The sequence below is a fragment of the Sorex araneus genome, chromosome X (genome assembly GCF_027595985.1).
Source record: "Sorex araneus isolate mSorAra2 chromosome X, mSorAra2.pri, whole genome shotgun sequence".
NCBI classification, from domain to species: Eukaryota; Metazoa; Chordata; class Mammalia; order Eulipotyphla; family Soricidae; genus Sorex; species Sorex araneus.
The window spans coordinates 15,588,201-15,651,904 of record NC_073313.1 but is presented as its reverse complement, the minus strand read 5'-3'; the positions used below and the strand labels follow the sequence as shown (position 1 = coordinate 15,651,904).

General features: G+C 40.4%; 1 protein-coding gene across 1 annotated transcript; it reads left to right on the top strand.

Moving 5' to 3' along the window:
* Window positions 1-5,291: 5,291 nt before the first annotated feature.
* CLTRN (collectrin, amino acid transport regulator) lies at window positions 5,292-39,379 on the top strand. The gene is made up of 6 exons (XM_004612210.2): window positions 5,292-5,412; window positions 5,686-5,744; window positions 10,467-10,552; window positions 24,564-24,677; window positions 30,434-30,628; window positions 39,223-39,379. The coding sequence occupies exons 1-6, from the start codon at window positions 5,355-5,357 to the stop codon at window positions 39,377-39,379; spliced, it is 669 nt and encodes a 222-aa protein (XP_004612267.1). The 5' UTR covers window positions 5,292-5,354.
* The last annotated feature ends 24,325 nt before the right edge of the window (window positions 39,380-63,704 follow it).

Here is a 63,704-nt window from a genome sequence, read left to right as displayed (position 1 = left end):
TGGTGAATTATTTCCGTTAACCTAGATACAAGGAGAAAAAAATATAACAAGTCCTAAATGATCTTTCTAAAGTTGGTACAATGTGAGGGGCTGGAGCGATAGTACAGTGGATAGGGCGTTTGCCTTGCATGCGGCTGACCCAGGTTCGATTCCCAGCATCCCATATGGTCCCTTGAGCACTGCCAGAAGAATTCCTGAGTGCAGAGCCAGGACTAACCCTTGAGCATTTTTGTGTGACCCCAAAAGCAAAAAAAAAAATAATCAAAGTTTTTGGTACGATGTGAAATGCCAATATTTCCTCTCTCCAATTTGTGATAACCAAAATGTCCTCTGGAGGACAGAATTCCTCATCCTTCTTCTCCTAATGGGTGAATACTAACTTCCCAAGTCTTTTGGTGTGGGGAGGGTGCAGAGAGACAGTACAGCAGCAGGGCATTTGGCTTACATGTGGCTAAACCAGGTTTCATTCCTGGCATTCACCACATATGTTCCCTGAGTCCCACCTGAAGTGATCTCCTATGTATATGAAGTGTTTAAAGGGCAATTATCTTCCTAATTATATTAAGACTCTAATTACTGCATCTTAATATTATTTACATAGTAGATAAGTTTCATTACAATTTAAATAATCTTTACATTCATTCAAAACTTGACGACTTCCATAAAATCAAGTGGAGTCATTTAACTGAAATATTGGTTTAAAAATGTAAGATTTTATTTTTAAAAATTCCATGCTCAACCATTATACTGTACTAGTTGTATGTGTTGCAAGTTTACAAAATGCTCATTGTGACAATGTCACTTTTATCAGGATCAAAATTGAAGAGTGATATTGATCCTCTCTCTCTCTTGTTTTATTATAGGTAAATGGCAGATTTATATTCCCACGTGCTTTTACAACTCTGATGAGCTTTAAAAGGCATCGTAGATGAATTGAAAGAACAACTCGTATGTTTTCTTTTCACGTGATCTCATATTTAATTTACCCTCCAGAGCAGCAGATCAATATTTATGTGCCGAGAAACTGCTTTTCAGTAGTGTGTGTAGTATGAAACAACATGGAGAAATCAATTTCTTTTTTCTGTCTCCATGCCTTTTGTATTTCTCATGGCAACAGTAATCTCAACTTTTCTCCAAATTCTCTAAACATCGAAAGTCAATAGTAACATACAGAAGGATGGGAACTGGTTCATCATCATCACTACCCTTACAAATGAAGTTGTTAGTTCTGATATTTCGTGAAATTGCTGAAATGAGCACAGGAGGAAGCAAGTTTGAGTAGATTATCTGGAGGCTTTATACTTTAAAATGCATGGAAAAATATACCCAGCTTGTGCAAGATTTTGAAAAGTGGGAGAAAAATAGACACTATGTTCAAAAGCAAGAACAATTATACATACTGTTTTGTGCTACATAATTAATTAAACTATAGGCTCTTTTTATTAAACCATTTTTGCCTAGTTTAGGTGGTGCATATCTTTGAAGAATCTAACTAGTTTTAGGAAGTAAAGTAAGACCTATTAGAATCAGTGTTTTTATTTCTATTATTGTATAGGGGCACACCCAGAAGCACTCAGGAGGACTCTGTGGTGCTTGGAGCCCCATGAGCTCTCCTTAGCTCCAAGACTTTGTGTTTTTAATCTTTTAATTTTGGCTGGCTGTTTATTTACTAATTGTCAAACTCTTTTCTAAGAAAATACCTGAATATAGAAAAAATTAAACTAATTATACATTACTGAGAAAAGAAGAATCAGATCCCTATACATGTTTATTTCTAATGTCAGGCAGCCAGACAATACTTTGAGGAAATTTTAGAGGCGGAGATTTTCATTGCTTTTATCATTAGCTGAGAAAGATTGATAATACATAAACCTGAAAAACAAGTCAAGAGTTCTAAAAAGGATAAGAAAACAAATACAACAGCAAGAAGAGAAAGACTTAATAAAAGTAAGCAATATTGGAAAAATAGGAAACAGAAAAAAATTGAAAATCAAATCCAAGGTTTTGTTCTTCCATAAAAAAACACAAACATTTGACAAGTATAGTGGGAAATAAGTAAAAATTCATACATGTGCCAGAAAATATAAATGTAATGTAATTATAGATATATGTTATAGAAAATGTATGAAGTCCATGAGAATCATAGAAAGTCTAAAATTTGTGATTTTCTTGGAATTTCAAGCAAATTGGGCTCAGAAAGACTTATGAATCCTGAAATAATTGCTAGTGTAAAAATAAGGTTTTGAAAGAACTATTCTCAAATATATTTGGTCCCGGTTTGTAATCTCTAAATTATTAAGTTGTTATTCACATTAAGTGTCTGTAAAACTTAAACAATAGATAATGGGTCAGGGTGGATAGATAAGTGGTAGAGCACATGCCTAGTATGTACTCTAAGTTCAACTCCTGTTCTGAAGCATCAACCCTGTCAAACCTGCATTGCTGAGACAAGCAGTGGTAATGCCTCACTACGCTACTACTACTACTGCTACTACTACTACTACCAAATGTGTTATAAACATTTTGTGCCATTTTCAAAATGATAACACAAGGGCAGGAGAAAAAATAAAATTAAATAATCAACACTTTAAAAAGGAACCTACAATTACATTTCCTCTATGAAAATAGATTTAAAACCCCAAGGGGGCAAGACAACAGTTAAGTTCAATAAGCATATCAAAAATCAACTGAGCGTTCTAAAGATTTTTATTAGTATATTGATATTAATGTGCCAAATGGTAAAAACTCTGAAATCATACTAGTAGGTGAAAAGTCAGTTGATAAAAATCAACATCAGTTACTGATAAGAAGAGTTTTAGTAAATAATAAATGAAAGGGTACTTTTATATCAAGACATATTAAATTTGAAGTGACTCTTCAGATGTAGTGGAGGAGCAGCACTTCTATTAGAGTGAAGAAGTTAGGACAGAATGATAGTTGAGTAGGTAGAGCATTTGCCTTGCATGCAGCTGACATGGGTTCAATACTTAGCACCCCACCCACATGGTCCCTTGAGCACCACCAGGAGTAATTCCTCAGTGCAGAGCCAGGAGTAAGTCCTGAGAACTTCCGGGTGTAGTCACAAAAAAAAAAAAAATAGAGTGAAGAAGTCAAGGGTTCATGTCATCTCTAGCCTGATACCAATTACTAAGTTTTGAGAGTGCCTCTGCAGGTAGACCAAGCAATAACATACCAGAATCTCCGAGAAGATCTGATTGAGGAGGCTACAACTCAACCATTACAGTACGTTAACACAGGTCTTCTGTGTTGGTGGTAATAAAGGTATTTCTATTTTTTCCTTAGCTTCTCTGTATTTTATATACTGAACTACTAGTGATTTTTCCTATTTTTCCTATATTTTTTCATATTAAAAAATATGTGTGTGTTTTACCATCACAAAGAAATAATTCAAAGGTGTTCTTTTCCCCAAAGAATGGTCTACTCTGACTATAAGTGAACATTTTACTGTTTTCATTCCTGATCACATAAGTGATGAAGTAAAAACAGAAGAGAAAGTTGATACTTTTACAAAGTTATAAACTGGACCAAATTTTTGTCTCAAGCATGTCTTTGGTCCTTAATGTAAATAGCTCTGTTACCATCCCTGTCAGCTGGCTTTTCCTCCCCATGCTGACTTTATCTAGCCTAAGATATCCCAAGATAACTTCATCTAGCGTGACTTTGTTTTCAGAGATTAGTTACTGAGCTCTTCCTCCTAAGAAATATTCATTTAACCCTAATAATAAAACTGCTAGAATGACTGGGTAGAGTTTGGTGGCCTCTACTTCCAGTCAAAGTTTTCCTGACTCTGCAGGTACCCCTGAATCCAAAGTGAGGGAGACAGACAAAGCAGCAGAAGGTAGAGTTAAGTGAACAGAAAAGGAGTGTCATTGATAACAATATGACTCAAAGTGCTGTTGAAGTATTATTCACATTTACTCATTTTGTTGTTAAAGAACCCAGGGTCCTATTTAATGCCAGGGTTGTGCCATCTGCTTTTTTCCTTCTTGCTTTGCAAGCAACGGTTGGGTTTTGGGAACTGAATTCAAGAGACAGCATGTGAGGAAGGCCCTGACAGGATCCACACGGGGGCTTCTGTTGGCCTCTCTCCAGCACCCCTAGGAGAAAGTCTTTTCCACTCTCTATTGTAACCCTGAGAGCATCTCTGAGGTTTTGTTGCAATTTCAGTTTTCAGCGATGACGGCTCAAGACACAGTGGGCTGCAGTGTGATGGAGCTAGGGTTCCCGTTTAAGTTCCCAGGCTGGTGGAGTGATCCCCATCCCAGTCGCCCCTCCCAAGGCCACCACAGCCTTCAACAGCAGATCTTTGGTTTCCTTCTAGGTAAGACGTTTCTAGCAACGGCGACTGTGAGGTGAGGGTTTGAGAAAGCACACAGCCAACCCAGTTCAGGACAAGCACGCCTTAACGATTGTCCCGAGCTGCCCTGACCAATGTAGTCAGCAGCCATATGTTTCTATCCCAGTGGTTTATCAGACTGGGGAGATGACACAAAGGGCTGGAGCACTGGCTTTGCATGCGGGAGGCGTGTCCATCTCTGGCACCACTTAGTCTCCTGAGCCCCACCCAGTGTGCCCCCCTAAACCAGCGGAGTTAATCAGCAATTGAGCTGTTTTCGCTCCAGAGACCTCATTTCCCAGGCTCAACAGCCACCTGTGTCTGAGGCCTACCATATTGGATAGCGCAGAGGAGGAACTTTTCCATCCCCACTGAGTGTTTCACGGGGCAGCATGATGCCTCTGTGTCATTCGCTAGGATCTTCCACAACTGCCGGGCCTTAGGCCTGCCCCAAACCACTCACTTTGAGTTGGAAGCTTGCCTCCCAGCCCTGGCCACGTGTGAGTCAGGTGAGGCCATTCTTGGAAGGGTGTTGTTTCCAGAGATAGAAATAGTGAGCGTCAGCTCCCAAAGTGAGATAGCCTCTCTAGGAGCTGGGGCTATTAGTGTTGAGAAGACGGAAAGTTCCCGACAAGGCGAACCTGCACACAGGACTCCGTTCTTTGGATTTTTCACGATGGAGTGCTCGGCAGGCTACTGCAGAAGGGGTGGGGGAAGATTCCAATTTGAGTCAACAGAGGAAACATTCTTTGCAGGTAGAGTTTGGAAAGGACAACTAGCCTGTTTTCCAAACAGAGTTTTGTAAATAACTGACAGGAGGTGGGCTGTGCTATCAAAGTATTAACTGAAATGATGGGGGTTAATCATTAAACCTGTTAGGTGGTGGCTAGCTTCTTTCTCTCATATTCTAATCCGGGTCACAGAATGGCTAAGGCGGCTTTAAGTGGAGGGTGGATTTTTTTTCCCTCCATTTGCCTCTGTATTCTACTCTGAAAGTATGTTGTGGTTACTCTTTTTACTTGTAACTGATATTCATGCTCAACTGTGTCATCCAGGTATGTGGCCTTGAAGTTTAAGGAAATAGATGAACAGTTTTTAAATAATTGATACATCTTTGAAAGACCTCTTAATTTTTCTGAATCTGTAGACATGTTGTGGCACGAAAGTTGATCCCGTGACTGATTTATGAGTTGTTTGAAAGAAAAATGTAAAACATCTGAGTTGATTTCAGTTATACTTTCAAGAGTATTTGGAGAAGTTTAATTGTAGTTATGCTGGTTTGTGATTTTATCATCAAATATTGATTTCTCTCTTGTTCTTTTTGACAGATGCAGAAAATGCTTTTAAAGTGAGACTTAGTATCAGAACAGCTCTGGGAGAAGATGCAGTAAGTGGAGAATCTACATGTTTATTACTAATTTTGTTTTTGGAAATAGCACTGTATTTTCTACATAGTTCTCAAACTTATAGCAATTCTTTCTAAAGACCTAAGATCTGATATTTTATTAATGGTAAAGTAATGGAAAATTTTAAGTTATTAACCAAATTGTGTAAAATTGTATACTGAACCTATAGTGTGTTGTATCTTGAAGTTATGTATTACTGAAAGTGATTCTGCAATCTTGAATGTTTCAGCTCAGCGTAGTGGAGCAAATGGACTTGAGTTAGGCATGTAGGTCTGGGTTGGACTTTAGCTCCTCATTTTTATGTCATTTTAATTTTGTCAGTTTTTTAGTCATTGAAAAGAAGATATGGATCTACCTATATAAGAACTTTCATAGCCTTCAAAATTCCAGTTCTAACATGAGGCTTCTTTAATTCTACTAAAAATTAGAGTAACAAGTGAAATTAAAATATGCTTCTGGATTCATATAGCTGTAGGAACAAGAATGACTGTCAAATTAATGAGATGATATTGTATAATTCTTGGCTCAGTTCACAAGCTTGTTTGTGAAAGTTTTCCCTAATAGAAAGAAATGTTAAGGTGTTAGACTATGAGCCAGAGCGACACCACAAGAGTTACGGTGTTTGTCTTGCACACGGCCCATCCTGGTTCGATTACTGGCAATTTGGTCCCCTGAGAAGCTCCCAGAGTAAGCCATGAGAACCGTGCAGTCTAATCCAACCATCCTGTAAATAAATTAAAAACAAAATGTTAGGCTGGAAAAATAAAGTGTGGGAAAGAAACGTAGAATCATTCTATTTGCAAACCAACCACCAATAAATTTGTTTCTTTGCTCAGTAAGTAATGATAATTTTAATTAACAGCATTTATTTGAAATTAGTTCCTTTCTAGCTGAGATCCTTCTAAGCACTTTGTTAAATTGGTTCCTTTGGTTCTCACAATCACCATTTGAAGACAGTAGTAGTGGTATTCTCATTCTCAATGGATAGAGGAGAAAACAGGGTGTAAAGAAATTAAGAATCATTTGTAAGATTTTATGTCAGCAAGTGGTAGAGTTAAGAATTGAACCCAGGATATCTGATGGCAGAATCTATTCTGTGAACCCATATGTAGGGTTTCTAATTCCAGGATCCTCTGAGCGTAGGTACTATGCTGTATGTAGGAGATGCAATGGTAGCTAAAATCAGGTATCCAAGCTCTCCTAGAACTTACAGTAGTGAGAGAATTGATTGCTAATAAGTATTTCATAAACTCAGTGACATGTATCATCTTGACAAGTATCTTGGGAAAAGGCAGTACATGGGGGCTTCAGTTCATCAGGGGTCTCAGTGCTTTGTTGGCATTTTCTATGAGGTCTAAAGCCTGAGTAGAAGTACAACAGGGTATGCTGGCGCCATAGTACAGTGGGTAATAACACTTGCCTTGCATGTCACTGACCCATATTCGGTCTCCAGCACCCCATATAGTCTTCCAAGCATCACCAAGAGTAATTTCTGAGTGCAGAGCCAGGAGTAAGTCCTGTGTGCCGCTAGGCGTGTACCCACCTCTCCCCGCCCTGAAAAAAAAAGCGTGCCAGGGATATTTTTTTAAAAGACAGAAAGAACAGTATGGGCAAGTACTTAGGACATGAAGGATCTTGATGTGAATGAGAGATAAAAGGCAGGCTGAGATGACTGGAACTGAAGCAGTGAGGAGGAACATGTCATAAGATAGCCTTCAGGGTCAGGTCACAGGATTAGGAATGTTTGATATTAGCTTTAAAACAAGTGGAAGTTTTATGGAATATTTGTCATGATAGAACTAGTGTTTGAAAGAAAGTTTGACCACAGTGTGGAAGACAGATTGGAGGGGACCGGAGCAGTATGGAGAAAGTACTGAGAAAGCTTTTGAAATAGTGTAGATGAAAGATGATGTTTGATTGAGAACAAACTGTGTGCTGGTGGTAACGGAGAAAGGAAAGGAGTTGAGAGTCATGTGATTGCTAGGCCAAGGCGGGGAGATAGTGTGTCATGGCTAAAGTTTTTGTTTGTAATTCTGCAACTGAATGCATATGCCTCATTAAGAGCCAGAAAACTAGACATAGATAAGAACATCCCGGCTTTCAATTTGAAAGTTGAATTTGAGGTATTATTCGCAAATAGCAAGAAGAGACCTAGTTTGAGATACACATTTCTGAGTCATTTGCACTGAGATGATAGTGGAAGCCTGATACTGATAACAGTGAAGAGGGGAAAATTACAGAATGAAAAGGTAATAGGGCCCAGTAGAAAGCTTTGAGAGTCTTGAAGACCCGATGCCCCCATAGAAGAGTGTAAACCTGCAAAGGGGGCAGAAAGGTAGAAGGAAAACCAGGCAAAAGTCATAAGACAAAAGACAAGCATGTGTTTCAAGATGAGGAAATGCTTATCAGCATCCACTGTTGTAAGGCAATGCAAGATGAGACTGAAAGAAAATACTCATTATGTTAAGTAATATGGAGGTCACTTGTAACTTTTGAGAGAGCCATTTTGGGAGAGTAGCAGAATTGGAAGACAGATAATGGAGAGTGTTAAGAGTGAGCTAATAAGTAAATAAAGGGGTAGGGGCAGGGGAGGAACTGGGTAAAGACAGAAGTAAGGACAATGCCTTTGAGAACGATGTCTGTGAGAGGAGGAGAGAGATAGTAATAGGTAGAGGGTGGGTTGAGTGAGGGGATTTTGTTTTGCTGTTGTTCTAAAGGGAAATAATTGAGTATATTTAAAAGTCAATGGACAGGGTCAGGGAGATAGCCCCAAGTACTGAAGTGCATTCTTTGCATCTAGTAAGCCCAGGTTTGATTCCCCAGAACTGCATGGGTCTCTTCAGCATAGTGGGAGTAACCCCTGAGAATGAAAAACAGAATAGCCCCTGAGCACTACAGAGTATGGCCCAAAAACTAAAAGAGGAAAAAGAAAGTCAGTGGACAGGCTCTAGACAGAGTCAAGCACATCAAAAAGAACAGGAACTTTTAAAAGATACTTCTCTATACTTCTCTATTAAAGCACCGTAATTTACAGAGTTATTCATTGTTGAGTTTGAGATGTACAATATAGTAGCACTGATCCCACCACCAGTGTCAACTTTCCTCAACCAATGTTCCCAGGCTCCCTCGTTTATCTCTCCCCACCCTCCAGCCTACCCCCTTGATAGGCATCTTTCTAAGTTTGGTTGTTAAAGTTTGGGTCTCTTGATTTCAGTGTTGTTGACTATGTGATTTGGATATTTGTCTTTATCATTCCTTAACACCACCTTTGTACCTCAATCCCCTGACCTGGCTCCCGTTGCTTCTCATTTGTCTCTTCTCCCCCTCCCCCCTTCCCTCTTTCTTTCCTTTTCCTCCCTATGGTATGGGGCTAAGGTTGATTTGAGTATATCTGAGAAGGGGAAACTTTATGTTGAAAACCTAAGAAGGAAAGAAGGAAGAATTCCTAGTAGAGGAGGCTGGACTAGAGAATTTTTCCTGTGAATGAACAGGAAAAATACCACATCTGACCCATCAGGGTGATGTAGAGGATAAGTTGTGTGTCATAGAGGAAGTTTTATATTTGGTGTGAGGATTGTGGGGGTGTTTAAGTTGTTTTGATTTGTATCTATTAATTATGAAGCAAGAGCATCTAAAAAGAGTGATATAAGTGGGAAAGGATTGAGATAAGGGGACACTTATGGAGGTTTGAAATAGTCATTGTGAGTCGTGAGAAACAGCAAGCTGACAGAAACAGAAAGGATCCCCTGATAAATGGAGAGTAAGTCATCGTGCATCTAGAGTTCAACACAACAAAATCTGTTTCCTGACTTTCTGTGGTTACACTTGATTACTCCTCTGAAAGATGGTTCACCCGCATTAGTCACTGCGGGCTGCCATAATGAAGTATCATGGACTGGGAAACTTAAACAACAGTAGTTTATTTTCTCTCAGTTATGGAGGCTTGCAATTTAACACCAAGGTGTTAGCAAGGTTGTTTTTAACCTTGAGGTCCTGATGGAAGGATTTGTTCTAGACCTCTCTCCATGACTTTCAGATGGCTGTCTCTCCACAAGTCTTCAACATCATTTTCCTTCTGAACATGAATGTGCCCAAATTCTCTCTTAGAACATCAATAGTGTTGGAATAATGATGAATAAGGCCCGCCATAATGATCTCATTGTAACCTTATCACCTCTGTTAACATTCTGTCCAAGTAGAGTTGCATTTTGTGGTTTTGGGGTTAGAACAGCAACACACAAATTTGAGTGTAGGACATAATTTGGCTCATGACATGCATACACACTCAAGTATCCAGATAAAAAATAAAAATTGTAATTAAGTAATTACAGTAATTAAGAAAATGAAATGTAAAGTAGTGATCAATTTGATGAAAGAAAGAGAGCCATCTCTATATCCAGGATCAGAGGTCTAAGTGGCCTATTGTTGAATAATTAATATTTCAAAATCTGTAGAAGAGACTGCAATGGGGAACACATCACTCTTGAAATGATTGAGTGTGTTAGAACCTTATCCTGAACATTATAGTGGCATGATATGTCATAGTCTCCAATTGCATGTATTCGTGTGTGTATTAGAGAGAGGAGAGAGAAAGAAAGAGAGGGAGAGAGAGAAAGACTATTGCTACTATGGCCACTATTAGATTATAATGGACATTTTTTTAAAAGTCCTACTTTTCATCTTCTGTTCTACTTCCTTTTTAGTATACTTGGGATGAAAATGAAGAATATCTCTTCAAAGCGATGGTGGCTTTTTCCATGAGAAAACTTCCCAAGAGAGAAACAACAGAGTAAGTAAACAACAAAAAAATCATAATTTATTACTTGCAACATTATGTCAGACAGCACATTAATTTAATACTTCATCTTAAAATACTTTATTGGTCTTGTTTAGAAACATTCATCTTTTAATTTACTAGTGAAAACATATAATCTGGAGAGAATACAGCAGGTTAGGTGCTTGAATTGCACACAGCCAACTGGGGTTCGATCCTCCGCATCCCAAATGGTCCCTGAGCCCCAACAGGAGTGATCCCTGAATGCAGAGCTAGGAGTAAATTTAGAGCAACACAAAGTGTAGCCCCACACTCCCAAAAAATCTTTTATTTTTTAGATCAGCTTACAGTTTACATCATGTTCCAATGACGCTCCTTGTTCAGTAGGTACAATGAAGACACATATTAAAAAGAATACAGTCATGCTCTTAGCTTTCAAAAGTCATAGATTTCTGTGTTTCTATTATACAAACGTTTCTTTTGCAGATAGATACATAGGTACATACAGATAGATATATGTTGGATGGATGGTTAGATAAATCAATGATAGGTCGATAAGTAGATATAAAGATAGACAAGAACTCTCTCTATTCTTATTATACCAGTCTACTCAGCAGTTGTATGTACCACAGACTGTGTAGCTTATACAGCAGAAATTTCTTTCTTTTTCTCTTGTGGGAGTGGGAGCAGGAGCTACTTAAACAGTGCTGAGGGGGCTCAGCCACCCACCCAGTGATACTCAGCTAACTGTGGCCATGGTTTCTATGCTCATGTTTCTTAGCCCTGTATATCTAGTTACCAACGGCATCGCCCTGGCTGTGCTTGGGGGTACCCAGGGCTACAACTGGCAATGCTGTAGTGTAGGGCTGGTGGTGGACATGTGCTGCAGGGATCAAAGAACTAACCCTTGTGCTATCATCCCGCCCCTAGAAATTTCTTTCGTGTGGTTCAGGAGGCATGGGAGTCAATGATCAGGGTATCTGGTAGTTTAGGTTTTGTTTTGAGACCTTTTTTGCCTTGTAGGCATGCAGCTGCCATTTCATGGTATGCTCAACTGATCTATTCTTTATTGGTGGGACATGATGAGTTCTCTGGTTTCTTTTCTCACGAATATACTTTAACTTACCAGGCTTCTACACTTAAAACATTATTTAACCTCAATTACTGACTTACCTCTTCAAATATTCACATTTTCATCAGAATTTTAAACATGAAATTTGGGGGAAAGGGGAAGTCAGCCCATAACACTAATTCTAGAAATACTCAAAATATGAAGAGGTTGATCCTGCTCTTGGTGTTCACCAGAGCAGCTTATTTTCTTAAAATATTGATTAAAAGTTTTAATAATTTTATATTTAATGGATTTTTCTGGAAGAATTATCTCTATCTTTGATGTTTCCTTCACAGCCGTTTGTAATTAGGATAGCACTCCTGCTTTCTCTATCCTCTCTTCCTTTTTACCATGAGAAAGGAAATGACTGACATGATTAGTGAACTAGAAGAGAAATTGGGCATGGGTGCTATAAAGATATTTATCTGCATGGTGTTTCCAACTGAGGGCTGTTGAAAATGGTGGTACCACAACAACTTAACTCTCCTGTAACACTGTAGGTTAACTGATATAATATCAGGATTTAAAAACTTTGGAATGAAGTGTGTCTGATGGTCAAACTTATACTCTCTGATCTGCACTTTTATTCTGGTCTCCTATCTTCTTAATTCTTTTGTCTATGATTCAGAGCCTTGATAAGAGGACTGCTATTTATAGGTATTCCTCAAACCCACAGTATATGATGGCTATGATTATAAAGCATGCAAAAGAAAGTAAAGTTGAGTGGAGCAAAGTGACATAATATATGATATTATATGATAGACATGCTAATATAAGATAAATACATTTTTGTGTGTGCACAGACATAGGTAATTGATTCATATGGTTCAGAAAAGGTGAAAAAGAGAGCTGGACAGTGGGCAGGGAACTTGCCTATGCAACCACCCCTTGTTCAATCCTGGCACCCAATATGGTCTCCTGAAGAAATGACAATATCAGTCCTAATGAAAGAGCCAGGAGTAAGCCCTAGATACAGCCAGGTGTGGCCTTTAAACCCAAAAAAGGTGAAAAGGAGGTCACTGTCATCCCGTTGCTCCTCGATTTGTTCGAGTGGGCACCAGTAACGTCTCTCATTGAGAGACTTATTTTTACTGTTTGTGGCATATCCAATACACACGGGTAGCTTGCCAGACTCTGCTGTGTGGGCTCCATACTCTTGGTACCTTGCCGGGCTCTCCGAGAGGGGCCAAGGAATCGAAAACAGGTCGGCCGTGTGAAAGGCAAATGCCCAATTACTGTGCTATTGCTCCAACCCGAAAAGGAGGTATTTAAAAAATTGAATTCTGAGAGAATTCTATTACTACTTTGTAGAATTTTAAGGAAAAATGAATGTTTTATCTTATATCTTTAAGCTATAGCATTGTTTCTATAACTATTTCTAATAACTAATTTTCTTTTTTGGTTTTTGGCTCATATCAGCAGTGCTCAGGGATTACTGCTGACTATTATCTTGGGGACACTAATTGGGATGCTTAGGGGACCATGTGCAAAACTAGGGATCAAACCAGAGTCACCTGTATGTAAGACAAGTGTCATAAACTCTATATTATATCACTGGGTCAACAATTTTTAAAATAGTCTATCAAAATTCAATGATTATGTTACTCCCATATAACAGGGAAATATATAAGAAAAGTCACTGATCATTTTAGTGCTAACACCTCAATTCTTTTTGTCTTCCAGCTCTTCTTGCTCAGCAGGTTTAAATACTGCTATACTCACTGTATTTATAGTTGTCTATGTGCCTCAATTTCACATGTAAATAACATGTAAATGTCACTTATTAGTAGAAATATCAGGTATTTCTATTCATAAAAAAGGTAGTTTTGGGCTATCGATAGCTCCTTGGACTAGAGTGCATTGTTTGCATAGAAGACCCCTAGGTTTGACTACTGGCACCTCATGGTTGCCTAAATACTGCTGAAATGACCCTAACGCACCAAGCTGAAAATATCCCCCAAGCTCTATTAGGTGTTACCCCCTAAAAAGGGCAAATATAAAGAAAAGTTCATTTAAATATGCAACATTATTTTTGAGGAATACACATTTGGAATGCTTTATTTTTTTCAGAATGTGAAGCATGGTAGGAATCTGAAAAACTAATTTGAGATTTTCAGATGCTGGGAGTAGGAACAGAATTTACTGAAGCTTTTCTTGTGAATGGAAGTTGATAAAACTTGAATCTGCACCACTAGATAAGAATGAGCTGCAGCTATGCTGCTGTTGGAGCCCAGTGGTGAGCGCCGCCTACGAAACTAGGATGTATATCAGATGGGGTTTCAGTGCTGCCAATACTTCTATGGTTCTACAGACATTGAGTGCAGGACACTGGGTCTCCTGGGGTCCTGCTTCCCCAGTGAGGAGGGCCCCACACCATGCGAGATGGAATGCTTATCTTTATCTTAGCAAGGTTGATGTTTATAATACAAGATTGTTGTCTTCAGAGAGGCTGCCTCTCCCGACTCGGGGCTGGGTGGGAGTTAACAGCAGCTTGGCTATGCGGTCCTGGTGGACAACGTCTGCATTTCAAAGGTCTGTGAGGAGCCAAGAGCAGGAAAAATGAAGCCCAGAAGGTGGGAAATATCTGGCTTGTCTGGAAGGATTCAAGTGTTGAAATGTGCTGTTACTTACAGTTACCTGCCTCCTTCTCTAGTTGTTACTTCTTCTGGTAGAGAAATTGATGCTTAGAGGTACTGCATTTAAAATGAAAAGGGTAACTCACTAAAGCAAATGAATTAATGAACACAATAACTCCCACACTCATCATGTTCATCCTTCCTTTGACTCCAGACCCTGCTACCTTCTCTCGTACTGCAGGCTTGATCCCCTCAGAGGAAGAGCGCAGCACTCTGAGATGCCCTTTCATAGCTGGTCTAACCATGCAGGAGGATGCTCTTTCTTTTAAAAATATTTATTTATTTATTTAATTGTTTATTTTGCAGTGTGGGTTGCACCCAGTGATGCTCAGGGGTTACTCCTGGCTCTGCACTCAGGAATTACTCCCGGTGGGGCTTGGGGGACCATATGTGATGCTGGAGATTGAACCCAGGTCAGCTGCATGCAAGGCAAACACCCTCCCTGCAGTACTATCGCTCGGGCCCTAGATGTTCTTTCAAGAGAAGGCCTGACCACAAGCATGCAGGACCTGCTGGAGAGCCCAGATGCCAGGGAGGAAGTGGCTATAGGGAAGGAATGAGAGGCCAGGGTGGGGCTAGGTGGGCACAGTGGCATTACCTTCCATAAGAAGAGAGACTGGCATGTTCCATCCTGGGTGGAGCTTCCTTTGCAGACATTCTGGGAGCTGTCAAGCCTCCAGCAGGCTGGCAGCACGTGGCACCTTGGAGACGCTGGTTCTGTCCCATGCCTGGGGGTGAGAGGGCAGCTGGGAATGGCCTAGTGCCTACCACTGAGCTGGACGAGTCTATAGTGGAAGGTGGGCTGCAGCTTCATGTGAGGGCCCAGAGAGGTCACTTTGTGAGTAGTCTGGGCATTCCCAGGTCCCGAAGACCTACTGGAGGTGGCTGCACCCCAAGCTACCTTTGAGGCATAGTGGAGGAGTGCAACTCCACTGGTCATGCACCCCAAAGCAGAGCAAGAGGCAGGGAGGAGGAGCAGAGCAGCGGTAGGGAGACCCCAGAACACTCCATGGCAGAGAAACGCTCCCCTTCACCCCCACCAGACACACCTTCAGCTCAGAGGCAGGAGCTAGTCTGCCCCAGGACAGAGAGAGGAGCTCTGACAGGAAGAAGGAGTCTCAGACAGCCCGGCCACGCTAAAGCACTTTGCCTTTTCCCGGGCTTCTGTCTTCTGCCCACTCCCTTGCTATCCTTTCGGTGAACAGGAGTGAAGCTGGGCACAGGGGGCTGCTGCTGGGGCTTAGTGGACCAAGAGCAGGGACAGTGGCAGATGGGCTGCCACTCGGGAGTGTGCTGCTGGAAGGAGACACTGTGTTCCAGACAGGGAACTGCTTTAAAGAGTTTGGGTTGGACTGGCTTCAACTCACGGGTGAGAAAGCACCCCATGGGTTCCTAGGGCTGCTCACTGGGGACTGGCAGGAAAGAGCTGGGGTCTCCCACAAGCCCCAACAGGAGGACCGTCACTCTCTGTTCTCTGTGCTCCCCTGAGTTGTGGTTGAACTGCACTGCCATGGCTGGACCCACAGATGCATTCACCTCTACCGAACACTGTTATGAGTAAGGGCCTCTCCTGAAGACTGTTATGATTGAGGGCCTACGTGAGCGTGATGGACCAGCTGTAGCATGGAGGCCATGACCATGAGTGTCCTAAGTGAGGAGTTGTCTGGGATTCCCCTGTGCTCTTCCACAGTTGGAGGCTGTTGGAGATGCATGGCCCAGAACAAACTGAAAACGCAGGGCTCCTTGCTCAAAACCTACTTAGCATTTCATGAGGGCAAAAGCAGAGCATTAAACTCGAGGGTAGGACGCTCTCAATGGCAGGGGTCTGTGACTTCACAGGTTTTATGCTTGAGAAGCTGGCCCTGGCAGAAACTAACTATAGATTACATTACTGAAAACAAGACAATTCTTCTGAATTAATTAGTTACAAATCCTGATACTAAGTGTATATTTTCTCATTTGGTGGTATTGTTTCTGAAATCGAAGCAGAAGATGAATGAAAAAGGGTAATTTCTAGAAGGTCCTAGTTTTTAAAGTCTGTTTACTTGAGATTTTCATGGGATTCCAACTGCCCTTGCCAGTTTAACCTTTCAATTTTTTTCTAAGAAGATTTGGATTGGATATTTCCTAACTGCTTCACAGGAATTTTTCAAATTGAAATAAGTTTGATATATAACATTGTGTAAGTTTGAATTGTTCAGCATGTTGATACATTTTTACAGGTATATATAATACTGTCATACTAAGATGAGCATGATAGCATAGCTAACACCTCTATCATCTAACATAATAATCATTCATTTTGTGCTGTGAACATGCTAGATCTTGTCTGTATGATGTTTATAATACAGGATTGTTTTCTATAATCACTATAATTTGCCTTAGATTGCCAGGATTTCTATATCTATGCTGCAAGTGATATGGGGGGTGATAAATACTGAAAGTTATTTCAAAGGAAGCTCAACATGCAGTTCAGTCTGTTTCCCCAGTTTATGTGAGCATGTTTTCAGGATAATCAGTCCATTTGCAGGAGAGGTAGACTCCAAACCCCAGAGTATTCTCTTTGCGTTAAGGTAGCAGATTTCTTCCTCCGCCTGATTATTCCAGGATAAGCCCTGTGATCTAAGAGGGAAAGCATGCTGCTGTATCCAGGGTAAGGGGATTAACAGTCTTGTGCTTGTAACACACAGCCCAGCTCCTATTTAGTTCTTTTGATTCCAGAAACAAGAGCCCATTCTTACCACCCTGGGATGCAGTTGGCCTGTTTGGTGCCATTGATGAGAAATCCTGTGGAGCCACGTCTTAGAGAATTACCTTCAGACCCGGCTTCCCACACTTGAGAGAAGGAGTGGGCACTTGTAGCTCTTGCTGCTCTATGTAAAGAAGCTACTAGTGTGTACATTCAAACCAGTTCTTGGTAGAAACAGTGGGTCAAAACAATTTATGATGTGTATGATAAATTCCATCAGACTAATATAGATGTATCACTTAATAACTGAAGATATTCTATTATGCTAACAGAATTTGTTTATTACATAAATTCTTTGTTTAAAAGAAGTGTTTAGTGCTTTGGTTGATTAATTTTTAATTATGTACAAATATTTGAGGATGTTTAGTCTAGTCACATTTGGAAGTTAGATGATGGAAGAAGTGACATGCTGTACATAGTTTGTAATTGATGTCATTTTTATCCATTTGTTGTTAAATGCATTCCCTACATATATCAGTACAGTATTAATTTTACTTCCTATTTATCATCCATCTCCTTATATTTAAATTTTCTCCTGGTTATCTCATCTAAGCTATACTCAGGTGTCTACATATACCAGCACTTTCAGTGTTATAAAGGTTTCTGAATACTTATGATAGGCAAAAAAAAGATTGGGGGTGTCGTAATCTCCCTATTATCTTTCCTTGTTTCACATTACAGTCATGTCTTGGAATAATTTTCACTTTGTCTCTTGGGATAATTAAAAAGCAGTAAGTAGAATCCACGGATATAATTGCTCCATTAATTAACGCATTCATCTATGTACTCATTTCACAATCACTGAACACCACATGGACCACACTTCCAGAATTCAGTGCTGATTCACACAGGGATAATTGAGGCTTTGCCCTCATGTCCCAGAGCCCAGAGAAGATGATTGTGAAAATACTGTGCACAAATGACTGTGCTTAACACCCTGACTCTGAAGCTGGGTTTGTGCTCAGTGGGCACAGGAAAGGTCCCCACCTCCCATCACTCTCTCTTCTCCCACCACTGCCCCTTGGAAGACACTCCCCTGGTACGGTGATGAGGTGGCAGACCAACTAGTCCCCCACTGCCTGAGTTTGATCTCTTGCTGGGCTTTAGCTTCCTCCTGAGGGAGCAGCCAGAGCATCACATGTTTCCAAAGCAGCCTCCTAAGAGCAGGAAGCCCCGGCCTCCTGTATGCCTCGGAATTAGACATTGTCCCTGCCAGCTGTGTCCAGAGCAGGGCTGCACCATCCTCCTGGTCCTCCCCCAACAGCCTCCTTACTTTAAGGAGTGGGTTACTTGTATTAAATGTAACTGTCTTTATCTTCATGAAATAGTAATATGTCTTAAATGTTTAAAAACGTACATTAGGTAGTAATTTTTATTAGCATCAGCATTCTACCCCCCACTGCTTATTGGTAAGTTATTTAATCCAAGGCCAAGAGGTGTCCATTGTTGGTACTGTCTGTTTCTCGTTTTGTCTGTATTGTACAGATGAGGGAGACCATGTGACATTCCTTTTTTCTCTGACTTATATTGCCTAGCATGGTGACCTCCAGGTCCACCCATACTGCAGTGAAGTGCACGATTTCATTTTAGGCTGCATCAGATCCCATTGTGTGTATATGACACAGCTTCGTTATTCATTCGCTTGAACGTCCTTGAACATTTGGGTTGCTTCTACATCCTGGCTGCTGTGCTAAGCGTTTCAGTGAACGCAGGGGTGCATAAATGATTTTGAAGTAATGATTTTGTATTTTGGAGGTAGATGCCAAGAAGTAGAATTTTAAAAAAATCACCCTGACTCTTTTTTCTCAACATGTTCAGCACAAGGGAACATTTCGACTTGCTTAAATCATTAGACTTCATTTTCTTTGCAGAAGCAGCACAAAGGAGGGATAATCGGTGTTTTTCTGCTGAAGAACACTCTGACCTGGAGAAAAAATTAGCCTCATTCCCTCCTCCCCCTTAACTGAGATGCAATCATGGAGAAATGCTGGTAACAGTGCTTCTTAAAAGAAACTAGCCTGGTGCCAGGGAGCTATCCAGAGAAATGTGAGCCGTGTTCAAACAGTATAAGAATTGGCAGCCAGATCCATAGTACAGCAGGTAGGGTGCTTACCTTCCATGTGGCTGACCGAGGTCCAATTCCCAGCACCCCATATTTTCTCCTGAGCCCACCAGGAGTGATCCATGAACTCAGAGCCAGAAGTGATTCCTGAGCACTTTGGGCTGTGGCCCCAAATGAGGGAATCAGAATTTAAGAAAATTTCATGTAGTTATAATGAAAGCCCTCATGCTGATGGATACCAGGCCCTCCTGTCTGAATATAACTTTTTCTTAGTTTGAGAGGCCATTTGTATCCCTTCTGAGGAAGCAAGTCAGGACTGTTTATGAATCCACTGCCTTGTCTTACTCTTCTAGACCATCTCCTGAGCCTATGGCGGTGGTGGGTGAGTCAGAATAACTGCTTGCTCCTGTCTTTGTATTACATAAATCTATCAGTGTGTGATCTTATTGGAAAAATATGTATTTCCAGAAGTGTTGCTTAGAGAGAACCTGGGCAGCAATGGATCTCAAGGGACAGCCTTCTGTCCACCCACCACTCCCAAAGATATTTGGGGCTGTCTGGCCAGACTTTTCTTTCAGGATTAGTTTTGCTACTATCATGTGGTCTGCAGAGAGTCCAGGGATGGTGTCTATACCTGTGAAAGAATAGACAAGTCAGAATTCTCCAGCAGCCACTGTTGAGAGGACTGAGGGTGAGGAAAAGTGTGCTGGATTCTGCACTCATATCCCCAGTGACATATTAAATAGCACCTATTGTTATAGCCAAATCAAGACATAAACATTATCTGGATGGTACTAGATGACATTTCCCAGATTTCCTTTCTTTACCTTTTCCTGCTCCAGAATCTACTCCTCCAGGTTGTGACACTTTCTGCATCTTCCTTGGTTTCTTCTGCCTTTGTGTATCACCTTCTGCCCTTTTGAAGAGACGGGTGTATTTCTCACATGGCTGTGGGGCTGACCCACCATACTCAGAGAGCCTTTGGAAATGGGAGTGTGCTTTGAGGTTCTGTCTGTGCCTGGAATGTTGTTGCAGTGAGAGAATGGAGATGAGAGTAACTGTGGGCTTTCTGGCCAAGGACTGCCCCAAGTTCAGGGGCTTTCCCACTCTGATTGCCAGCACTGGCCTCAGTGACATCCCCAAGCTCCTCCTGGTAAGTGGCAGAGAGTGAGATGCTCTGTGTCAAGCCCAGGGACTGGGAGGTAGGAAACTACCATATATTGCTGCGCTTTAGCACTTGAGCCCAAGGGTCCTATCAGCTAGTCCCTGTGCCCATGGAGATTATTGGGTTCTGTTGTTCAGCACCAACTAAAAACATTTTGAATTCTGTATTTCTGAGTAGGTATGAACTTTATTTATATGTCTGAGTGTTCTGTTTATTGCACACACATTCCTATGCAGTGGCAACAGTGATTGCATGTAAAGAAGTTGCATTCATAGAAGAGTGAGTGTGGTTCCACTGTGATGGGGACAGGCCAGGGTTCGGGGCCACCCTTGTGTCAGTGGATTTGCTTACACCCTCCTGCTCTGGCATCAGTTTCCCTTAGAGCATCTGTGCCCAGCTGGTGCAGTGGCCATTTCCCACTTTATCTCCTGCCTCCCCTCTTAGGAAGCAAACTGAGTGGGAGAAGGGACATTACTTTAGTGTCAGCATCCTCTCTGACTCTAAAGGGGAGAGCCGTGAAATTTGTGTTAACGCTATTGAAAGTGGTTTTTGATGAAATGTCCATATGAGTTCCTATCTGATTTCTGCTTTCCTCTGTGATTCCAGAAATATTCCTCACTATTAGCTTAATTTCTCATAGTGGTACCTGCTTCCCAGACAGCCACTTCCCATCCTGACTCTGGAATTCTCGTTTGTGACATTTACCTTTTGAAAGAATGTGTGACTCTGGGTGAGGCCTGTGTACCTTGCACTGATCTTGTCCTGGAGTGGTCCTTTGGCAGCATTTAGTGACTCATTCGTTGTCAGACCTGAAGCAGTTGCCATGGAAGCTGTTTAAGATCCTCCCAGCCTTTCTTTCACAGAGAAAATCTGCACAAGATCCCCATCACTGAGCAGCCTTCTTTGCTTTAAGGTGTGGGATACAGTCCCTGGCTGAATATACTCTGTTTGCCTGATGTGTTTGGCTCTTGATGGACGTGTAGCTTTTTTGCTATTCTGACAGAGTACTCGAAGAATGTCTGTGTGCGTTGTGTGTGTGTGTGTGGAGGGGGAGCATACTCTGCTGTGTAGGGAACTCTAAATGCTATCCCACAGTTGCTGGGCTCATTGGTACCCCTGATTCAGAGCATGGCCTGGAACTCCAGTTCTCTCCATCCCATCTAGCCTAGCTATTATTTTTATTTTAACTACTGACAACTGTTTCCAAGAAGTATATTAATTTATATATTGTGTTTTCTGGGCGGGGTTCATAACGTAGAGGCCAGGGGTATGCTCCTACACTGTCTTCACTGTGTTCAGTCTCTGGCACCGTGTATTTCCCGGAACCCAAGAGTATAGACCTAGAGCCCCCTGCAAGACAGAGTAGTCTTTGGTGGTTCACAGTACCATGGGCCCAAGTGGTGTTGTATCCTAATCAAGCACTGATCCCTCTCTCCTGGTTGGCCAAGTATTGCTGGAAGTGGGCCTCTAGCTCTGGCAGTCTCCCCTGCCCCCCAGTGCTTTTCCTAATGATCAGTGAGACCAAATTTCATGTATATCCCAACTCACAGTATCCTACAGAACCAGGGGGAAATGTTTTTGCCCAAAATGCCCCATTGTTTTGCCCAAAATGCACCAGGGTTCGGGACACCAAGCTCGATGGTTTCTGCCAGCAGAGGGCACTGTCCCTCAATGGTTCTCCATGCTTTTTCCTAAAACTGCAGTGCTGAGGTCATCACACAGCCAGAAAATCTGGCTCTAAATGTTAATTGTATCAAAGTGAAGGAAAACGAGTTGCATACTCCATCCAGCATATACATATTGAAGAAAAAGATGGCAACAGAGTCAATTTATTGTTATAACAACTTGATGCCTTTATTTGATCTGCCAGGAAGTGGGCTGAGGTGTGCAGTACAAGCCCTAGTTGGTGACATCCACACTAGGTCTAAGTCTGGTCTCGAAGAGGATGGAGATGAGGGTCTGGGGTCTTGGCACACCTTTTTCTGGCTGCTCGAATGCGACTACAGGTGTCAGCATTCTGTGTTATTGTAGAGTCAAGGTTCAAGGAAATCGGAGACTGGAGACTGTGACAACGCCCTGGGCTATCTCAGCATGAGGGCTAGCCCAGGTCTTCTCTTCTCGGGCCGTACTAGTAAAACAGGTAGTCTTTAGAGGCCAGGCCTGGGAAAAGCCTTTGGGACATCTTTATTTTTCACTGCTGGTTGGAACTCAGATGGTTGGGACTCAGGATTCAGTGGCCGTTTCTCGTCCTCTGTACTTGAAATCCCTCTGTGTCCTGTGAACTTCCTTTTTCTTTTCGGTTAATGTCAATGACCTTCTGTTCATTCTCCTGAGCACAGATTTTCTGGTTCTCTGGGCAGAGAGTGTCTTCTCTGGATGTATCTCTGCGAACAGGAGGAGCAGTTCTCTGGGTTACCAGGCTCTGGGAGTTGCGTGGTGGCACACAGCCCCATCCTGGGCTTCAGGACCTGCTGGAGTTTTCCAGTGCCGTCACCTCCAGGGAGGTGTGGAGGAAAGGCTGGCCAAATAAGGGGTTCCACTGCACTCTATTGTGGCTGAGGCTGCATTTTATGGGACGTAGGGTTGGGGGTGGGTGGCTCTGAACTCTGAGTTGCAAGCTCCTGGGGATGGCTAGACACTGGGCTGGGTCTAAAGGGTAAAAATGTGGGTCTGGCCTGAACGGATTAGTACTGCTGGCTCAGGGGCAGCAGTGTGCTCTTGGGTGGCATTTGTGTACCTGTTGAGATACTGCCCAGCTGTCTGCCAAGGGTAGCTGCCCATGATCGCAGTCTGCCGCATGCACTCCCAGGTGTTGCAGAAGTCTACAAATGGTTACGGTGACAGGTGACGGTGGGTGGCCAGGACAGCTCGGTGGCCCAGGTGCAGCATGCAAGTCTTAGCTTTTGTGGCAGGGGTCCCACATGCAGCAGGCCAGAGGCCGGGAGACCCAAAAGTCCTGAGTCCCTAGCTCCCTGGCAACAAGGGAATAGAGAATGCTATGGTCCTCAGTGATTTCAGGCACGGAGTTCTATGTGCCGGGCCTTAGAACTCAACATTTAAAGGGGAAAAGTAGAAAGATTTCACTAGTCCTGAAGAATGACAGATAATGGTCTGAAGGAGTTCTCTTTCTCTGTTGTCAAACTAAAGCACTATGTCCTGTGTACAGAAATGCACAATGCATTCATTTCATTAGGCAAAGGATGTGTTTTCAAGTTTTTAAAAATTATTGTTATATAATTTTTGTCAGTTTTCTTCTTGTGGAAATAGTGAAAGGCATTCACTGTGTGTGTTTTAGCACCAACAATGTTTATTTCGTATAGTTTCCTATAATTTCCAGTGTTCCTTTATTAATAGTTATATTGTGTTCACTGCAGAACACTGTGCCATTTCTTCCTTGCCATTTCTATCGGCAATCTAAGTATACAGAGTTGAATGAGACATATTCTTTATAACTTAAATATGGCTGACTGCAGCATGTATTGAAAGACTACTGATAAATTTAGTATAATATTTTGTTTGGAAGCTTGTTACCGCACAGGTCCCCAAATTTGTAGGTCCTGGAGGGACATCAATGCTGGCTAATAGCAACTATTGGATCAAGAGTGCACAACAGACTTAGGTGGATCTGAGAGGTGGAAGGCTGAATAAGGAACACGTTAAGGTGCTTGATGAAGGAGAACAGAATTTTGTTGTTCAGAGAGAGACCAAGCAGTGTGGTCTCAGCTAATAGGTCAGAGCCGAAGAGGTTCATAATGTACTCCATTGTCTTATTGAGTCTTTTTTGATAGATTTCTTACTTAAGAGATGACCTACAATAATTTCTCACATGTAGCTCACATGTAGCTAAAACTCTGATTTATTTATTTTCAGTAATAATGCATTGCCACACTTTGTAAGTTTCAGGTGTACATTATTGAAAATAAACATGTGTGACTCCTTTGTCCCTATTTATCCTCTCCTTCCCTCTTCCCCTCAAGTAATTGGTTTTATATACTCAAATAGGTTATTATTACTTTATTTAGTTCATCTGTTTGTTTTCTCTGAAAATCAAAAATTAGTAAGAGCACACAGTGTTTTTCCTTTCTCTGTCTTATTTCACTTTGCATAATCCTCCTTAGGTTTATCCATGTTGTTGCAAATGGCAGAATTTAATCTTTATACTCCAGTGTTATTATCATCTTAAGACGGACAATGTAAAGAAGAATGTGGTATATATACAAAATGGAATACTATTCGTCTATAATAAAGATTAAATGCCATTGATGTTTTCTTATAATTTATTTTTCCTTGTCATCATCTACAGCATTTTCCAGGTACTTTTGTGCAATGTAACCCAGCGGGTGTCATTCTGGTTTGTGGTTACAGACCCTACGAAAAATCACACACTTCCTGCTGTTGAAGTACAGGAAGCCATAAGGTAAATGAAAAATATTACTTCTGCTAGTAAATCACTTGTTGATCAATTAAAGTGTTTCAAAATTTTTTGAAAAATTCTATCTCCACTTCACAGTAATTCACTTAAGATGTTCAAAAAGTTATTTTTTGTTAGTTTGCTTTGGAGATTAGTGAAGATCAGTGATTACAATCCAGGTGCAATTTTGCCTCCAAGGAGACATTTGGTAATATTTGGGGACACATTTTATTCTCACAACTAAGGGGAGGTTTGCCACCAATACTGAGTAGGCAGAAGTTGAGGATCCTACACAGCACAGAACAGCACCTTGAAACAAAGAACTGTTCTATCCCAAATGTCAATTGTGCTATATTTGAAAAATCTGGATTTAAGTTTTGTCAAGTGTGTTTACTGCATTCTTCAAGATGCCCATCATGACACTATTGTATGACCAGTCAGCATGTGGATTCTGGAATCAGAGGCTTTGTTTTTTTGTTTTTTTGTTTTTTTGCTTTTTGGGTCACACCCGGCAATGCACAGGGGTCATTCTTGGCTCATGCACTCAGGAATTACCCCTGGCGGTGCTCAGGGGACCATATGGGATGCTGGGATTTGAACCCGGGTCGGCCGCGTGCAAGGCAAACACCCTACCCGCTGTGCTATCACTTCAGCCCCCAACTTTGGGTTTTAATTCTAGTATTTCCTCATGCTATTTCAAGACACGAAAAATTACCTTCTTTTCTGTTAATTTTACCATCTGTAAAAATAGGAATAATCAGGCTACTTATCTCTGAGTTGTTGAGAAGATTGAGTTAATAAATGTAAAGTATTGGGGCTGGAGAAATAGTGCAGCAGGGAAGGCATTTGCCTTAAATGCGGCTGACCCAGGTTCTATCCCCGGCATCCTATATGGTCCCTTGAGCACTGCCAGGAGTGATTCCTGAGTGGAGATCCAGGAGTAACCCCTGAGCATCACCAGGTGTGACCCAGAAGGTAATAAAAATAAAAAGTAAAGTATTTGAGAAGAAAGTCACACTTTTTACTTTTATTTAAAGACTTAAAAAAGGATTCCAATTTGTTGGACTTCTAAGGACTTACCTTCTTTAGTCAGTCTATAATTTTTAAAAACTATTTTATTTAAGCACTGAGATAGACCCTTACAAATCTGTTTATGATTGTATTTCAGTCATACAGTTTTCTAACACCCATCTCTCCACCAGTGTACATTTCCCAGCACTAGTATCTCCAGGTTCCCTATCATCAGCCCTCACCCCCTACCACCTGCCTGCCTTTATGGCAGTCACTTTTCTTCTTTCTCTCTCTCTCTTGCTTGCTCGCTCACTCATTCTCTCTCCTCTTCTGGACATTGTGATTGGCAATATTGATTTTGAAAGGTTATCAAGAAAATCCCTTTACCTACTTTTAACCCTCAGACCCTGTCCAGAGTGATCATTCCTGGCTATTATTGTCATATTAGTCTCTTCTCTATCCTACCTACCCTCAGCCCCCAAGCACTTGTGGTTAGTTCCAACTATTGATCAGTGCTCCTAGCCCCTCTTTTTCGTGGTCATGGGTATTATTCTCCTACTATATATTTTTTTATATTCCACAAAGGAATGCTGTCATATCTATATCATTCTATATTCTATGTCCCTCTCCTTCTGACTCATATCACTCAGCATGATATGCTCCATGTCCATCCAGTTATAGGCAAACTTCATGACTTCATATTTTTTTAACAGCTGCATAGGATCCCATTGTGTAGATGTGCATAATTTCTTTATCCATTTGTCTGTTCTTGGGCACTCAGGTTGTTCTCAGATTCTGGCTATGGTGAATAGTGCTACAATGAACATAGGAGTGTAGATAGTGTTTCTGCTGTGTGTTTTTGGACCCCCGGGTATATTCCCAGAAGTGGTATTGTTGGGTCAAATGGGAGCTCAATTTCCAGTTTTTTGAGAAACGTCCATATTGTTTTCCAAAAAAGGCTGGAATTACCACCAGCAATGAAGGAGAATCCCGTTCTCCCCACATACACACTAATGCTGGTTACTTTTTTTTTAATTAATTTATTTTTAATTAGAGAATCACCGTGAGGGTACAGTTACAGATTTATACACTTTTGTGCTTATACTTCCCTCATACAAAGTTTGGGAACCCATCCCTTCACCAGTGCCCATTCTCCACCACCCGTAAACCCAGTGTCCCTCCCACCCTCCCCAATCCCATCTCCCCCCCACCCCACCCTGCCACTGTGGCAAGGCATTCCCTTCTGTTTTCTCTCTCTAATTAGCTGTTGTGGTTTGCAATAAAGGTGTTGAGTGGCCGCTGTGCTCAGTCTCTAGCCCTCATTCAATTGCTGGTTACTTTTGTTATTTTGGATGAGTGCCAGTCTCTGTGGTGTGAGATGAAATCTCATTGTTGTTTTGATCTGCATCTCCCTGATGATGAGCATTTTTTCATGTGCTTTCAGGCCATTCAAATTTTTTCTTTGAGAAACTTTCTGTTCTCATCACCCTGAAAGAAAAAAAGCATCCAATCCCAATCTATCATTTTTAATCTTTAAAAGATATCACTCTATTTTTAAGGCCTGTACACATTAACAATAAATGTTATAAAATATTTAATATAAAATTATTGAGGTAACCAGTAAGAGACTAACTTCTGCACAGGATATTTCAAGGAACTATGCATATAGAAGAATTGAGTAATTTGGGACAGAAAGATGACTCAAAGGGATGGATCACATGCTTTACATGTAGGAGGACCATATTTAGTCCCCAGTACTGCACGGCTTTCCAAGTACTGAAGTGGGAGTAACTTCAATAACTTCCAGGTGTGATCCCCCAAAATAAAGCAAAAGGAATGATGTTATTCATTTATGAATACCCCTTGGGCAGTACTCAATTGTGTTCCATCAAGCATAAATCACTTATATTTTTGTATACAGGAATCATTTATATTACGTTTTCTACAGCCTACAGATCTGTAAAATAACTCAAAGACCATAAAAGTTGATAACTGTCCAAAATATCAGTATGTCAATAATATTTTTTCCATTGAAAGTTTTGCAAAGTTTTTTCTGTCAGTTATTTCATTGTGATCATAACAAACTTTTAAAAGCAAAATGCACTGTTTACATCAAAGACACAGAAGATGCAAATTGTTTCTGTTTCGATGAGTGGGCACTTCATGTGTGTCACACCTTCAAACCAAATACATGATGTTGGGCAAAGGCATATTGGAAGAGCAAGTTCAATTAAAAATGAAACAAAGGACTTACAAGTTCCTGAAATACATGTTATTCTCTTTAGCCAGGAATAGTATCTGCTGAAAACTCATTCTCTGTAAATTATTAACATTCAAGATAATGAGTATATGATCAAATGCCAAAGGTTTTTGTGTGAACAATCATCCATTTCTCTTGCTGAAGCAACAACTGTTGAGAAGAGTCTTTGGGGTGAAGGTCGAGGATGTAGATGAATATGTTCACCACAAAATATCTATTTCAAAGTTCTTAATAGGAGAAACTACTTAGGGATGGGAATGACCAAGATAATGAGAATATATGTAAGGGAATTAATGGGTGGACTCAACAGGATAAAGAAAATAATTGTACAATTACAAATAGTTGCAATGAAAGAAACAATACCAAGAGGTAATAATAGAGTGAAAAAAGGGCAGCAGATAGAAGTTAAGTCGTAAGAATTTCAAGACTGAAAGTCTGTGTGGTTGGGCATTTATAAATAATCATTCTTCAGCGTTGATATTTATTTTCTAGAGATCTTTTATAGTATCTGGGTGCTGGTCTTTTCAGCGTCTCAATCTGTTGCCATGGACTATAGGTCTGTGCTGTCCAATACAAAGCTACCAGTCACATGTGACTTTAGAGCTCTTGAAATATGTTACTTCCAAACCATTTATTTTCTGAGTGTAAAGTACATGCTGTATTTCAAAGACTCAATACAAAATAAACACGAACCAACTCAATATTGATTTATGTAGAAATTCTTTCCTGTTGGTTTATTGGGCAAAATAATACATTTTCAAATCCATTTCATCTGTTTCTTTTAACTTTTTTTAATGAAGCTCCTAAAAATAGGAAGTCACCCAGGAGGCTCATGTCATGGTTGGTTCTGTTTTCCAGTGCCACTCTAGAGGCAGATGAAGTGTCTTTGCCTACTCTGCTTTCAATAAAGGCCATCTGTCCCCTGAGCACCCCCAGGAGTGATCCCTGAGTGCATAGCCAGGTGTAAGCCCCAAGCTGGGTGTGGCCCAAACAACAAAAACACAGCAGCAACAAAATGGGGCCTAGTGATATATTAGTGGGTAAGGTGCTTGCCTTATTTGTAGCTGACCTGGGTTCAATCTCAGCACCCCGTATGGTCCCATGAGCCCCGCCAGGAGTGATCCTTAGCACAGAGCCAGGATTGATCCCTGAGCCCAGAGCCAGGAGTAAGCTCTGAGCACAGCTGGGTGTGACCCCCAGACAAACAAACACAAGCCACATACATATTAATAAAGCCCATCTGATTTCTCCACAGAATTTCCTCTCCACATTTAAATTTCCAACTAGAAATTCACTTCTTTATCTTTGATACATATACAAAATGGAATACTATGTAGCTGTTAGGAAAGATGAAGTAATGAAATTTGCTTATAAGTGGATGGCCATGGAGAGTATCATACTAAGTGAAATGAGTCAGAAAGACAGGGACAGACATAGAAGGACTGCACTCATTTATAGAATATAAAATAACATAATATGAGACTAACACCCAAGGACAGTAGACACAAGGGCCAGGAATATTGCTCCATAGTTGGAAGCCTGCCTCATGAGCTGGGGGAGAAGGCAGCTGGAATAGAGAAGGGATCACTAAGTCAGTGATGGTTGGAGGAATCATTCGGGATGGGAGATGTGTGCTGAAAGTAGATAAAGGACCAAGTGTGATAGCCTCTCAGTATCTATATTGCAAAACATAATACCCAAAAGTAAAGCGAGAGAGAGTTATGGGGGAAATTGTCTGCTATAGAGGCAAAGGGAGGACTGGAATGGGAGGGGGATTACTGGGGACATTGTGGTGGAAAATGTGCACTGGTGGAGGGATGGGTGTTCGATCATTGTATGACTGAAACTCAAACATGAAAACTTTGTAACTGTTTCTCAAGGTGATTCAATTGAAATAAAAGAAATTCACTTCTTTGATTTCAGTCAAATAGAACTTTGCTATTAAATCCTCCCTGCTACCACCATCAAGCTTAATTTGATCATATAGAATATTTTGTAGATCTTGGAACAGATCATACTATACCATACTATATCTCCACTCCTGTGCTCACTACACACCTTGGTCTGAAAAAAACTGATTATCACCCAAATCATCTAAAGAGTTGTTTTCTTAGGAAAACATCCCTGACATTATTGCCATTCTACCCAGCCTCTTTCATGGAACATTTGGCATGTTCATTCATTCTGTGATTGTGGAATACTGATCTGTCCTCGTAAAGACGGGAAAGTCTTTGGTATTTTTTATTTACTCTGTATCTCCAGCAACAGCAGAGTAATGCATTGATTGGCAAACACCTCTCTGGCAGCCAAAATTGCATTTTCCAAAATAAAACCACAATATGATTTGCCCTCTTCAGACTTTCCAATCAACCTGAAGTCTCTTGCTAGGAGGAGGAGCTCTTTAGAAAATCGTTATAATCATGGAAGGATAGGGTTGTATCTTCTGTTTTTAATGTTTTTTTTCTTGTTTTTGATTATCATTATATTTTAGCAAGAATAGGAACCGGATCAACAATGCCTTCCTTTTGAATGACCAAACTCTGGAATTTTTGAAAATTCCTTCCACTCTTGCACCACCCGTTGAGCCATCTGTACCTGTCTGGATTATTATATTTGGTGTGGTATTTTGCGTCGTTACAATTGCCATTGTGCTATTGGTTATATTAGGAATTCAGCAACGAAGAAGGTAAGATATTTAAAGCAACTGATTTAAAGAATATTATCCAATTTCTTCATGACTTAGAAGAGCATTCTAAATTTCTCCCTAGCTGAAGAAAATCTAAAACTTTTAACAAAAAACTGGGTGATTTTCAAAATGCTAGTTTTCTAGGTACCCTTTGGATTCCAATGCCCCTTGCTTAACTGTGGTCTTTCTGTTGCTATATCTGTATTCTATATCATCTAAATGTTTTATATCCAGAATTGAATTTAATACCTGTGTTAGGATTTTCTAAGCTGAATGTACCGAGGTAAGCAATTTTTTGAGTAGGTATTTAATACTTTGTAGTTATTCAATTCTAAATACCAGTAATTACACAGTTCTTCAAATGCCTCCCACCTGAGCTTGCATTTTCTTGGCCCTGTGCTGCAATCTTCTCCTATATACGTTCACACTGTTTTATGTATACTCACTCATTTTTTATTGCCTAGAATATCATACACAACTGTTCCTTGAAGTGGCCTTTGAACCAGTTCTTCGGCATTACTCACCTGAAACATCTCTTTAAAATGTAGAATCCTTGACTTCCCACAGATCCTGTTAGGCGTTGAAGGGGATACATTTTAACAAATATCCAAGTTTTTATAATTTTGTTAATTTCAGAGCCTGCCAGTTTACTACATGTATGAATTCTCACTCCTTGTTCACTTACCTAGATTCTGACAGCACCTGCAGGCGTCAGTGTCAAAATTATTGCTATTATCTTGGGAGAAAATGTCATGGCAGTGGGAAGGTTCCCAAGGGCAGAAGAGGAGACAGGATTTTTCAGCTTGATGAAAGGAGAAAATGATTTTGTTTTTAAGTCCTTTCATCCAGAGGCAAAATTGAGAAAGTCATTGACTCTTCATTAGGCACTTTGATGTTTCCAAACCTTTCTTTCTGATACTAAGGAAGAGTAATTCTAATAGTGGGAATCTTGGGGACATGCATTGGTTTTCAAAAGCACATATGGATGTGTTTGCATTCAACTAAAATATTCTCTTGAGGTTTACCCATTTGCACTATGTTTTATCCTAGTTGTTAACATGAAGTAATAACTTTGTTTTCAATATTTAAATTAAATATTTAGTTATTTAAAGATGATTTTTTCTTTGTTTTTACAATGATGTGGTTTGCACTCTTTTGATTGTGGTTCTCATTGGGGTCCCATATTTTGTTGTGTTGATCCCATATTTATTAGTGGTGTCCATTGGGGACACACACTTTTTAAATTTTTTTTAAATTTTATTGAATCACCATGAGATAGTTACAAGCTTTCATGTTTGGGTTACAATCTCACAATGATCACACACCCATCCCTCCACCAGTGCACATTCCCCACCACCAATATCCCGGGTATACCCTCCCTTTCCCACCCTCCCCTGGCTCTAAGGCAGACAATGTTCCCCATACTCTCTCTCTGCTTTGGGCATTATAGCTTGCATCACAGACACTGAGAGGTCATCATGTTTGGTCCATTATCTACTTTCGGCATGTATCTGCCATCCCAACTGGTTCCTCCACCCATCATTTTCTTAGGGGACACACACTTTTACTGTGCTCACACATACTCCAGTGTTGTGCACTGGAGATTATACATTTCCATGTGGGAATGGGGATAACAAACACTGGTGCCACCAGGACCACACCAGTATTGGTGTATGAGGCAATGTTGGGAATGGAACTTGCAAGTTTATGCCTGCAAGGCAGGCAGGCAGCCTACCACTGAACTAGCTCCTGTCCCAAGAAAGCAATAATTTTAAATACCAAGCTTTATCATTTTTTACACAAATGGAAGGTGAAATTCCATAAGCTCAATGTGATTTATGTCTAGTCCCAAATTAAACCGTGTACTTGCTTGTTTTTCTTGATGTATTTCATTGGTGCATTCATCAGATGACATGTAACGCAAAGAGACTTGGTACAAGTTATTTTGTTAAGACTATTAAGGAATGTAATCATATAATATTTGAAATGACTAGATTCGATATTTTAAAGTTTTGTGTTGATCTTAAAATGCTGTGATTCTATTTATTTTCCCATTAATATGATATAGTACCGAAATCTAAAGAATGGACTCTGGAGCTAGATGATATATCCAAAGTATTTGACTTCTAGATTCTGATCTTATGAATATCAGGAAGCATAGGAATGAACTACCAGGGAAACCAAACTTGGGTTAATCGAGTGATTGATTGAAAAAAACAATGAACTCATTGTGATAGAAAGGGTTAATGCAGTAGTCTGCTTAGAGTGGTGCCTGGCACACAGAGAGCACTCAATAACTGTTAGCTGTTACTATTATTTTATTATCCTGCCATTTGCTGGTCTTTTAGTTTGTGCTGGGATCAGCTAGCTCTTTCCTTCTGAGCAGGTTCTACAGTAACATAATAATTGGGTGTGTGGCATCATAATCTGTTGCCTGGGAAAAGTGAGGTTGTCACAACCTTAAATTCACAAATTCATTTCATGTTCAAACTAGGAAAACAGATTGGCTGATCTCTTGTGTAAGCTTGGAGAGTATAATGAGCAAATATCATCAGGAAAATTAGGAAAATTCTCTGATGATAAGTAGATTTGTTGTGTTTTAGGTTTGATGCAATCTGGGAATGGTTTCGTTTAGCAAAGTGTTACTTTAGAGGTGAGGAAAGGGTGCGGTCTGAGGTGGACAGTGCACTGTATTGTGGTGAAAGTCCTTTCTAATTCTGGAAAAATAGGAGTTGCTCTAAAGGCCCTTTAGACTTGAAAATGATAGTCAAAGAAATATTTGACAATCTAATCCATACATTAGATAATGAACATAGTGTATATGGTACAAAATATTAAACTTAGAAGCCCAGAGAGATCACCATACTGCTTCTATCAAGATAGAAGCAGAATGGCAATGCTTCTTAAGATATGTAATTAAAACTTAATGTTGAGGGACCAGGGAAATATCTCAATGGACTGGAGCAAATATTTTACATGCAGGAACCCTAGGTTTTATCCCTGGTATTACATGGTCCTCCAGACACCACCTGGAACCCAAACTAGCTAAACTCAAATGCCAGCTGTACCTTTTAGCTGAATAAGCTTAGTCAAATCTAATTTTCATAGATCTGCTTTCCCATCTGTAATAGATTATATCTCTGTTTCCATGAGGATCAGATGAGATGCATGTATATAAAGTATCTAGGTATGCTATGTTTTAAATAAAAGGCAAATAATATCCAAGATCAGTTTAACCTATTCCTGTTATTAGGTACTACTGGGAAAGAATATCTTTTACATGCATATATCATTACTATACTATATAAAACCATCCAGTTCAAGGGCTCATTGCTTCGAATTTTATTAATATCACCTATTCGAAAAGGTAAATTATCATATAAAGACTATTGGTTATTGTAACAGTGAGCTAGTTAGTCAGTTCTAAAGTTTTGTTTATAACATTCTCTAATTTTATATTAAGTATAGGTATTTCTGAATATTTAAGTAAGCTCTTGCAAGCCTGTAGAGGCTAGCTTCAGCACACCACTACTGAAGTAAATGCTACCTTCTTGTGAAATGATCTGATGAGGTTGCTTTTCTATTGCCACCTTTGTTGAGAGTAGCATTTTGTGGAAATGAGAGATGTGTTGAAAGAAAATTGCTGGAAAAATCTTTTAAAAAAAACTTTGAGGCAGCAGTTAGAGAACTGGGTAGGTGGGTGGCAACTCAGGTCAACTGCATATACTCCACAATGATGTGTATTCCATATTTGTCTGGCCCCAGCACAGAAGTTTCAGTTTTCTGGTCAGGACGAGGATGCTAGTGATGATGGTTGATGGTGATGATGATAGTGATAGTGGATACTGATGACGATGATGGCTAAGATGGTGCTGGTGATGTGATAATGGCAATGATGATGAAGTTGATAATGTGTGTTTTAGTGGAAAGAATACTTGACCTATCCTCTTGGTCTGGTGGACTGCTGCTGGCATTTATTAGTGAGTGTCCTTGAGAAAGTTACATGTACGGAAAATGAGTCATCCCGTTGCTCATCGATTTGTTCGAGTGGGCACCAGTAACGTCTCTCATTGAGAGACTTATTGTTACTGTTTTTGGCAATGAGGATAACAATATTTTATTAAATAGTTTTAGTGATGAGAAGAAAAAACTACAGAATACACATAAGTAATTTATACACTGGAAATGCTTTCTCAGTGTAAGTTACTAGCATCACTATCAAAACGTATCTACAAAGGATGATTAAATATAACCTGGGACTTAAAAAATGCTATAAAAGGCGATTCACAGATATAGCACAATATCAGACTTATAATTATTTTCATAGTAGAATAAAACAATACATAGTCGAATTGTTTTATGAATACAGTGTGTAGTAGACTGTAATAATGTTAATAATGTTATGGTCTTAGAAAGGTACCTTAGGGGCTGGAGTGATAGCACAGTGGGTAGGGTGTTTGCCTTGCACGCGGCCGATCCGGGTTCAATTCCCAGCATCCCATATGGTCCCCTGAGCACTACCAGGGGTAATTCCTGAGTGCAGAGCCAGGAGTAACCCCTGTGCATTGCCAGGTATGACCCAAAAAGAAAAAAAAAAAAGAAAGGTACCTTAAAGAAAATCTTAAGTCGTCACTCTAGAAGCCAAGACCTAAAGAGGTTAAAAATAATTAATTTCCTTAAAATCCACGCATTTTTTTAAATTTATTTATTTTTAATTAGAGAATCACCGTGAGGGTACAGTTACAGATTTATATACTTTTGTGCTTATACTTCCCTCATACAAAGTTTGGGAACCCATCCCTTCACCAGTGCCCATTCTCCACCACCCGTAAACCCAGTGTCCCTCCCACCCTCCCCAATCCCATCTCCCCCCCACCCCACCCTGCCACTGTGGCAAGGCATTCCCTTCTGTTTTCTCTCTCTAATTAGCTGTTGTGGTTTGCAATAAAGGTGTTGAGTGGCCGCTGTGCTCAGTCTCTAGCCCTCATTCAGCCTGCAACTCCCTTCCCCCACATGGCCTTCGACTACAATGTAGTTGGTGATCGCTTCTCTGAGTTGACCTTTCCCCGGAACGTGAGGCCAGCCTCGAAGCCATGGAGTCAACCTCCTGGTACTTATTTCTACAGTTCTTGGGTGTTAGTCTCCCACTCTGTTATTCTATATACCATAGATGAGTGCAATCTTTCTATGTCTGTCTCTCTCTTTCTGACTCATTTCACTCAGCATGAAACTTTTCATGCCCATCCACTTAACTACAAAATTCTTGACCTCCTTTTTTCTAACAGCTGCATAGTATTCCATTGTATAGATGTACCAAAGTTTCCTCAACCAGTCATCCGTTCTGGGGCATTCGGGTTTTTTCCAGATTCTGGCTATTGTAAACAGTGCTGCGAAAATCCACGCATTTTGTTAAAGGAACTATAGTACAAATCTTGGAAGAGACAGATAATGTGAATGATCTTAAACTACAAGGTTCTTTACCTACAAGATTGGTACAAAATCACGTCAAAGACTTAGGACATAGCATCCTAGCTAATATTCAAAGTTGAGCAGAGTCATTAGTAAATATATTTGCTTTATTTCTGGTTGTATTTATACTCTCATGAGTAAACAGAAATATATTTGGAGTTCTACGACTTCTGTTATTCGCACTCCACCGACATTTACTGTACTGAGATGTCAGATTCTTATAAAATATTAATTTAAATCTTAATTAAATGCAATCTTTAAAATAGAAGTGTAAATTAAATTGGAAATACAACTTATAATTGTTTTTATTTACTGTTCTTAAATGTATATACTCAATATGTATTTTGAGTGATGCCTGGGTATAAAAAATTCTAGATCAACTCCTTTCACTTCTTATTCCATTTTTGAAAGAAAAATCAGGCAACATATTTGAGACTGAGACTGAAAACCAGGTATAATAATAAAATATGAGTAACATTTGGGGATGAAATGATTTACACAAGGCATCTAGTTTTGTTTATGCCTGTAATAGATCTTATTTGTTAATACGATCACATGGCAGATAGAAAGTGACTGCCTGTGGTCCATGGTTAGAAAGGTATGGTACTAGTACACATGGATCCAGATGGATTTGATTCTAAAGACCATCAGTCTCACTGTTATAATGTCCTCTGAAACAACTCCAGGCACAGTATAATTCCCTAGGATTATATGTAATGATTGTTAGGATAGTCCCAACTCTCCAGTAATTGATTTTGTCCTGTTTTAAAATCATATTTGTGTGTCATATTCTTTTTGGCTATTCTGGTGCCTTGATCTTCTTGGAGGGAGATAGAAAGTTCTTTCTGGCTTCAGCTACCACTTTATCTTAGGCAAGTCCCATTCCTAAACAAACCTAGCTCTGAGGGCCAACTGATACCTTTCCTCTTTTGCCCTTCAAAATTCATGAACCTATTCACTTCCCAGGCTCTTAGAAGGCAGTTTCATGTACTTTAGTCATTTACTCCCATCCTCTTCATGAACCATTTATCATCGCAGGAAGTGAAGTCATTAAAACTCAGTTTTATTTCTCAGGAAAATGAAAAAATGTTTTAAGCAGAACACCAAATTAGAGTGACCCAGAGATATAGCTAAGGTTTATTGTTCTTAGAGCAATGCAGATGCAGTGAATCAGTTTATTACCGTATACACATGAAGTGTGGCAAAGGGCTGTGTTACTGTTAAATAAACTTTGAGCCCCTTATCATATCCACTAGCCCACAAGTAACTGACACAGCAGTTTGTGAAGCCTGGCAATGCCAAGACTGAACAACCGAAAGAATAATATACACCTAATTTGCTGCTCATACAGATTTGATAAATTTCTACAGAGATCTCCCTTGCAATAATTTTAATTGAAAAATCCTTCTTTTAAGGAGAAACTTATTCATTTGCTCTTTTCTTTTTTAGTTCTTCCTCATCATTTTGTGATATAATGATAGACTATTTCTACTCTGTGGCTGGGGGTAGGAATGTGGGCAGGAATTCCCTGCAGTGATCTGTGTGTCTCAGCTTTCTGTGGTTTTCTTCTAACTCCATAAGAAACTGTTCTTTAACTGAAGAAAATGGAAAATGTATATTGACCATATATACATACATATCTGCTCGGATCGGGACTGGGCCTCTTCTGCCCAGATTTCCCATTTTCCAGTAGCTAGACGGTCACAACCAGGGACCTCCCCCGGCGCTGTGTAGTCCCACCAACGGTCAACACCCAGAGACTTAAAACCAAGCTCCCGGAAGCGCACAGCATCTTATAGCCTACTTCTCCCTCTGGGAAAACCTGGCAAGCAAACCGAGAGTTTCCTGCCCACATGGGAGAGCCTCACAAACTCCCCATGGTGTATTCATAAGCCAAAACCAGTAACAATGCTGGGATCTCATTCCTCTGACCCTGAAAGAGCCTCCGATGCGGCATTGTTGGGAAGGACGAGTAGAGAGAAGCTTCTAAAATCTCAGGGCTTGGACGAATGGAAACATTACTGAGACCACTTCGAGAAATTTGACGATCAACGGGATGATGATGATGATGATGATGATATAGGCCATCATTATTTCTAAAATTATTATTGCATTGCCACCTATTTCAGAATGTTTTGTTCACGAGGATTTTTGTAATATGGGGTTGCATACTTATATACACAGGATTCAGGTTAATAGTTAACTGTTCAAGCTATTTATTATTATAGATAATTATTATTTACTCCCAGACCACTGAGGAATGATGGGGGATATGCGAGAGTTATATATTTTTGGATGATAATGTGTAAGCACAGGTTACTACAGATAACCTTCCTACTAGGGCATTATCCATGCCAAAATATTCTTTTCTCTTTCTCATGACCTTTCCTTCCTTCCTTCCTTCCTTCCTTCCTTCCTTCCTTCCTTCCTTCCTTCCTTCCTTCCTTCCTTCCTTCCTTCCTTCCTTCTTTCCTTCCTTCCTTCCTTCCTTCCTTCCTTCCTTCCTTCCTTCCTTCCTTCCTTCCTTCCTTCCTTCCTTCCTTCCTTCCTTCCTTTCTTCCTTCCTCCCTTCCTTCCTCCCTTCCTATTTGTCCATTAATCTATCCATTAATCATTGATTTATCATACAACAAGCCAGCCATTGACCTCTATTCATTGATCAGGTCATTTATCTGTCTAGCTAACCATCCACCCATGTATCTCTTCATTCAATTCTAAGCACATCATTGCTTACTTTGTGTTGAGCCAAGGTTAGCTATTTCAAAAATTATCTTTAAATTTGGATTTTGTGACAAGCCCCTCATGAAAGAGTCAGGTAAAAATTTTTGACATGGGTAGGGTGGTTGGTAAAGGACACAGAATTTTGCATATATATATCATATATATTTAGTGTACCAAATAAAATATATTTTTCTTATTGTTGTATATTATCATCTCTGACTTCTTATCTTGATAGTGTCTTTTCACCTCATCAGTGCTTTATAATCTTTGAAATATTTTTGAAAATATAGTTTCATCAATTATTTCATCATTCTAAGGTTCCTCTTCCCTTTTCTTTGCTCGTGTCTATACAAGAAGACTATGAATTCTCCTCTTAGTTCACAGTCATTTTTATGTGCTTTTAGGAAGAATAGAGAATCATCTGAAGTGGATGACACCGAAGATAAGTGTGAAAACACAGCCACAATTGAAAATGGCATCTCTTGCGACCCACTGGATATGAAGGGAGGGAACATTAATGATGCTTTCGTGACAGAGGATGAGCGGCTCACCCCTCTCTGAAGAGCTGCTGGTTTTCCTTTTCCAAGAAACTCAACACTTGTTTCTGTGCAATTGCTAAGTATCACAAATTATCTTGGGAAGATTATATAGGTTGTTTCATCATTCTTCTTTTGTAAGAAAATTTTAATGCATACAAGTGAAAGGAAATCAATTATACTTATGAAAACCATGGAATCATAGGTGTTGGCTAAGAATATTTTAAAATATTTTTTAAAAACACAGTCTATTAAGTGTAGTCACATATTACTTATAATTATTGATTTTGAAATGTCCTAGTATTTAGGCATTTCTATAAATAAGGTCAAGTCGCTGAAAATTTAATATGTACACATATATATTTAAGAACTTAAGGAAAATATTTTTCCTGTGAATAATGCCCATAACTGAAAATGGACTCTTGCTTTTGTATCACGCTGTATCCAAGTAAGCAAGAATAAAAACCAAGTTTTGTAAATGGAATTGATAAAACTGGGAGTGTTTATACACAAGGTGAAATTTGATCTGGTTTTCAGGCCAACAATTGCTTATGTATTTTCTCACTATTAGTTTCTAATAGAACATCTTTATTTTTGGACTGTTTCTGTGATTTGTAAAAATTAACTCTATGTTAATAAAGTGATAATTATCTCTTTTTGATTGTGTGACTGATTGTGGTCTGAGATCTATTTTCTCTCTCTGGAGCATAGCAAGCGTAACTTCTATTAGTTATACTTAACCTGAGAAGTGAATGATTTTTTTGTTGTGTGTGTCCTTGCTTGAAAATACCTTATAGTGTTTAGTCTTGATTTTGCTACTAGATAGGTCATGCATCATTCAAAACCCTAATAATAATTGTACATTTATTAGTCAAAAGTTAACAATCACACACTGCAGTCACCTAGTTCAGGTTTTAGCAATAGTCTCTAACTCACCCTCTTACCTCAAGTGTTGTCTAGATACAGATTCTAACATGGGTAGCTGGATGCAGTTTTATTGGGTAATATTCTCATGAGATACATGTGTAGGAAGTGAGGATGGCAAATGTGGCAGACAAATTTGACTCTAAGGTTGCCACTATCATTCCCATCTCCTTATGTTTTTGCTTTCCTACAATCTTTCCTACAATCTTATTGAGTGCAGATAGGACCTGTAACTTGTGGGTATGAATAGACTACATTAAGGGGCTTCAGTTACTTTATATTATATCTGAGTCTTCTTGCTAGCAGATTTGTCTTGAAGAATCTCCTTGCTGCTTGATCAAAGGGTCATGTTTGGACTGCCCACTTCCTATAGTTGGAAGGAACTATGAGGAGCCTCTAGAAATTATTGGTGGCTTCTAGGCCACTAAGAGAGTCTCTAACTAACAGCCAGCAAGAAACTACATTCACATGGAAATAAATCCCATCAATAACTGGAGTGAGCCTGGGAGTGTATTTTATTCCTAGTTGAGCATTTTAATGAGAATGCTGTTGGGCCAACACAGCCCAAGCAGATGGCTCAGCTAAGTTGTATCCAGACTCCAGGCCCATGGGCACTGACACATGATAAGTGTGTGTGTTTTCGAAGTTACTAAATTTGTAATTATGTAAGATAATTAGTAGGATTAAGCAGTGGGAGAAGTGACCTGCCATGGTTACAACAGAGACCTCAGTCCATGCTTCTGGGAGTTTAGGAGCTAAGCTTGTCTCAGATTGAAATAGGCTTCCAGGCCTGTCTCACCACATCAGTCAGTCACGACCTTAGGTGCTCTGTGGGAGAGGGCGCACTCTTGGTAAAGGCCTATGATTCCCTATGATTGAGGAAAATTCACATTAAAGGTCTAAGCTGTGAAGTTTTGAAAACCAATATACCCTGAAATAGGGAATGCACATGTAGATTCCTGAAGGGGGGCATGAGATCCATTGGTCACTTGTAGCTTCAATGAATATCCCAAATGCAAACTGGATCTTTTTAGTTTTTCATGTAGATGTTTATAAATGACTTATTTTTGTCTCTAGGATAAAGTTATATACTTTAACATGGAGCCTGCTGTGATTTGACCCCGAGTCTCCTCTAAAACTTCTCCCACACTTTCTCCTTCCTCATTCTCTCCTCCTTTTCCTTCTCTACTTCTCCCCCACCCCATGCTCTAGTCATAATATATCTCTCACTTCTAGATCTTGAGCAGTCTCTTCCCTCTACCTGGAACACTTTCGCTGTCACTTGGCACTCTTCCTGCATGACCTTATGGTCTTTTTCAAACGTCTTTCCCTCTGGGAGTCTTTGCTGGACATCCCAGCTATGTGTTCCTAGAATATCCAAATAATTATGCTCATCTAATTCTACTGTGATTGCATTATTGAGGGAGTAGACCACAAAGGCAAACATTTACTAAGGTACAGAAAGCCTTAATACAGCATTTTCACCATAAACATTTTCTTTTTTAAATTAACGGAAACTTTTTAACATCACTGTATCACTGTTCATCAATTTACTCAAGTGGGTGCCAGTAATATCTCCATTCGTCCCAGCCCTGAGATTTTAGCAGCCTCTCCTTACTCGTTTTTCCCAACAATTGGAAGCTCTTTTCAGGGTCAGGGGAATGAGACCTGTTGTTGTTACTGTATTTGGCATATCAAATACACCACAGGGAACTTGCCAGGCTCTTCCAAACTTTTTAATAATGAACTCAAATTTGCTTCCATCTCAACATGACAGAATTAGCTGCTGCTTTGTAAACTAACTGTATCTACACGTTCTTTAAATTTCAACAATTATAGTATTTCATAGATTTGTTTATATATCTTTATCTTTACACTAAATACAATATTCTTACAGGCAATTTTCAAATCACTTATCCTAATGTCTTTTTTTTCTCTTTCTTTCCCATCTTTTCTTCTTTCTTTCCTTTTTGTTATAATGGCGATTCAAATTAAGACCAATCCTCTTATGGATCTGCAAGTCTACCCATGAAGAGTTTATTACACATATGCAGATAAACATGCAAATGAGATAGATGATAGATGTGTTAAACTCACAGTCTAATCTCTTCTGAGAGAAAAGCCCCCACCTGAAGAAGTTTGACATTGTGATTGTAAGACTTTAGACTTTGGCACATTGTGTCTGGGGTTATAAGGGCTACTTATTTTTAAAAAGAGGGATGAGATTTACTCTTTGGGTTGGCAATATATAATTTATGAAAGAACCATTTTCTATCCTACATGCTCTTTAGTTGTATACTATAGTATAGGGTAACAGTGCAAATGGCAGCCTTTAATTGGCGAAATGTCATTCTGAATTTGATCAATCTGCACTAGCAAGCATGTTCCATGACATGCACTCTCAACAAAGTGGAAATTGTTCTTGTTGTGGATAAATAAATATAGGTATTATAATGATTCAGACTCTTCCAAAGGTTCACAGTAGATAAGCAGATAAACAGTCTGTTTATAGTACTTACATTTCATGATGAGCCATTCTGAAAAATGTCTTTAAAGTCTCAACAATGGGAAAATAAAGCTGAGATTTTGCATATGTTTTTTGTATAGAAGGCATTAAATAAACTAATTTGATCACCACTACATTTTCTTCCCTGTGAGTTTATTCTGATAGGAAGGCTATTTATTCAACTTTCTTTGCTCTGATCAACTAAATATCCTTATTGAGAAAGTTTTCTGTGCTAGCAAAGATGTGCTGTAAACTTGACAATCATATAGTAGTGAAATGGAGCTTATGTCTCTGCTTATTGCATTCGACAAATGCTCTGGGTAATTAGCAATCAATCATCAGCTATACCTCTCATTTTTAATTCAGTGATCTAGTAATGTGCCACAAGAGAACACATTGTGAGGTGTTGTGTTCTGAAAATAAGATGTTGTAAAAGTGTAAATATATCTGTCATATCAATCTCTTAATTCCCTAGCAAAATCTACAGTGAAAGTGGAGAGACAGAAGCATCTGAAAAAAGTTGTTGCAAAAAACATTAGCAGGATGTCTCTACTTGACTCATGTTACAGTGTAAGAACCCTGATTGTCTATGACAACCTCTTCTTCCTTGGCAATTTTTGTGATATGATCCTTTCTATTTCCTCCCTCCCTCTGTCCCTCTCTCTTTCTCTCCTCTTTCTCTCTCTCACACACACATTAACACACAATTCCAAAAGAATTCAGTAAAGATGTTGGAAGAGACATAAAATAAACAAGTGAAAACTGAGTGATTTATATTTAATTTAGAACTTAGTAGTGAAAGGAAGAATTGTATCGTGTGCATAATGTAGGTGATGATAAAATACTTGGGGTTAATGGTTCTCTCTACTATCGGTAGGTTGGTTGTTAAACAGGAAAACATAGTAAGAGTGAAAAATGTTTGGAAGTAGTCATTGGGGTAGTTTAAATAAATAGTTGTTTTTTAGTGGCAGAAGCACCAAGGATAAAGGTATGCATATTCTCAGTCCCTTAGGTCCAACTCCAAAATTTAAAAAAATCTCTAAAACTCACTTGGTGGTGATACCAAACCTGAATATATATTATATGTGTTATATGTGTTTCCTGTTATGCCTAGTGGAATTTAATGAACTTAATATTATTGAATGTAGAAATAGTCAAGTCTTTGGTTATAGGTTGCTGCCCCAGGTGAGCAGGGATTATTACATCGAAAGGGCTGACTTTCTAAAAAAAATTTAAAATAGAAATACCATATGATGATCTATTGCACTTCTAGGGAGTTATTTGAAGAATAGAAAGATATTGTTTTGAAAGACATATTTAACATATGGTTCATGGCAGTATTATTTACAATAGCCTATATATGGCAACAACCTAAGTTCCCATAGATGGAGGGGTAGGTAAACATGTGGCATAGACACACATGATACTATTCAGCTATGTAAAAGAGAGGAATTCTGCAACTTGCCGCAACAAGGATAAATCTGGAGGGAATTATGCTAAGGAAAATATGTCAGAAGGAGAAAGAAAATAGTATATGATTTAACTCATGTTTAATCTAAAGAAACAAAGAAACAGGACAAAAATAAACACAACCTCTTGCATAGTGAGGACAGAATGGTGACTACCAGAGGTTAAAAAGGGGAAGTGGGTAGGGGAGTAAAAGGAATCGAACATCTGCTGATGGAGGAAACTACACTCCCAGTGGTTAGCAAAATTTCATTTATACACAGATGTCAAGTATAATACTATGCACCTGAAACTTGCATAGTGGTATGAGCCAATGTCAACTCAAAAAAAAAATAGAGGGGAGACAATGCAGTGAGATAACATTTCCATTTAATATAAATAAACTAGCTTTAAAAAGGAATTAATAGCTAGCTTGCTCAAACCCGTGTCTCCTTCGAATGAGTATCTCTCTCTGCTTTTTCCACTCTGAAGAAGTCTGTGCTCTCTCTCGAACATGTATTCCACTCTTTCTCTCCCTTCATTTGTTTCTAAGTCAATTTCTTGCTTTGCACACACATCTTGTGGCTTTAAAGAGGGATTAAAAGGGTGGGGAAGTTGTGTTTTAGTGCTGAAAACTGCGGCAGGCTGTGTACTTTGCAGTGCTTGTGGGGACCGTGCAGTGCCGGGGATTTACCCTGAGCCTCCTGCATGTAGAATACGTGCACAGCCTGTTGAGGTCTCTATCCAGTCCTGATAAAAGGTTAAAAAGGAAATATTTTATGATATGACTATTATATCTACAATGGTTGAAGCTTCAAAGAAAATAACCTACCCATCTGGAAAGACATACACTTATATATCTGGTAAAGATCTATTTGACTTTACACACAAATAGTTTTAAAGCTCTACAAAACTCTGGTATTATAATTTCCAGAAGAAATCTTCCAGGACACTTTACTTCCAATTACAGTAATATCCCCATTCTCCCTCTTCCATTCCCTCAACTTTGCATCCCACCAAAGGATTCAATACCATGTGATTCTTTTCTTAATTTTTTTTATTTTTTATTAGTGAATCATCGTGAGGGTACAGTTACAGATTTACATATTTTCGTGCTTCTGTTTGGGTCATACAATGCTCGAGAACTCATCCCTGCGCCAGTGCCCATTCTCCACCACTGATGATCCCAGTATCCCTCCCACCCCCCAATCCCACCCCCCACCCCACCTCTGTTGCAGGGCATTCCCTTTTGTACTCTCCTTCTGGGTGTTGTGGTTTGCAGTAGGGGTACTGAGTGGCCATCGTGTTCAATCTATAATCTACTTTCAGCACACATTTCCCATCCCGAGCGGGTCCTCCAACCACACTTTACTTAATACCATGTGATACTTGAAGAAAGATTTAGAGACAGAGGCAGAGAGAAGCTTGCCATAACTTAGATAACTATCCCGGCATAACTCATTCGATCTGGTAATCCTGATCATGTTTTAAATGATTCCTCTTTGGACAAGCTGTTTTGTTGAATTAACTAGTTGATATGGTAGAACCTTGTGAATTTGGTCAAATTCTAAAGATATTTAGATTTTCTTAGGTTGAGGATTGGTGCCTGTGAGTTGCTGGCGAGGTATGTTCTGGTGAGTCATTGGTTCTATTTCTTCATTGCCCGGGGTGCTTACAAGCAAGGACTCAAAGGTCCCTGGGAGGAGAGGGCTACAAGCCAGCAATGGAACAATTTGTTCTTACGATAAGCTCTTTTGACTTTTATTTCGCACAGTTCCAGGCACTCCACCATGCTCTTTGAAGAACTACAGGAAATTTGAACCCATAAATCTAAAAACTAAAATCGGTTGCTGAAGAGTGACAGAGGTTTGCCAATGTCAATATCTTTGCTATCATTCCAAGGGTGACTTGGGCTCATATTAAATTGCTATCACATATTCTAGTATTTGCTTGCTAGATTATCATCTTCTTAGTTATAAATGGTGATACAAGGTTCATTTTACTAGTACAATGATTGCAGAAAGCCCAAGGTTACAGTTTCAAATATAGTGCTTTTGACATAGCACATTCCAATAGGTCAGCAAATATGATGCCATTTATAAAATCTCCCCAAGGATTGTCCAGAACCCTCTGTAGATAATTGAGGATGTCATGAGAACTAGAATTCAGTGCCTTGGGAATTACATATTGGACAGTACACAGTATATCCTCACACTTTCCCAGCAGATCTATGTTTATTTCAGATATGTGGTTTATCTTCTACTATTGAGTCTTTGTAGATTCATTAATCCATTGAGTAAAATGTTTTGTTTAAATGATATTGGGTAATTTCAATATTATTCTTATGGAGAATATAAAAAGTTCTTTAGACAGTATTTATTTTTGTCACTATTTTTTAATTTTCTGATTTTAGACTAATTTATAGCAAGTGTGACTAATACTACTAAGCAAGAAAAATGGCTAATTAAATTCATATATAAAATATATATAAAGCAATAATCCTATAGCTTTAAAAAAAGTTCATGCATCGTGTTAGAGGTTTCATAGTGACTGTTTTTTTAAATTCTCATAGTTTAAATATTAGTCTACTTTGAGTTTACTATCATCTGAATATATTCCCTTCCTGGAATAACTTAGGCATGTTATGTGTACAATGTCAGGTTTGCACTGAGTGGATGACATGAACTTGGACCAGAATGCATGAAATCTCATGGCTGAGTAATGTACAGGGTGGTCCCCAGGGCTATTTTGGTTCCAAAGAAATTACAGTAGCATTGGTAATGCTTTAACAGGGTCTAGAGAGAGAGAACATAGTGGGCAAGTTCTTTGCCTTGCATGTAGCCAACCCCAGTTTGATCCTGGGTACCACATACCTCAAGCACTGCCAGGAGTCACTCATGAGTACAGAATAAGGAATAATCCTGTGCATCACCAAGTGTGGCCCCCAACCCCAAAAGAAAAAATAAAACAAACAGGTTAGATGTATTTCACAAATAAAAAATTAAAAAGAGGATACTATTTTTTAATTTCTTGTTTCAGCATTTGTTTAGCACTGTGAATAATTATTTGCTGTCCATTCCCATATGTACTTGACTTAGATCACTGGTTATTTATGTTTGATTTGTGGATAGTGCATGCTTTTCCAAGGTGGGCTATAGCACCACTCCCACCGCCCCACCTGCCCCAACCTGGAGGTTGGAACATTTGAGGATGGTGATAGTAGTCATGGGTAGCATTTGAAGATACTTTCTGTTGGCTCACTTAAAGAAGGCAGATTTCCAGGGGGCTACTAAGTGATACTATTTTATTTTTTTATTTATTTTTTTATTAATGAGTCACCGTGAGGGTGCAGTTACAGAGTTTCGTGCCTGTGTTACAGTCATACAATACTCGAGTACCCATCCCTCCACCAGTGCCCATTCTCCTCCATCGATGGCCCCAGGGTCCCTCCCTGCCCCGTGCTGTCCACCCCCCTGCCACCCCTCCCGTGACAGGGAATTCCTTAATGTTCTCTCTCTCTCCTTTTGGGTGTCATGGTTTGAATGGAGATACTGGGTAGCTATCATGTTCAATCTATAGTCTGCTTTCAACCCGCCTCTCCCATCCTGAGTGGATCCTCCACTGCACTTTGGTTGGTGTTCCCTTCTCTGTCTGAACTGCCCTCTCCCCCAGCATGTGAGGTCAGCTTCCAAGCTGTGGAGCAGGCCTCCTGGTATTAATTGCTACTATTCTATTTTATATTCCGCAAATGAGTGTGATTGTTCTGTGTCTGTCTCTTTCTTTCTGACTCATTTCACTTTGCATGATACTTTCCATGTTGATCCACTTATATGCAAAGTTCGTGACTTCATCCTTTCTGACAGCTGCATAGTATTCCATTGTGTAGATGTACCAAAGTTTCTTTAATCAGTCGTCTGTTCTCAGGCATTCGGGTTTTTTTCCCAGATTCTGGCTATTGTAAACAGTGCTGTGATGAACATACAGGTGCAGATGCCATCTTGACTATACTTTAATTGGTACTGGAACAAAGGCAGAGCCACCGATCAATGGAACAGGGTGGAATATCCCTACATGCATGTCCAAATATATGATCATCTGATATTTGATAAAGGAGCAAGAAATGTGAAGTGGAACAAGGAAAGCCTTTTCAACAAATGGTGCTGGCATAACTGGAAAACCACATGCAAAATAATGGGCTTAGACCTCGACCTAACACCATGCACAAAAGTCAGATCAAAATGGATTAAAGACCTCAACATCAGACCACAATCCATAAGATACATAGAAGACAAGGTCGGAAAAACCCTCCACAATATTGAAGCTAATGTTATCTTCAACGATGACACGCAACTGAGCAACGAAGTGGAAACAGAGATAAACAAATGGGACTTTATTAAACTAAGAAGCTTCTGCATTGCAAAAGATACAGTAACCAGAATATAAAGGCAGTCTACAGAATGAGAAAGGATATTCGCCCATCTAATAAGGGGTTGATATCAAGGGTATAGGAGTCACTGGTTGACCTCTACAAAAAGAAAACATCCAACCCCATCAAAAAATGGGGCAAATAAATGAAGAGAAACTTTCTCAAGGAAGAAATACGAATGGCTAAAAGGCACATGAAAAAATGCTCTTCATCACTAATCATCAGGTGATGCAGATCAAAACAACTATGAGATACCACCTCACACCACAGAGACTGGCTCACATCCAAAAGAACAAAAGCAACCGCTGTTGGCATGGATTTGGGGAGAAAGGAACCCTCTTACACTGCTGGTGGGAATGCTGACTGGTTCAGCCCTTTTGGAAAACAATATGGTCGCTTCTCAAAAAATATAATCTATGCTATTTTTAAAGGGAGTGGTAGGACAAGTAAGTTTGGGAATCTGTTTTAGAGGCTCCGGAAAAGAAACTGAAACCAGAACTATAACTTTCCACATCTTATACTGAGTCAGATTTAAATAGAGGAAGGAGGACTCTGCTATGTTCTGATAAAAGTACATCAAATCATTATATTCCTTTACTCAAACATATTGCTTTCAGGATAGAACTCAAAGTCTCTAAGTCATGAAAAGATCCTATACAATCTTCCCTTAGCCTTTATAAACACCCATTTTCATTTTTAATTTTTATTTATTTATTTTGGTTTGGGGACCACACCTGGAAGTGCTCAAGGCTTACTCCTGGCTCTGTGAACAGGGATCACTCCTGTATATGCCGGGGTATATGCAGTACTAGGGGTTGAACTTGTATTGGCCACATACAAGGAGAGTGCCTTACCCACTGTACTATCTCTTCAGACCCCAAACTCCCATTTTATACAATTGTTTTCATATATCAAGAGAGTGGGAAGAATAGTATATGAGCACCATCTATTTGTGAACTAGATCTAATCATCCAAAACTGAAATTTTAAAGAGTCAAGAGAGATAGGGGTCCCAAAAGGGTTAGAAGTTAAAGGTGAGCTAACCCACCAGATTAAGTGGTTATACATGTAAAAAAAAGTGGGTACTAGACAGCCTGGTAAACCCTGGTCTTCACACGTGGAGTGGGAGGATGGTTGTGTGTGAGAAGGGAGAGGACACAGTTGTGCTACCTTGGGACTTATTTCTAGAGCGGCATTTGCGATTTTGCTTATTTGCATAATTGATATCTCCAACTTTCTGGAGACATCATTGTCATAAACAGTTTATGTTTAATATAATATAACATGTTGATTTTACATATATTGCTATGTGCCTATAATAGCTACTTATGATAATAACATTTCCATCACATCACCTGGTTTAGCTCTAGGTTTGTTCTTTTTTCAATAAGAACATTTAATTTCTACACTCTTAGTTATCTATAACCACTATTTTGTACATTAGATCATGAACAATTGATCACTTTGTTACTGTAAATCTCACCTCCCCCTTTGGTCCTCCCCCCATCCCTGGAAACAAAACTATACTCTTCCCTAGAATTAATCTTCTCTAGATTCCACATAATAGTAATACAACACATACATTGGTCTTTCCCTGTCTGACACAATATTATTTATGAGTTACTTTTTACTTTTTCCATGTGCATTCCATGGAAAGAGGCAGGAGTTGAAACTGAAAACTCACAGATTAAAGCCCAGTTCTCCACCTGGATAATATGAAGTTAGTTACCAACCTAGCTGAGCAATTAAAAACTAACAATCTCAACAAAGGTGGTGGAGAGCACTCAGCACTCGGTAGGCATTGATCAAGGGAACATAGTAAAGTTTTAAATATTTAATCTCTCTTCCATGATAATCAAGTTACTTCTGATTATCAGGACTGAAAGTTTAGGTTTTCGTTTTTACCTGCTTCCTCCCATTTGCTATTGGGACACATATACACCATAACCAAGTGTGCGATTCCCTGGTCATAAAAGCAACAAAACCGTAACAAAATGGAAGAACAAAGAGTAAATTTAAAATGAAAAGCTTTAGGCCGTGGAGATAGTACAAGGGCTTCCTTTATTGCTTCTCTGCACAGCTTTTCGAGATCTGACATTAGCTTGTGATTGCCTGAGGCTCACGCCAGACCACATCGGCGAATGAGCTCTAGAGTTTCCGAAGACAGGCATCTGTTTGTGGCTTTTCCACTCTCAACATTCCTTGTGCGGTCATGTAGGTGCTGAACTAGTTGATCATATTCCTCGTTGATGTTGTCAACGATGGCATCTTCCTGTCTTACCACAATAGTGTTAAAAAGCTCCCAGTTGGTGGTCATTCTGGGAGTTTTCTTCTTAAACTTAAACTTTGCAGTCCTTTCTCCCCATTCTGTGAAGTAGAATTTTGCACGGAGATGGTGGTCTGATCCCATTTGGAATTTGGGGACAACAGTGACATCAGTCAGGCAAAACTGTCGATTGAATATGATGTGGTCAATTTTGTTGTGGAACTGTCCACCGGGAGACTCCCATATCCAACGTTAAGATTCAGCCTTCTGGAACTTTGAGTTACCATGGATGGTCTTCTTGACATGATAAACTCAATCTCTCACCCTGTTCATTCCATTCAAGGCCATAAGTCCCAATGTGGAGTTCTTTGGGTGACTTTCTTGGTCCTATCTTGTCAATAAAATCACCGACAATGATCTTGTAGAAGGTGTGGTCTTCTTCATAGAACTTCTCCAGCTCCATGTAGAACTTCTCAATTTCTCCTTCATCATAGTTGGATGTTGGTGCATAGTCGATGAAGATAGAAACTGCCGGCAGTGAGCCACATCTATTCAAGCGTAATCATCCAATTCGGGTTGTTAGGCATTCGAATTAATCAATGCTCATGGCCAAGTTCGTGTTGACAAGGACACTGACACCACTGACGCCTCTGTTGTCGCATGTTCCGAGGAACAGTTCTTCTCCAGTGTCGAAAATGGTGTGATGTGATCAATACCTTCTCGACTCGGTCAGACCAATGATGTCGTACTTGATCTTCTGTGCTTGCACCATCAGGTTCTCAATGGATACTTCTGATGCCAGTGTATGTGCGTTGAAAAGTACAGACAGTCATTTTAGTCCTTTGATTTGGCAGTCTAGTTCATCCCTGAGATTTTATCAGCCTCTCCTTGCTCATCCTTCTTAACGCTGCCATATTGGGGGCTCTTTCAGAGTCAGGGGAATGAGGCCCATTGTTGTTACTGTTTTTGGCATATCAAATACACCATGGGTAGCTTGCCAGGCTCTGCCGTGTGGGTGGGATACTCTTGGTAGCTTGCCGGGCTCTCCAAGAGGGATTGGAGGCTTTTCGGTTGGCCTCTAATCACCCTTACAGGTATTCCCATGGTTCACACCATATTTGAACCCCATCAAATATTGTGTGGTAACTATGGAAAATGGGTACTCAGTGTCTTATGATGTGTCCAGAAAGTGGTCTGGAGCATGGCGGTGGCTGGGTAGTAGAGTACTGGTCAATACGCTGACTCAGCTCTTCACACGCTACCTGTCCTAATGCAAGGTTCCACCCCAATGGAAACCAGCAGAACCATTCTGCTGTACAAGAAGGGAGACATCCATGACATTGGCAACTATCGCCCAATCTGCCTGTTGTCTGTTGTCTCCAAGTTGTTCACTTGAATCATCCTGAATTGAATAGGCAGAACACTAGATGAAGGACAACCATGCAAGCAAGCCGGGTTCAAAAAGGATTCAGCACGAATGATCATATCCACACAGTGACCAAGCTCATTGAAGTTTCATGAGAGTTCAAGATGTCACTCTGTCTAACGTTCATCAATTTAAAGAAGGCCTTTGATTCTGTTGAGACTGAAGTGGCCATAGAAGCCCTAGCCAAACAGGGCGTTCAAACTCAGTACATCAGGATCCTCCACGAGTTGTATTATGGATTCACCACTAGGATCTCACCATTCTACAAGGAAGTTATCATCGACGTAAAGAGAGGAGTTTGGCAGGGTGATACCATTTCACCAAAACTCTTCAGTGCCACCCTCAAGAACGTCATGAAACAAATGGAATGGGAAGGGATGGGAGCGAAGATAGATGGTCGGCAACTATACCATCTCCGCTTCACTGATGACATTGTTCTAATAACACCAAACATTAGCCAAGTGGCATAAATGCTGGGCGACTTTGACTGCAAGTGTGGAAAGGTTGGACTGCAGCTGAATCTCACAAAGACAATGTTCATGAAAAATGAACTAGTCCCTGACATTCCATTTGCTCTCAATGGAACAAAATCTCCGAATGCAGCAGTTATGTGTATCTGGGTCGAGAACTCAACATGAGGAATGACTTGGTGCCAGAACTGCGCAGGAGGAAGAGAGCAGTGTGGCACGCCTTCAAGAGCGTCGAAGAAGTGGTTAAGAAGACAAAGAACCTCTGGCTCCGGGCACATCTTTTTGACTCCACCGTTCTTCCTGCACTAACACATGCCTTAGAGACCTGGGCCCTATGAAAACAAGACGAGAATGCTATTTGAGTATCTCAAAGAGGAATCAAAAGAGCTATGCTTGGAATATCACATTTCACTCAAGTGAGAGAAGGAATCCAGAGTTCCAACCTTCTTTGATGATCAAGAATCAGGGATTCTGGCTTGTTTGCCAAGGTGTCAAAAATCAGATGGGCTGGACATGTAATCTGATCTAGAGACAACTGCTGGACTAGAGCTGTTGTCGACTGGATTCTGAGAGATGTCAAAAGACTGTTTGGACACCCACCTATGAGATGGTCAGACTTCTTTGTCAAAACCCTGAATGAACGGCTTGAGGCTCTTCATGTTCCTGGAGCAAGCAGATACCATTGGACTACACTAGTACATGACAGGGATGAATGGATATGCTACTGGCACCCACTTGAGCAAATCGAAGATCAATGGGATGACAAGTGACAAGTGACAGCTTAGACCCAGAACTGGTTCATTGTAACTTCTCTCACATTATATCCACCAAAGAAGATTCAAATAGAAGGGGAATAGGCAAGATCTCTTTATGGAGAAAACTGCAAAGTCACATTGGAGAGTTGACACAGGGAGGAGTGAAAAGCAGTTTTGAAATCCACTGCAAATATCTCTTACAATAATATTTCCAAAGCCCCTTTCCCTAATTAGTGGAACATCATGGTGTATACATGAGACAAAACATGGTCGCCTCCACTTGTTAGTTGAACCTGGGTCATTAGTTGGCCTCTTTGAGTCTTCATTTTTATTTATACAAATTATAATTCCTTATTCATAGTTTAACTGTGAATATTCAAGAAGATAGATTGTAGGGTCAAGGATATAGCTCAGTAGCAGAACAATTGCCTCATATGTGTGAGACACTGGGTTAAATACAGATCACCACAGGAAGACAGTGTAAAGTGCTTAACAGAGTATTTTGCATATTAATAGCAACAGTTTTTGAATCTATAAAACCAGAATGATACTCTCCAGGCATGTAGGAATGTTGGTTCTATCAAACATCAAGCACGTATTAATGCTGTTGAGGCCTATGCCATACAGAGGCAAGATAAGGGTAAATGTTTTAATTGTGGGAGATCAGGCCATTTCCGTAAGGACTGCAGGGCACCTCCAAACCGTGCCACTGTGAGAGCGCCACCTGGACCTTGTCCATGATGCCGTAAGGGAAACCATTGGGCCAGAGATTGTCCCTCCAATCTTGGCGTGGCTGCTGACCCCAATTCGGGAAACTTGCAGTGGGGCCAGCCCCAGGCCCCGCAAAACCAGGGGATGTTCCCAGCTGCAGCCCTTCTCCCCAGTGTGGAGCTTCAGAGCTCCAGTCAATAGATTCACTACAACCAGCCACTGCAGGGAGCAATGTGTTGGATATTCCCTGTCCTGATACAGTTACCATTTGCCCCACTCAGAGTCCCGACATATTAAATTCTTGTGTAAAGGGACAAGATTTGAGCCCCCAGGTAGAAAGGAATCTTGCTCAAGTGAACCTTGCAAGCAGCACATCAGGTTTTCATGGTTGTCTGGAGGATTTCCTGACAGTGAAGGTAAAGGCGTCGCCAATCTCTGACTCCACTCATGGAGTGCATGTAGAATCTCAGCAACAAGCGGCTGAGTTCAGGGAACAGGAAGCTATCCCGCATATGGGATATGCGGAGCTGAGTTCTGTACCTAATGGGCATCAGGTTTTGAGCCAGGATAAAAGTAAGGAAATTTGGAATCAAAGAGTTGTGTCTGTTGGTGAATTTGCACCGGCTAACCGAGCAGAACTCTGTGTAAAAGGGCTCAGCTACCCTGAGAGGCCTCAGTCAGGCCAGAGGTGGAGAAAGCCTTGTCTAGTTTCTAGTCTCAATTCCCAAGATCATCTGCCAGGAACTCAGTCTGGACAACCAAATCTCAGGTTTTTTATCAGAACCTGTGGTGATGTGCCAGTTCCAAGGAAGGTTATTCAAAGATTCAGGCTGGTACAGTTTTATTTTAGGGGAAGTGAACTTCTAGTTCATGAGATGCCACCTCTGGGAAAACGGCTTCAGGGCCAGTGGGTATGTGGTTATTCTCCCACTCAGCAATTGCTTATTGACCCAGGAGTCACAGAGACACCTCATTCCTGGGTGCTCACCCACTCAGCCACTATAGATGCTGAGTCTGGTGAGGGACAGAAGGCATCGTCACTAGGATACTTCTGCTTGTGTGTGTGCATGGTTATGAAGCAGGTTATTTCTGATATCAGGAAAGAGCTTCCAATGAAGGCTGTAACTTGCCACATTGGTTTCTTCATTGCCCATGTGCCAGGGCTGGCTAATATAATCTCAAACTCAGTTTATGTTGTTGGTTTCTTCCCTGGTATTATGACTGTCTTTAAATGCATCAAACACTATAGTTCAAAAATTGCTTCAGCAGCTACAAGCTGTTTTACAAAAGTGCTTTGAATTTTTTTCCTTTTCCTTTGTTACTCATATCAGATCTCGTGCTGGTCTTACTGGATCTATGACTTGAGCACAGTTTTTTTTTTAAAAAAAAGGGAGGTATGACCCGTTTGACTCCTTGTCCTTGACACTGTTCGCTTTAAACTTTTTAAATTTACCTTAAGGAGAGTCATATACAGCAGCTGAAAGGCATTTTCAGGAAAATGCACAGACTCAGGAAACTACTAATTCTCCTATGTGGATTAAAATTGACAAATTGGATAGCAGGGAGACTCCTCACTCGAGGAAAAGGCTATGTTTTTTTTTTCAACAGACAACCCCACCAAGAAACTTTGGGTCCCGTTTTGCATTCCATCAGGAGCCGAATTCATCTGCCTGCTTTAACTTTCAGAACTCTGCAGTTTTACAACCCTCCAAATTCCAGCCACAAGCCATCACCAAGTTGATTTCAGCTGGAAGCCACAAGGAAACCAGAGGAGGAGTTTGCATCAGAGGGCCTGCAGCAAAGGCCTCTAGCTCCTCTATCATATCACAAGGCCACATTAAGAGCATTCCTTGTATCCTTCTTTTACAGGTTGTAGAATGGAAAACGCCAGGACCCCATATTTTGGATTAATAATTCTTTACTTTTACCCTTTCCTTAGAATTCACAGGTGCCTCAGTTTCCAAAGGAGGAAGGAATGACTTTTAACAGGAACACCTTCTCATTTCTCTCTAGGATATCCATTTGTATTGGAGCTTTCCTCTGTCTCTTTATCCACAGGCGTGGAGATGTACCAAACCCCAATGGTCGAAGCCTCTAATAACTTTAAAAAGTATTTTTTCCAAACATAAGCTAGGTTGCACAGATATGACTGCCGGTGAACCTGACCAGAGAATGGCTGCATCCCTCTGCTGAAGGACTCCTGACAGAAGTTGTGATGCTCCTGTTCCAGTGCTCCCTACCTGATCCAGTACTTCATGAAATTCATCAGACTCCTATAGCTGCTCCTCTAGGACTCATTGCTGTGACCACTACTGCTGCTGCTGCGGAAACAATTCTTCAATTTTGATCCAGACACTTCATTTCTTCAGAATGGGACTAACTGACTCTCATCATTGGTGACTTGCCTCACCCTTGGACAGTGCAGGACAATTGGACGCTTTACTACTACAAGCACTGCTCTGGCCAAGGGTCGGACTGAAATTTTATTACAATTTATAAGACTGTATTGTGTTTGGAATTGTTCCTCTTTCTATTTCAAATTTTTGTAATTTTGTAAACAGAAAAGGGGGAGATGTTGGATATCATTGGTTTGTCCTTTCCCCTTGCCACTAGGAGCTTAGGTTTATCAGTCACACCCATCAAAGTGCTCCCAAGTCACTCCCATTCCTTTGTTTATCTGTAACCATTTCTATCAGTTTATCTGCTCTTCCCTTAATCAAACTCTGTTAATTGGTAAGGTCAGAACTTCCTAGGACACTGAATATTATAACATTGCCTTTCTCTCCTCTTTATGCCTTTTGAATAATTTACTTTAAAGCTATGTCTTTTTTGTATAGACACAAGAAGACAATATTATGTTTTTATAACTTAAGACTTAATTGGCCTCGATATTCCCTCCTGGGCATCTGCTTTCTCCACTTAAGCCTCAGTTGCCCTCAGTTCCTAGCACCCCAAAGTAGGGTCCCCGACGTGGGACGGGAAGGATCCAGGGCAAGCGGTGAGTTATGTGCTACCCTGGCATCGAGATGGGCCTGGCCAAAGTGCCTAATTCTTAACTATAAGTTAAGAGCTTGATCATAGACAAATGCTGTCATGATCCGATAGTAATTATGAGACTGGGACCCTGCCAGGGATAGGAAAGACTGATCTGGCCTGAGCACTGTAGTCTGAGATTGAGATGGCCCCAGGAGAGCAATTCTATAAGCTTTAATGCATCTCTTATTGTGTCCATACAAAATGATTAATATTATGAATTCTTATATGTTTGCTGGCTGAGGAGAAGAGAAACACATTCATGGGACTCTGCCCTTGGGTGGGTCTTCCTGCTGAAAGAGAGATTCTGTCCTAGTGAAGGCATTCCCCTAAGAGATAGAACTATACCCCCTATGGATTGTAACCACACCTTTAGATAAGCCCCAGGCTGCTGGGGGACGGGGAGATTTAAGGTAGCTGTATGAGGGGGCAGGGGGAGAGTTCCAGAGGAGAGTGTATAGAGGGAAGATTGGAATAAACTACAAGTGAGACCTACCATCTTGGCTCCGTTCCTTCCTTCGCCTGCCACATCTTCGCCATCAACCTCCCCGGGGTGGGGAAGCGGCTGGAGGCTACCGAACTCGGGTGGCGGGAGAGACAGCTGCTGCCCTAGGCCCTGTGCCTGGCTCGGTGCGGTGAGGCATCCCTTTCCTCGCCTGCGCCTTTTCTTTTTATTTTTATACAAATGCCAATAGAATTTTCTCTCCCTCTCCTTTTCTTATCCACTTCATTCCTCTCCTCCTTCTTCCTCTTTGTGAAACAAAATTTAAGCAATTTCTTATTTGGTCTACCACTACCCAGCACCCCATTGCTATTCTAGTTGGCAGCTCAACTACAGCTCTGTGCCCTTGGTGGAGCTCTCCAGGGTGCTGAATCACAAGTCACCAATGTTCTCTGATGGGATTCTTGGACCTGACACAAGCCTTATCTTATCCTGGGCTTTGCTACATCTGGGTTTTGTTTATCAGCACATTTTACTTTATATAAGTCCCAGGGTTAAAATTCCAACTGATTAAATAGGTGGAAGTTATGAAGATTTCCCCCCATTTTGCTCCAGTTTTCCAAGAAGAAAGTTTCATTTAGACGTGGATCTGGACTGTTCCATACTCATAAGCATCATAATTCTTTAAGAAGAAAGTGTTGGAGCAATCCTGCAATTTCAGGTTCATAATGAATTTGTCAGCTACTTGGAACAAGGACTTGACAATCTTAGGAACTTTACCGACCAAAGTCAGAGAGGATTCTGAATCAGCTCCAAAAGATAACCACATTGGCAGTGAGCTATAGTTGACTTCTGTTCTGATAATTTTAGGAAGATTTTAGTATGAGAGAGGTAAAAGATACAGTATCATAAATACATAGCTCACTTAGGTGTAGTACTAAAAACTCCCAAGCTCAGATCTACTAAAACTTATTAATAATAGCCAGAGATGGGAGGTGGGATCAAGAGTGAGAGAAATGGTGAATGGAAACTAAAGGTACAAGACTCCAGTTTGAAGGGAAATACCTCCTAGGGATAGAGTGTACAGTGTTAACAAAACTATTATATATTAGAAAGTTGCTGAGAGTAGATATTAAAATTCTCATCACAATGAAATTCAAGGAAAAAGAAATCTATACAAGGTGATGGATATTAACTAAACCCAGTGAGTCAATCAGCTCACAATGTATGTGTGTATCAAATCATAATGTCATATGCCTTAAATAACTGCTGTTATATGACAATTTAGCGTTCAATGAAACGGAAGGTGTTATAAGATAACATTGGTTTGTCCTTTCTGCCTTGCCATGGGGAACTTAGTTTTATTTGTTACTCCCATCACAGTGCTCCCATTCCTCTGTGTTTATTTGTAACCTCTTTCTTTGTGCTCTGTTAACTTGTAAATATTGCTTTTCTCTTCTCCTTAAGTCCTTTGTATAGGTAATTCAAAGCAATGTCCTTTTTAACAGGAAGACAGTTAATGCGATGCTTTTATAACTTGGGAGTTAATTGACTCCAAATGATATTCACTCCTGGGCATCTGTTCTCTCGTCTTACAGCCCAGTTGCCCTTATTTTCTAGCATCCCAAAAGCAAGGTTCCAACGAGGGACTTGATGGACCTAGGGCAAGCAGTTAATTACCATGGCATCAAAATAGGCCTGGCCAAAGTGCCATAATACTCAACTGTAAGAGCATGGTCATGGACAAATTCTGTCATGATCCAAAAAGTAATAACTGGAGTAGGATCCTGCTAGGGTTAGGAAAGATTGATCTGGCCTGAGCCCAGTAGTCTGAGATCTATAACGAGATGTCCCCAGGAGTCACCCTACAAGCTCAATGTATCTCTGTGTCCATACAAAATAACTAATATTAAGAAGTAAAATTAAGATGTTAATGAAGTTATTGGACTAAGAGGAGGAGAAACACCCCAGATGGTATTTCCACCCTTGAGCCTGATGGGTGATCAAGAAAGGCTTTTGATATGTTGATTGTGCTACCCCCAATGCTGGGGAGCTGGAGAGTGATAGATAATGGAGAAAGCAGGACAACAAGATGGAGCGTGGAGGGGGACAGAGGGAGAAGAAGGTAGGGGAAGAATACAGGAGCAGGCACGTGGAGAGATGGGAGATGCGGCTGCAAGATGGAGTGAGGAGAGATGAGAAGGAGAGGAGGAGAAGGGAATGAGGGGCACTGTGATGGGAGTAATCCAATAAACCTAAGCTCCCTGTGGCAAGGCAGAAAGGACAAACCAATGTTATCCTACGAGGGGCAAAGTAAAAAATTACAATATCAATGACAAAACCTAGTAAAGAGGCTGAACAGAGAGGCAGTATGAGAATTTGTCTCAGTACATTCTCAACTTTTCAGTTTTTATAATTGTTTTGTCACTTAATCCTCGCAGAGATTGCTGCAGCTTTTCTTTCTTTTCTTTTTTCTTGTTCTTTGTTGTATTGAATTGCCATGAGATACATAGTTACAAAGCTATTTATGATTGGGTTTCAATCACACAATGTTCCAACATCCATCCCTTCACCAGTGTGCATTTCCACCTTTCCACCACTAATGTCCCCAGTTTCCATCCTGCCACTCCAAGCCCCCTCCGGCCTCTATGGCGGGCACTTCCCCCCACCTCTCTTTCCATTTGGGAACTATAGTTTGGAATGCAGCTACTAAAAGGTTATCATCATATCTATCCTTTTACCTACTCTCAGCAATCAGTTCTTGATTAGAGTGATCATTTCCAACTATTATTGTCACAGTGGCCCCTTCTCTATCCTAACTGCCCTCCCTTGACCCATTTGTGGCAAACTTTAACCATGGACCAGTCCTCCTGGCTTCTGTTTCTAACATCTTTGGGTGTTAGTCTCATACTATGTGTTTTTATATCCCACAAATGAGTGCAACCATCCTGTCTTTCTCCTTTTGACTCATTTCACCCAGCATGATACTCTCCATATCCATCCATTCATAAGCAAATTTTGTGACTTCATTCCCCTAGTGGTTTCATAGTATTCCATTGTGTAGATGCACCATAGCTTCTTTATCCAGTCTTCTGTTCTCAGGCATTCAGGTTGTTTCCAGATTCTGCCTATTGTGAATGAGCATAGAAGTGCAGATGGCTTTTCTGCTGTATATTTTGGGCCACCAGGATATATTCCTAGAAGTGGTATTGCTGGGTCATATGGCAGCTCAATTTCTAGTGTTTTGAGTATTGCCCATATTATTTTCCCCAAATGCTGAGCCAGTTGGCATTCCCACCAACAATGAGAGAGAGTCCCTTCCGTTCCCCCCCCCTTACCCCCCTGCCACACAACAGCACCAGTACTGGTTGTTCTTTTTGATGTGTGCAGGGCATTGTGGTGTGAGATGATATCTCATTGTTTTGATTTGTATCTACCTGATGGTTAGTGTTGCAGAGAATTTTTTCATGTGCCTTTTGGCTATTTTGAAGAAGTTTCTGTTCATTTCTTCTCCCCATTTTTGATGGGTTTGGATTTTTTTTCTTGTAAAGTTCTACCAGTGCCTTATATGTCATTGATATTAACCTCTTATCAGATGAGTATTGACTAAGTAATTGTTACTGTGAGCTGTGTTTGTATCTTGGCTACCATTTCTTTTGAGATGCAGCAGGTTTATATTTTTTAAATTTTCATTATATCACCATGTGGAAAGATACACAGTTTTCAGGTTTATGTCTGAGTTATCCAATATTCAAACACCATCCCTTCACCAGTGCCCATATTCCACCACCAGAATCCCCAGTATACCCCCCGCCCCCCACCCCCCACTGTATAACTGATGAATTTCACTTCATTTTCTCTTTACCTTGATTACGTTCCATATTGCAAAACAAAACTCACTATTGTTGGAGTTTCCCCCCAAAAAAGACAGCCTTACAAAGGAAGCATTTGATAATTGGTTTTCCATTAAAAGATTGTATGTTTTCAGTTTTTAGAAAAGGTCACGCGGCCGCGCTAGCGGCCGCGTGGTTCGGATGTGTTCCAGTCCCGCAACCTGGAGCCGTGTTAGTTGCTGCTCAGTGTTGCCAGGGCTCCATTTGGAGAAGGCGTCCCAGCTGTACCTCCTCCATCTGGATCCCTGGTGTTGTTGGCCCGGATTCCGGTCCGGAGCATTTCTCCGGCCGCGTTGCTCACCAGACTGCCTGGCCTCTTCTCTGTTCAATGTGGCAAGATGGCGCCGAGGGTAGGTCGAGGGCATGACTTCCGGCGGCTGGGGCCATTTGGAGTTTGGGCTGGCGCTGCTCCACTCCAGAGATGCAGCAGGTTTAAAGTTTAACATAGTCCCATTTATCTTTGCTTCCATTTGATTGGTCAGTGGTGTTTCACTTTCGAAGATGCTTTTAGCTTCACTGTCATGGAGGGTTCTTCCTATATTTTCGTCCATCTACCTTTTGGTTTCAGGTCTGATGTTGATGCCTTCAATCCATTTTGATCTGCCTTTTGTGCATGGTGTTAGATAGAGATCTGGGTTCAGTTTTTCACATGTAGCTGCCCAGTTTTCCCAGCATCGCTTGTTGAAGAGGCTTTTCTTGCTCCACTTCATATTGCTCATTTAATAAAGTTAAATGGTCATATATTTGAGGGTCTGTATCATGATAATCAACTCTATTCCATTGATCTGACAGTTGTATTCCATTACAACCTTTGTAGTACAGTTTGAAATTGGGAAAGGTGATGCCTGTCATCTTTTTTTCTCCAAGGATTGTTTTAGTTCTTTGTGGGGATTTATTGTTCCATATGAATTTCCAAGTGTTTATCTATTTCTTTGGAAAATATCATGGATATCATTATAGAGACTGCATTGAATATGTGTAATGCTTTGGCATATATTGCTCTTTTCACAATGTTAATCCTCCCAATTGGGCTGGAGCAATAGCACAGAGGATAGGGTGTTTGCCTTGCATGCGGCTGACCTGGGTCTGATTCCTCCACCCCTCTTGGAGAGCCCGGCAAGCTACCAAGAGTATCTTTCCCACACAGCAGAGCCTGGCAAGGTACCCGTGGCATATTTGATATGCCCAAAACAGTAACAACAAGTCTCACAATGGCGACGTTACTCGTGCCTGCTCCAGCAAATCAATGAGCAACAGGATGACAGTGCTACAGTGCAATCCTCCCAATCAATGAGCAGGGGATGGTCTCCATTTCCTCATGTCCTCTTTCATTTCTTGGAGTACTGTTTTGTAGTTTTCTTTGTATAGGTCCTTCACCTCTTTACTTAAGCTAATTCCAAAGAACTAAATTTTCTGGGCAATAATTGTGAATGGGGGCCGGAGCAATAGCACAGTGGGTAGGGCGTTTGCCTTGCACATGGCCGACCCAGGTTCGATCCCTGGCATCCCATATGGTCCCCCAAGCACCGCCAGAAGTAATTCCTGAGTGCAAAACCAGGAGTTACCTCTGAGCATCGCTGGGTGTGACCCAAAAAGCAAAAAAAAATTGTGAATGAAGTTTTTGTTTTAATATCTTTCTTCTTTTTTATTATTCATATATAGGAAATCCATGGACTTTTTGTTATTGATTTTGTAACCACTGCAGCTTTTCTTGATCTTATATAAACCAAGCTAAAAACATTGGAAATCCTTAAGACCCAAACTTACCATCTTTTAGCATGATAGCATCATCCAAATTCTAAAATCATGGGGCCTTGACTCCTTTCTTGATGAAATCCAAATTAATATTATTATTTGTCACAATCTGATTGTCCCCAGAAAAGATGCAACACTGACCTGGAATTTATGATCTAGTTTCTAGGCACTCCCATATGTTGCCTCTCATAACTTCTACTGAAAATTATTATCCTTTAAACCTAAAGTGTCTATTCTCTAATCAGTGGTTAAACTTATCTTGTTAATAAACATTTTCCAGATTGTTTCTCTGATTGAA

Coding starts and splice junctions, on each gene's coding strand:
- CLTRN (XM_004612210.2), top strand. CDS start 5,355: ATGTTGTGGTTACTCTTTTTACTTGTAACTGATATTCATGCTCAACTG. Junction 5,413..5,685: donor TGCTCAACTGTGTCATCCAG/GTATGTGGCCTT, acceptor TCTTTTTGACAG/ATGCAGAAAATGCTTTTAAA. Junction 24,678..30,433: donor GAAGTACAGGAAGCCATAAG/GTAAATGAAAAA, acceptor ATTATATTTTAG/CAAGAATAGGAACCGGATCA.